Consider the following 72089-nt stretch of genomic DNA (forward strand, 5'->3'; position numbering starts at 1 on the left):
TAGATTTAAACCAATACATTTATTTAAAATAAAACCATTTACTTTTTTTTCTTACCATCGAGGAATTGATGGAAACAAATTACAGAAGCAGTAATATCATATAGATTACAATTTCATGCATAATCAGTAACATAAAACATATCATAAATCCGTATTCATTAACAATAACTGATTATCACCGTTTCTCGTTTTCACCAGCCTACTAGTATCCATGAGGATCCATAGGGGTGTCCCATCTACACGTGAACCATTTCTCGTAATAATCTTAATTTCAGGGTCGTCCCCATACCTCGTCCGGTATGAGTACTAAGACATTAAACCTCAATACCCCATCCGGTATGAGGGTGAAGCGTGTCATCCTCATACCCCGTCCGGTATGAGACAACGTTCACGGTAAGGTTCCCTATGAACCCGGTCCGTCCACCATCTCCCAGGATTTCTAGTGAGGCTGTCAAATTATCTGTTTTCCCTTAGTCTCCGTTACTAAGTTAAACATAACCATATAAACAATAAATATGCACCCGGTAATACAGTAATACATGTATTTAAAACCATAGAATAGATAAACCAGATACCATAATGCATTTAAATTGTAAAATAAATCAAGCAGAAATTGACAGATAATAATGTCCGGTTCGGACTCCATTAACAACCTTAATTAATTATGCATATCAATTAAATTTGTACAAAATACAGTATTATCATTTATTCAAACTTTAATTCCATGATATGAAATAGTGTGAAGGGTCCTTACTTGATTTGATGCTGAAAAGCTAAATGGTTACTGCACCTATGGGCGGTCCCTGGGTTCTCTGAATTTTTTTCGGGAATTAAAACGCACTTACGGTACTTACAAATGTCCCAAATATACAAAAATCAGTCCTAGGGCCTACTCGGCCAATTTCGAAAATCTGGCACAGCGGCTCCGCCGTGCTCCGGTGATGGCCACGCCGCCCGCCACGGCGATCGACCTCGGGTTTGTTATTTTTGGCTGTTTTTGATTGAATTCAGCTAAACTTGCATCAGTTCTTGTGAGAAAACACACTTAGGGCCCTTGGTGGGCCGAAAAAATGTAGAAAATCAAAACTCACCGACAGTGGGGCTCTCTGGTGCGGCGGCTCCTCCGGCTCACGTTGTGGTTGGGTGTTTTGCTCCAGTTAACCTGTAGAGGAGGAAACGGTGATCACAATGGTGAAAAAATAACATCGAACAAGAATCTGGAAGGGCCTCATCGGAGGCGAAAACTGAAACACCCCGCGGCAGTGCCGCTGAGCTTCAGCGATGTTTTCTGGCCAATTGGCTGGTTCTTTCACTCCGATTTGGCTATGGGTGGTTTGAAATCAAATTCTGAGCAAAGAATAGAATTTTTACCTCATTTGGCAGTCAAAAATTACTCCGGTGCGGCGGTGGATGGCGGCGGTCGGCTCCCCGGCGGCTAGGTTGTCTTCTCCGACGAGGGGTTCTGGCAGCTAGGATTAGGGTTTAGGTGCGAATGAGGCTATTTATACCCATCTGCCTTTGATCTGGGCCGTCAATCGCTTTTAATATGGACCGTCCAATCATAATTAAATAGGAAGTTAATCTGGACCGTTCATCACGATTCAATTTGGGCCGTCCTTGCACACTTTTGATCTGGGCTGTCCGTGTGCGCGGGAATGGATCTCAGCCGTTCGATCACGCACACGCAGATCACCCACGTGGCTCCCCCTGTGTGGCCTCCCGCGTCAGTGTCTTTGCCATCTGGCGCGTCCTGGTTTGTCAGGGCTTCTGACCGGGCAGCTGACGTGGCGTAACTTTTTTAAATTGTAGTTTGACCCCCGTCTTCCGATTTTTCTTTCAAAAATATCCTCAGTACCCAAATTTTCATTCCTTTTCCCCAAAATTATTTTCAATTAAATCGTCATTTATTTTCAGCCCCGAAAATTTAAATGAAGATATATGTATTAAAAATTTTAAATGCGGAAGCGAAATAAAAATTTTAAATGCGGAAGCGAAATAAAAATTCTAACATCCCTTACACAATAACCATAAACTTATTCAACATATGAAAGAATAAGCTAATTAAAAGGAATACTCAAAATAAAAACTATAAATAGAACTATTAAATCTTTAGGTATCTAACTCGCCGTCTTCTTGCGGAACGGGCTCGGGAACCACATCATCCTGATCTGAAATGGTTAAGTAAGGAATGAGTTACACTAATCCAGTAAAGACATCACACTATCTCACTGCCACAGAAATAAAGATTGGTAGAAAACAAAAACGACCAATTGAGTATAATTTATAACAAACTCATTTATTAATAATAAAAACCTTTACTGTCTACTTACCTCGGTGAGATTCGTGAAAATAACATATGGAATTAATAACATTATAACAATCATAAAATCATATACACTTTGTAACATAACACATGTTATACTTTTGTACTTCAATAATCAGACAACAAATTTCCTCTTTTACCAGCCTACTAGTATCCCTGGGGATCCATAGGGGGTCCCCGCTACACGTGAACCATTTATATTAATAACCTTATTCCAGGGCCGTCCCCATACCCTGTCCGGTATGGGCACCAAAACCACAAACCTCAATACCCCGTTTGGTATGAGGGTGAAACGGGCCATCCCCATACCCCGTCCGGTATGGGCGCCAAAATACATAAGGTCTCAATACCCCGTCCAATATGAGAGACCATGTCCCCGGTAGGGTTCCCTACGGATCTGGTCTGTCCACCATCTCCTAGGATATCTAGTTAGGCTGTACACATTATCCATTTATCAATTTACATACATTTTCTATTTTTTTTTTAGTTTTCTGTTTCTCACATAATCATGAATATTTAAACCAGTAACGAGCATCCAACAAAGCAGGCATATCATCAGATTCACAAAATCAAGCCATAATGAAGTAAACAGTGATTCATGCATTCAAAATCACAAAATAAATAGATCAGATACCATAATGCATTTAAAACTGTAAAATAACTAAAACAGTAACTGACTGAAAATATATCAGACTCGGGCTCCATTAGCAACCTTAATTAATTATACATATCTATTAATTCACGAAATGTCATTTTATTTTTTATTGAGTTTAATACCATGATAGGAAATAGGGTGAGAAATCCTTACTTGTTTCGGGGTCTGAAATCGACTCTACAATGCGCCTATGGGCTGTCTCTAGATTCCCTGAAATTTTTCCGGAAAACTGAAACGCACTACTGGTACCTGCATGTGTCCAAAAAAAAAATCCCAAATCAGACCCAGGGCCCCTTTTTGGCCAATATCGAAATTCTGGCACGGCGGCTCCGCCGCCCACCGCGGCAATTCACCGTGCTCCGGCAACGGCACCGCCGCCCGCAGCGACGATTCACCTCGGGTTGGCCGTTTTTGGCCAAATTCGGCCAAACTTGCATTGGTTCATGCGATAAAACAACCCTAGGGCCCTCAGTGGGCCAAAAAATTACGAAAAATCGAGACTTACATGCGGCGGAGCTCTTGGGTGCAGCGGCTTGTTCGGAGCGAGTCGTGATTTGATGTTTTGCTCTGATAAACCTGTAGAGAAAAGGACGGTGATCACAGTGGTGTAAAAATTGCATCGAACGGGAACTAAAAAGGGCCTCATCAGAGGCAAAAATTAAGGGAAGCGGCGACAGTGCTGCTGGACTTCGGTGGTATTTTTCGGCCGATTGGCCGGTGGTTTTGCTCCGATTTGGCCATAGGCAGATTCAGCATCAAAAAACGAGCCAAGGGGAGAAAATTTACCTCGTTTGGCGGTCAAAAAACCCTCCGGTGCGGCAGCGGGTGGCGGCAGTCGGCTCCTTCAGTGACTGGTTCTTCTTCTCCAGCGAGGGTACTAACAGCTAGGGTTTGGGGTCGGGTGTGGGTGAGGTTATTTATAACCTTCCCCTTTTAATCTCAGCCGTCCATCACGATTTAATCTGAGCCGTCTGATCGCGATTAAAATGGGAATAAATCTGGGCTGTCAATCGCGATGTGATCTGGGCCGTCCGTGCATGATTCAATCTGGGTCGTCCGTGCACGTGAGATCTGGGCCGTCCACACGCGTGAGATCTGGACCGTTCGATCGCTTGCACGCGGATCGCCCACGTGGCTCCATCCCGCGTGGCCACCCGTGTCAGCTTCCTTGCCACGCGGCGTGTTTTAGTTGGCCGGGACTGCTGACTGGGCTGCTGACGTGGCTCCTGAGGTGGCACAACTTTCTTAAATTGTATTTTGACCCCCCAATTTCCGATTTTCTTTTCAAAAACACCCCCATAATCTAAAATTTCACCCATTTTTCCCAAAATCAATTTCAATTTAATCTCAAAAATAATTTTATCCTATTTTATCATTATTATTATTTTTATTTTTATTAAATTAAATTAAAACCTTATAAATTAAATATTAAAAAATTAAGCTAAAATTATAATATAAATTAAAATAAATTAAAAAATAAAAATAACAAATTTGGGTGTTACAACTCTCCCTCCCTAAAGAAATTTGATCCTCCAAATTTGCCTCTTACTCCTGGTCGAACAAATGGAGATACTGGGTTCTAAAATCTGATTCTAGCTCCCAGGTAGCCTCCCTTGGCGTGTGGTTTTGCCACACGACCTTTACAAATGATATTTTTCGGTTGCGGAGTATCCTGCTCTTTCGGTTCGTGATACCAACTGGTACTTCTTCATATGATAAGTTCTCTTGGAGTGGAAGCAGTTCATGAGCCAAGACATGAGAGAGGTCCGGGTTGTACTTACGTAGCATGGATACGTGGAACACATTGTGGACCTTGGAGAGCTCTGGAAGCAGTACTAGTCTGTTGGCAGCAGTACCAATCCTGTCTAAGATTTCAAAAAGTCTAATAAATCGGGGGTTTAATTTTTCCCTCTTGCCGAACCTACTAATTTCCTTGAAATAAGTGACCTTAAAAAATACCCAGTCGCCTTTCTCAAACGCTAGATCCCTCTTTCGGGTGTCTGCATAACTCTTTTGCCTGCTTTGAGCCGTCTGAATGTTCTTTCTGATTTTAACTATTTTAGACGTGGTCTCCTCTACCAACTCCAGGCGGAACAATCTTCTATCGCCCACTTCTTTCCAACAAATTGGTGATCTGCACGGGTGCCCATATAACACCTCATATAGAGCCATGCCGATGCTTGCTTGGTAGTTGTTGTTGTAGGCATACTCTATCAGGGGTAGATGGTCGTCTTAATGGCCCCCGGAATCAAGGACACATGCTCGGAGCATATCCTCAAGTGTACGAATTGTCCTTTCTGATTGTCCATTAATTTGAGGATGGAATGCAGTACTGAGAGACAGCTTTGTTCCCATGGCTTGCTGAAAGCTACTCCAAAACCGAGAAGTGAACCTGGGGTCCCTGTCGGATACCACTGTTACTAGAACTCCGTGCAATCTGACTATTTTCTACATATACATTCTTGCCAACTTGTCCAAGGGGTTGGTGATTCTAATGGCCAAGAAGTGGAAAGATTTGGTAAGCCGGTCAATAATTACCCAGATGGCGTCATGTCCTGAACGTGCCTTGGGTAATCCCGTTACGAAGTCCATAGTGATGTGTTCCCACTTTCACTCCAGAATCGGTAACTGCTGAAGTAGCCCATCCGGGCACTGATGCTCTGCATTGACCTGCTAACATACCAAGCACTTGGATACAAAGTTGGCTATGTCTCTCTTCATTCCATTCCACCAAAACCGGGGTCGTATGCCGTGGTACATTTTGGTGCTTCTTGGATGCATGGCAAACTTCAAGCTATGAGACTCTATCATGATGTCTCTATTTAACTCACTTTCATCTAGGACACACACCCTGTCTTGGAAACAGAGTAATCCATCGGCAGAGATTCAGAATTCTGAGCTCACTCCCTGTTCTGCATCCTTCTTGCGGGCTATCAGGGCAGGGTCGACTGACTGGGCTTCCCTTATTCTCTGGATTAACTCGGGCTGGACTGTTAGGCGGCCCAAACATGTGACTCTCTTCATATCCTAAAGTCGAACCTGTTGCGTGGCCCTAATTGGCCTATATTCTGAAACCATCAAATGAGCTAAGATACGTGCACTTTTCCTACTGAGAGCATTTGCTACCACGTTGCCCTTACCCGGATGGTATAAGATATCACAATCATAGTCCTTAAGGAGTTCCATCCACCTTCTCTGACGCATGTTAAGATCCTTCTGAGTGAATATGTGTTTTAAACTCTTATGATCGGTATAGATTTGAAAGGTCTCTCCGTACAAATAATGGTGCCAGGTTTTCAACGCGTGTATGATTACGGCAAGCTCTAAGTCATGGGTGGGATAGTTCTTCTCATGATTCTTTAACTGTATGGACCCATATGCTATAACTTTTCCATGCTGCATTAGAACACAACCCAGACCTAGATAGGAGGCATTGCTATAAACTGTATATCCTCCCGATCCACTCAATAAAGTCAGCACGGGTGCAGTAGTCAGCCGCTTCTTTAATTCTGAAAAACTTCTTTCGCAGTCCTCATTCCACTCAAACTTGTCATTCTTCTTTGTGAGTCGGGTTAGAGGAGCTGCTAGACCGGAGAATCCTTCAACGAACCTGCGGTAATAACCTGCCATTCCCAGAAAGCTACGGATTTCCTTAACTGATGTCAGCTTCTCCCAGCCAAGTACCGCTTCAACTTTTTCGGGATTCACTGATACCTCTTCCTTCGATATGATGTGTCATAGGAAGGCGGTCTGCTCAAGCCAGAATCCACACTTACTCAACTTTACATAACTTCTTGTTTCTGAGGACCTGCAAAACTTGGGCAAGATGGTGAGCATGTTCTTCTCTGCTTTTTGAGTAGACTAAGATGTCATCGATGAACACGATAACAAATTGATCCAAGAACTCTCTGAAGACCCTGTTCATCAGATCCATAAAGATTGCCGGGGCATTGGTTAGCCCAAATGGCATGACCAGGAACTCAAGTGTCCGTACCTGGTTCGGAAGGCCGTCTTGGGGATGTCTTCTGTTCTTATCTTTACATGATGGTAACTTGATCGCAGGTTTATTTTAAAAAAGACCTCTGCACCCTGCAACTGGTTGAAGAGGTCATCAATCCAGAGAAGGGGATACTTGTTCTTGATCGTAACCTTATTCAATCCTCTGTAATCAATGCACAGTCTCAACGTTCTATCTCCCTTCCTAGCAAAAGTGACTCCGGCACCCCAAGGGGACACACTGTGTCTAATAAAATCACTGTCTTGTAATTCAGTGATTTGTTTCCTCAGCTCTTCCATCTCAATGCGACTCATGCGGTAAGGAGCAACTGAAATGGGTTGGGTACCTGGCTGTAGGTCTATAGTGAACTTGACTTCTCTGTCCACTGGCAGATCGGATAGTTCATCCGGAAACACATCTGGGAAGTCTCAGACTACCAGAATCTCTTGAATAAAAATTTTATTCTTTGGCTTGCCTAATAAGAGAAAATAACAAGATTAAGGCACTAGAAGTTAAGGAAACTTGCCATCAAGGAATAAGTACTGAATGATTTTTTTAATTTGTAAATGGTTCCTCGTTAGGAGGATTAAATACAACTTTCTTGTTAAAGCAATCTATGGTGGCGTGATACGCTGCTAGCCAATCCATTCATAAGATTACATCAAAATCCCCCATGTCTAACCCTATCAGGTCTACACTCAGTTTCCTATTTGCTATCTCCACGGCACAAGGCCTGTAGATAACTTTCCCTATTAGTGTTTCACCTTCGGCCGTAGACACAAGCAATAATGAATCAATTTTATTAGGTGATACATTAATTTTGGAAGCAAAAACATGTGAAACAAAGGAATGCGATGCACCAGTGTCAAATAAAACATGAGCAATATGGTCACATATAGTATACATACCCTGTACCACATCCGGGTCGGCGTCGGCATCCTGCTGGGTAAGGTTGTAAGCTTTGCCCTGGATATGAGGCCTTCCTTGATTCTGGTTCCTCGGACATTCTCTTGCATAATGCTGGGCACTGCCACATATACGACAAGTGTTGTTGAGGCGGTAGCAGGGTCGGTCCCTGTGATCACTGCCGCAGTATTGACAAATCTTCCCACGTGCTGCCCCTAGAGCCTGAGGAGGGGCCTGGATGGTTGGTCTGGGCCTCTTATTTGGTTGGGCAGGCGCAGTAGGTGCTGGCCTGTAGAACGGAGCTGAGGGTCGGGAACTCCCTCCTGGCTGAGGACGGGTGTTGAAGCTCCTTTCCACGATCTGTGCCTTTGCTAGGACTGCTGAATATGTCTTGAGCTCCAGTACCAACTAGTGTTGCCTGATCTCCGGGCGGAGACCCCACTAGAATCTCCTGGCCTTTCGGCCCTCATCCATCAATGTCTCCAGGGAGTATCGGCCCAGCTCTAGAAACTTACGAGCATATTTCGATACTGTCATGTTTTCCTGAACCAGTTGAACAAACTCCATTTCCTTTAGGTGTCGGATGTGCTCAGGGAGATACTCCGCATGGAAAGCCGCTAAGAACTGCTCCCAAGTGACTGGTGTAGGCAGGGTGGTCTGCTTGAGTTCCCACCAACGTCGTGCTTCCCCTACCAGCATGTAGGAAACAAGGGCAGCTCTCTACTCAGGAACTACTCCCAAGGTCCTGAAAGCTCTCTCAGTCTCCGCCAGCCAGTACTGGGCCTCTTCAAAAGAGGATCCCCCTGCAAAGGTGGAAGGGTTCAGTCTCCTGTACCTCTCTATGTAGCTTGGGTCGATCAAGGAAGGAGTGGGGTCCCGTGGGAGAGGGACTGGACCTGGCTGGGGATAGACTAGGGGGTCCTGTGGTGGCATCTGCTGATATGATGGGGGCACTGGACTGTACTGTGGTGGTGCCGGGTAGTACCGTGGCTGGGGCACTAGGTTGTACTGCGGCAGTGGTGCCAGGTGGTACTGTGGAGGAGCAGGCTCGTGCCGGGGTGGCTCGGGATCAGCCTGCTGTAGCAGAGGCTCAACCTGCAGTAGTGGAGGAGGGTCGGGTAGCTCCCTTCTCTCCTTTAGCCCTTGCTGGGCAGCTATGAATCCATCCATCATCTCAAATAACCTGTCTACATCCTCTCGAAGCGAATTATCCTGGGCCGCTCGGTTTAGTGGGGGTCTTCCTCTCCTCATTTCTTTGCACCTGCATTTCATAAGGAATGGTTGAGTATCGATTTATCGGTGAGTATTTCTCTAAGCATTATTGTGTAAGGGGTGGGTCCGAGAAATGCGGCTTTGATACCAACTGTAACGGCCCCAGAATTTAAATGAAGATGTATGTATTAAAAATCTTAAATGCGGAAGCGTAATAAAAATTTCGATTAACATCCCTTATACAATAACAAAAAAAGTACTCAAAACATGAAAGAATAAGCTAATTAAAAGTGATACTCGAAATAAAAACTATAAATGGAGCTATGAAGTCCTTAGATGTCTAACTCGCCGTCTTCCTGCGGAACGGGCTCGGGAACCACGTCTTCCTGATCTGTAATGGTTAAGTAAGGAACCATTATCTCACTATCTCACTGCCATAGAAGTAAAGGTCGGTAGAAAACAAAAACGACCAATGGAGCATAATTTATAACAAACTTATTTATTAACATAAAAACCTTTACTGTCCACTTACCTCGGTGAGATTCATGAAAACAACCTATGAAAACAAAAAATATGATAATCATCATAAAATCATATACACTTTGTAAAAGAACACATGTCCTACTTTTGCACTTTAATAATCAGACAATAAAGTTCCTCTTATACCAGCCTACTAGTATCCATGGGGATCCATAGGGGGTCTCCGCTACACGTGAACCATGAACATTAATAACCTGATTCTAGGGCCGTCCCCATACCCCGTCCGGTATAGGTGCCAAAACCACAAACCTCAATACCCCGTCCGGTATGAGTGTGAAACGGGCCGTCCCCATACCCCGTCCAGTATGAAAGACCACGTTCCCGGTAGGGTTCTCTACGGACCCGGTCCGTCCACCATCTCCCAGGATATCTAGTCAGGCTGTCAACATTATCCACTTATCAATTCACATAACCTTTTTGCCCTTTTTCTTGGTCTCAATCATCCAATCATACATAAACATGTAAACCAGTCATCGACACCAAACAAGACAACACAATATCGGGTTAACCATAATACCAACCATAACAAAAGAAACCATGATTCATGCATACAAGACCATAAAATAAATACATCAAACATTATACTACATTTAATACTGAAAAATAGATCAAACGATAATTGACCAACAATGTACCAGATTCGGGCTCCATTGGCAACCTCAATCAATTATACATCTATAAAGTCTCAAAATGCCATTGAATTATTTATTATACTTTAATCGACTACCGGTACCTGCACGTGTCCCAAAAAATCCCAAATTAGACCTAGGGTCCCTTTCGGCCAATATTAGAATTCCGGCACGGCGGCTCCGCCGTGCTCCGGCAACGGCGCCCCCGCCTGCGGCGGCGATCCGCCTCGGGTTGGCCGTTTTTGGTCGAATTCGGCCAAACTTGCATTGGTCCCTGCGACAAAACAACCCTAGGGCCCTCGGTGGGCTAAAAAATCACGAAAAACTGAGACTTACCGGCGGTGGTGCTCTCGGGTGCGGCGGCTCCTCCGGTGTGAGTCGTATTTTGATATTTGGCTCCGATCAACCTGTAGAGAAAAGAACGGTGATCACAGTGGTATAAAATTTGTATCGAACGGAGGCCGGGAAGGGCCTCTCGGAGGCAAAACAGAGGGGAGTCGCGGCAGCGCCGCCAGACTTCGGCGGGGTTTTTCGGTTGATTGGTCAGTGGTTTGGCTTCGGTTTGGCCATAGGCGGATTCAGCATCGAAAAACAAGCCAGGGGGAAAAAATTTACCTCGATTGGCGGTCGAAAAATTCTCCGGTGCGACGGTGGGTGGCGGCGGCCGGCTCCTCCGGCATCTGGTTCTTCTTCTCCAGTGAGGCACTGGCGACTAGGGTTTTGTGGTCAGGTGTGGGTGGGATTATTTATACCCTTTGCCTTTTAATCTCAACCGTCCATCAAGATTAAATCTAGACCTTCCGATCGCGATTTATTTGGGATTAAATCTGGACCGTCCGTGCCTGATTGAATCTGGGCCGTCCGTATGCGTGAAATGTGGGCTGTCCGTGCGCATATTTGATCTGGGTCGTCCGTGCGCGCGGGAACGGTTCTGAGCCGTCCGATCGCGCACACGCGGATCGCCCATGTGGCCCGTCCCGTGTCAACATTTTCTTGCCACGCGGCGTGTCCTGGTTGGCCCGGGGCCACTGACCGGGCCGCTGACGTGGCACAACTTTTTTAAATTACGTTTTGACCCCCAATTTTTGATTTTCTTTTCAAAAACACCCACAGAATCTAAATTTTCACCCCTTTTTCCCAAAATCAATTTCAATTAAATTCAAATAATAATTTTACCCAATTTTATCATTATTATTATTTTTATTATCATTAAATTAAATTAAATTAAAATCTAAAAAAATTCAAATACAACAAAATAAAAATAAAAAAAATAATTCGGGTGTTATATTGACAATATTGGATATTGGTTCACGTGTAGTGGGACATCCCTATGGGCCTTTAGGGATACCAGTAGACAAATAAAAAGGAAAAATTATTGTTCTTGCTCATTTGAATATGATATTAGAATGTTATTTGAGTTATTGTCTCTATAAGTCAATTTTGAAAATCTCGCAATGGTAAATATATGCAATAAATAATTTTCCTTATGATAAATGAATTTACTTAACTCAAGAGCTCAATTGGTTGTCTTCATGATTTTTACCAACCTTCAATTTCTGTATCGGTGAGTAATGTGATATTCTTACTAGGTTAGTGTAGCTTACCGTTTTATTAACTATTTCATATCAAGATGAGCAATACCCAGATCTTGATCAACAAGAGGGTTGTGAATAGTTCACCAACCGAATTCTTTTTAAAAGCTAGTGAAGGTCGTCCTAAAATACTCAACATATTGCCTTTTATTTATTTCTTTAATTTTCGTTTGTTCTTCTAGAAGGGTAATTCTTGTAGTTCTTGATACGATGTGTCATACAAAGGTAGTCTGCTCGAGTCAGAAACCACACTTGCTCAATTTGCCATACAATTTCTCATATTTAAGAACTTACAAAACTTAAGTCAGGTAGTGAACATGTTCCTTTCTGCTCTTTAAAAAGACTAGGATATCATCGATAAAAATAATGACGAATTGATCTAGGAATTATCCAAAAACCTTGTTCATCAAGTCCATAAAAATGGCTGGTGCATTGTTTAGTCCAAAGGGCATGACTAGGAACTCATAATGTCCGTACCTGGTTCTAAAAGTTGTCTTGGGAATGTCTTCTGCCCTTATCTTTACATGATGGTAACCCAAATGCAAATCAATTTTGGAGAAGACTTGAGCATCCTGCAATTGGTCAAAGAGATCATCAATTCTGAGAATGGGATACTTGTTCTTGATCGTGACCCTGTTTAATCATTTGTAGTCAATACACAATCGTAACGTTCCATTTTTTTTTCTTATAAATGTGACTTCGGCACCCTAAGAAGATACACTATGCCGAATGAACCCACTGTCCTGCGATTCATTAATCTCTTTCCTCAGTTTTTTCATCTTGATACAGCTCATGCAGTAAAGGACCACCGAAATAAGCTGGGTGTCAGGTTGGAGATCTATGGTGAACTCAACTTTTCTGTCCACCAGCAATTCGGATAGTTTATTAGGGAACACATCAGAGAAGTCTCGGATTACCGAAATCTCTTAAATGCAGAATTTTTTCTTAGGTTTGCCTAATGTAGATAAAACTATAGAGTTAAACACTATGAAATGAGAAAATTACATTTAAAATTTTCATTAACTTGTAAACGGCTCTTCGTTAAGAGTGTTGAATACTAGTTTCTTATGGAAGCAATCTGCGGTAGAATAATACGCCGCTAACCAGTTCATATCCAAGATTACATCAAAGTTCTTGTGTCAATCTCTATTAGATCCACACTTAATTTTCTATCTACTATGTTTATGATACAAGCTCTATATATGTATATATATATATATATATATTCTCCTACTAGTGTTTTACTTCCAGGAATGGACACAAACAATATAAAAACAAGTCTTTCCGGTGATATATTTAAGTTTTGTGTAAAAGTGTGTGAGACAAATGAATGTGAAACATCAGTATCAATCAAAACATGTGTAAGGGGATTACAAATAGTATACGTACCTTGTATTACGTTCGGGTTGGCTTCAGCATCCTATTAAGTGAGGTTATAAACTCTGCCCTGTATAGGAGATCTGACTTGATTCTGGTTCCACGGGCACTCTCTCTCATAGTGTTGGGAACTCCCACATATACGGTGGGTATTATTGAGACGATAACATGGTCAGTCCCCATGATCCTTGCCATAATGCTGGCAAGTTCTACCGCGTCTTACTACTGAAATCTGAGGAGGAGCCTGATTCACTGACCTAAGTCTCTTATTTTGCTAAGCCAGTACAACGGGTGCTGGTTCACAGTATAAAATCGAGGGTCTGGGATTTTCCATTGCGGGAGGAAAGATACGAAAGTTCCTCTCCACTAGTTGTGTCTTAGCCAAAACAGCTGAGTAAGTATTGAGCTCAAATACGTACAACTGTTGTCTGATCTCAATGCGAAGGCCCAATTTGAACTTCTTTGTCTTTTTGCCTTCATTCATCATGCTATCAGGGGAATACTGGCCTAACTCTAGGAACCTTTGGGTATATTCTGACACCGTCATCTCACCCTGTATAGGGTGTGCAAACTTCATCTCCTTCAAATGTCGGAGGTACTCTGCATTGAAAGCCATCAGGAGTTGTTCCCAAGTGACTAGAACGAGCAAGGTGGCCTGCTTGAGCAGCCACCAGCGGCCTGCTTGAGCAGCCACCAGTGGTCTGCCTCTCCCACAAGCATGTACGTGGTAAGTATAACCTTCTCTTCTGGAACCACCCCAAGAGTCGCGAATACTTTTTCTATATCAGCTAACCAGAACTAGACCTCTTTAAAAGAGGATTCCCTGTAAAGGTAGATGATTTTAGTCTCTTGTACCTCTCAATGTAGTATGGGTTCATCATAGGTGAAACTGGGTCTTGTAGAAGAGGAACTGAGTTGTGCTTGGGAGGGACTGGGTGGCCCTATGGCAGTGTCGGATAGTATGGTGGAGGCACCGGGTTGTACTGTAGCAGAACCATATAATGCGAATGGGGCACCGGATTGTGCTATGGTGGTGCTGGATAATACGGTGGAGGATCATAATTGTTTCAGGATGGCTCCGGATCTTCCCGCTGCAAAGGTGTCTCAACTTGTGGTAGCGTGGGAGGGTCAGACAACTCCCTCATTTCCTCCCAGGCCTGCTGGGTAGAGATAAGCCTCTCTAGCATCTCAAAGAGTCAGTCGACATCCTCTCAAAGTGAGTCATCCTGGGCTGCTTGGTTTAGTAGAGGTCTTCCTCTCCTCATTTCTTGTACCTGCATTTCACAAGAAAAAGTTGAGTGATAATTTTGTATTTGATATTTTTAAGTCTTTGTGTAAGTAATGATTTTGAGGAATGCGGCTCTGATACCAACTTTAACAACCTGGAACTAGAAGGGAAATAAATTCATTAATTTAATGGGGAAACGTATAATAACATTAGGATTTACATTCTTTACACATAAATTTAAATGTCCAATATAATTACGAAAATGTCTATTTTATAGCAGTTCATAATAATAAAAAATTAAATAAACATATGAAAATAGTAAATAAATGTTGTAGGGAGATTAACCTCCATTAACTCTTGACGGGATCCGGTGGACACCTATTCACAGCCCTCATGCTGATTAGGATCTGGGTCTTGATCTGAAATGGTTAATAGAGGTGAGCTGCACTAGCCAATAAGAATATCACAATACTTATCGATACAGAAACTGAAGGTTGGTAAAAAAACATAAAACAACTAATGGAGTTCTTAATTTAAGTAAGTTTATTTATCACAAGGAAAACTATTTATTGGATACTTACCGTTATGAGATTTTCAAAATAAACCTATAGAGATAATAACTCAAATAACATTATGATTTCTTATACAAGTTAGCAAGAACAAAAAATTTTCATCTTTTTATCTACTTACTGGTACCTTTGGGGGTCCATAGGGGTATCCCCATACGCGTGAATCTAATATCTAAACTTGTCAATTAACCGGCTGTCCCCATACCCCATCCGATATGAGCGCCAAAAATGTCATCCTTCGATACCCCATCCGGTATGAGGGTGAACCGGGTCGTCTCCATACCCTATCCGGTATGAGCATCAAAAACACAATCCCTCGATACTCTGTCTGGTATGAGGTGACGTTCACGGTAGAGTCCCTTATGTACCTGCTTCGTCCACCATCTTTAAGGATATCTAGTAAGACAACCATTTATTAATTCACATCATCAAGTAATTTTCTATTTGTATATAAATTTCACGTTTCACAATCAACTGTAAATTACGCAAAACAAGCAATATATGTATCAATAAAACACAATTGAATTCATTTAATTATTTTAATATATTATCATATATTTAAAGTTGTACAAGCAAATAATCAGTTAAACAGGACAAATAAATAACTAACCGGTTCCGGCTCCATTAGTGACTTGTAATTATTCTCAAAGTTTTTTAAATTTCACATAATACCATATTATTGATTTTTAAGGTTCAAGTTCATAACAGGGAAAAAGGTGAAAGATTCTTACCCAAATCGGTGTCCGAACTACTGTACTTTCTACCACGCCTCCTGCGATCCCCATATTTTCTGAAATTTTCATGCAGAGATTAAACACGCTCCACGTATCTAAAACAAATATCTCAAAATACAAAATCAATGTTAAAAATCTCTTTCGGCCAATTTCAGAATTCTGGCACGGCGGTGCCGCCGTGCTTCGTTATTGGCACTGTCACCTGCGGCGGTGCTTTGCCTCAGCCTAGCCGTTTTTAGCTGGTTAATGCTAGTTCAACCGATTTTACACATATCCTTGCGAAAAATACGTTAGGGAGCCTCTGTTGGCCGAAAAAAATTTAGAAAACCGAAGCCTATCGGTGGTGGGATTTTCGGTGCAGCAACTCTACCAGTTCTCCTTCGTGCCTGGGATTCCTCCTTCAGTCAACCTGCAAAAGACAAAACGGTGAATATAACGGTAGAAAAATTGTACGAAACAAAAATCAAGAAGGGGCTCATCGGAGGGGATTGCGAATTTTTAGTCGCGGTGGCCCTACCATGTTTTGCCCACAATTTTCGGTTCACCCATCGTTCGTTTTTTTTTCGATATGGCCACAGGAGTGCTCAGAATCAAATTTCGAGCATGTATGAGAATTTTTACCTTTTTTGGCGATCGGAGGTGGCTCCAGTACGGCGGGGGTCGGTTCATTCTCCGACATTTGGTTCTTCTTCTCTGGTAGGAGGGGGGAGGTGGGGTGGCGGTTAGGGTTAGGGTTTTATGTGATGCGAAATATTTATATCCATCCCCCGTTAATTTAGATCGTCTATCGTGATCGATCTCACCGTTTGATAGCACCTAAAATGAAAACAAATTTGGACCGTTCATCGCATTTAATTTTGACCGTTCTATCATGCATAAGGAAAAAAACTAATCCAGACCGTCCACGCGTGTGAGATCGATCCTGGACCGTTTGATCGCAGGGCACGCAGATTGCCAGCGTGGCCTCCCACGTGGCGCGAATGTCAGCGCATCTGGCCATGCAGCGCACTCCGGTTCGTCGAGGCTGCTGACTGGGCGCTCCTACGTGGCCTAACTTTCTCTATTTTTACTTTGACCATCTATTTTTATTTTTTCTTTTAAAAATACCCCCCTAAATTCAAAATTTCACCCATTATTCTCAAAATTATTTTTAATTTTATCCCTAATTCATTTTTTCTCATAAATTCAATCAAATTAAAATAAAATAAAATATTTTAATTATCATATATATTCATAATCTATAAATATCATCCCGGACTAATTTTCAGGCCTTGGTGTTACAATATTTCATACCTGAATTTATTTAATTCGATTCGTCCAAACACATTCCGATACAAACGGGTCAGAGTTGGTTTTGGTTGGTTTAGATTCAGGTTGACAAAAAATAGGAGTGGGTTGAGGTAGGTTCGGGTTTGCCTTTCTAAAATCTTTTAGAATATGACTGTTTAGGAATATTTATTTATTTATTATCATAAATATATTTATATTTATATTTATCAATAAATATAATTATATCTATATTGATAAATATAATAAATATATATTATTATATATTAACAAATGCATTTTTAATTTTTTATTACTTTAAATATAATTATATTTAAAAAATTAGGTCAAGTTGAACCCGTAAACCTGACTCCATCCGCTTCAAGTGTATATAATTATTTTTTGTATGAGTGGGCATACTTTGAGTTTATTAATCCATTTTATTTCAATTATTATATAGTTACCCTCTAAAAAATTATTATATAATTACCGCAATAGTTATCCTTAATAGAGCATATAAAAATAATGATTTAATTAATTCTTATATAGATTTATGTTCAATTATTAATCTTACTTAACAATATTATACAAATTTCAATTCAGGGTTACCAAAAACATTATTGTACCAGTTTAATTTTATGCCAAGTTCATAGTACAATCTAGTTCTTTTTTCATTTAATTTTTAAATTTATGAAATTATTTTAAAATGTAATTTTTGTACTTTTTATTTAAACAACATTTTTTTATGTTGCTTAGAATGACATAAAAAATTATTTAAAGATATAATATTTATACACATTTAATTTAAATTATAAGTTTTGGTCGATAAAAATTATGTTATGAATGATAGATGTAACAACCGAGAAAAAAATAAAAAATAAAGAAACCCTAGTGGGAGAAGAAAGGGGCGGAAAAGAAAAGAAGACGAAGAGGAAAGAGAAGGAGGCGTGGTGAGCAGCTGATCCGATCAACGCGGAGAAATGGTAGTTGAAGGAGGAGACTCGCGCGTGATCGTCACGCGATGTTGGAAAGAAGGAATTACTTTGCAGCAATACAGGGATATCTACTCCTAGTGTGCAGCACGACAACGAGAAGACATATCTGCACGCAGGAACACAAATTAACTATTGCACGCGATGCGACGACAGAGAAAGAAACCATAAGGTGCTACGTGCGGCGATGTAAAAGGATTCTGGATCCTTTTTTAATCAAACTTCAGGTAAAATTTGAGTTAGTTTTCATTTTGTAATCCTATAATTCTTTCTAAAATAGTTTGTTGACTTAAAATAATTGTTGAAATCTAAAAAATTAATTTTCAGGTGTTTTTTTTAATAAGCAGTTTCATAAATTAGCATATGTATGTTAAATGGAATGCGTTTGATGCTATGAAAATGTGCAGGCTGATATTAGTATGAAAATTACATGTATATAATCTGTTATTGTGTGCGTTTGTGTGGTGTATATTTATATCAATTTATAGGTATATGGATACAGGAAGGGTTGTGTGTGTATTCCTTTATTATGTATATATAGATATTTGAGGGTGTGTGTTATATTATTTTTAGGTAAAATTAAAAACATATATATATATATAAGTAAGCTGTCAGTATATGTTAAATGTGTGTTTATGTATATATCTAAATGTGTACGAAGCCATGCGAAAATGTAAATAGTTATATACATGGGATTATACGACGGTAAATATACCTATGCATCAAACCTATATGTGTGCACCTGTAAAATAAAGTATGTATTTATGCAAGTGTAGAAGCTGCATTTATGCAGTTTTAATGTATGAATATATATATATATATCTATGTACTTTATATGGATATAGCTGTGGATGTGTTTAATATATAAAAGTATTCTAAGAAATTGTATGTATATAGTTATATATGTGACTATGTGCTTTGTGTTTACATTTGATATAATTATATGTACTATGGAATTATGATAATTACAACTGTAGTTGTAACGATCCTGGAAATTCAAAAGATAATATATAATCATTTAAGTGCGAAAATGAAATAAAAGTTTAAAGTTTACGTCCCTTACACAATAGTTTAAAAGTAGTAAACAAACATTTCGGAATGAATTCTCTAAAAGAAATACGAGAAATAAGAAAAGTAATAGAAAATAGAAAGTATCTAGCATCTACTTGCAATCTTCTTACGGATCGAGCACTGGAACTAGGTCCTCTTGATATGAAATTGTTAAATAAATGATGAGTTACACTAGCCTAATAAGGATATCACACTATATCAGCGGTACAAAAGTAAAGCTTGGTATAAAATCAAAATAACTAATGTAGCATTAAATTTAGCAAATTCATTTATCAATCATAAAATCATTTACCGTTCACTTACCATAGTAGAATTTATGAAAACAACCTATAGAGACAATAATACCATACAGATTATAACTTTATGAACAATCAGTAATATAAAACATATCATAGATTCATATCCATTAATAATAAACCAAATCATAACTGTTTCTCATTTCACCAGCCTACTAGCATTCATGGGGGTTTATAGGGGTGTGTTCCCACTACACGTGAACCCTTTTCCTTAACAATCTCAAGTACAGGGCCATCCCCATACCCTGTCCGGTATGAGTGCCAAAACATTAAACCTCAATACCCCGTCTGGTATGAGGGTGAAGCAGACCGTCCCCATACCCCGTCCGGTATGAGCGCCAAATTACCAAGTCTCCATATCCCATCCGATATGAGACAACATTCACGGTAAGGTTCCCTGTGTATCCGTTCCGTCCACCATCTCCCAGGATATCTAGTAAGACTGTCATTTTATCTATTTATTTGATCACGCCCCTTTCATATTTTTTCTTAGTCTCCATTACCAAATCAAACATAATCACATAAACAAATAAACATGTATCTGGTAATGCAGTCATGTCTCAAATTCCAAAATCAAACAGTGATCAGGTAAGGCAGTAATACATGGATTTAAACCATAAAATAGATAAACTAGATATTATCATGCTTTTAGACTGTAAAATAAATCAACAGAGAACAATGTCCGATTGAGGCTCCATTAGCGATCCGTAATTAATTATACACTTCTATTTAATTTGTACAAAGTACCGTATTATTATTTATTCAAACTTCAATTCTATGATAGGAAATAGGGTGAGGGGTTCTTACTCGATTTGACGCCGAAAAACTAAACGGTTTACTGCATCTATGGGCGGTCCCTAAGTTTTCTGAATTTTTCTCCGGAAAATGAAACACGCTTATAGTACCTACAAATGTTCTAAATAAACCCAAAATCTGTCCCAAGGCCCGCTTAGCCAATATTGGAAATCCGGTACGGCGGCTCCGCCGTGCTCTGACGACGGTGCCGCCGTCCACGCGTAGCAGTTCGCCTCAGGTCGGCCGTTTTCGGCCGAATTTATATCGATTCTTGTGAACACACATGCTAAAGGGCCTCAGTGGGCCGAAAAAATACGAAAAATCGAAACTCATCGGTGGCAAGGCTCTCCGGTGCGACAGCTCCTCCGACTCACGTTGTGGTTGGGTGTTTCGCTTCGGTCAACCTGTAGAGAAGAAAATAACGATCACAATGGTGGAAAAATTACACGAAACGAGAATAAAAAAGGGCCTCATCGAAGGCAGTTTGTGAAATTTAATGCGACGGCCGCTGGGCTTCACCGGTGTTTTTCGGACAATTGGCTGGTCCTTTCACTCCGATTTGGCCATGGGTGAGTTTAAAATTAAATTTCGTGCAAAAAATAAAATTTTTACCTTTTTTGGCTGTTGGATAGGGCTCCGGTGCGAGGGCGGGTGGCGGCGGTCGACTTTTCGGTGACTGGATTGTTTTCTCCGGCGAGGGATTCTAGCAGCTAGGGGTAGGGTTTGGGTGTGGATAGGGTTATTTATATCCATCCGCTTTTGATCTAAGTTGTCCATCGTGTTTGATTTGGACTGTCTGATCTCGATTAAATAGGGAGTGAATCTGGACCGTTCATCGCGATTCAATCTGGGCCGTTCGTGCGCGATTCACTCTCGGTCGTCCGTGCGCGCGAAAACAGACCTCAACTGTTTGATCGCGCGCATGCAGATCGCCCACGTGGCTCTCCCTGCGTGGCCTCCCACGTCAGTGCCTCCGCCACTTGGTGCGTCCTGGTTAGTCTGGGCTGCTGACCGAGCGTCTGACGTGGCGTAATTTTTTTAAATTGTATTTTGACCCCTGATTTCTGATTTTTTTTTCAAAAATACATTCAGAACCCAAATTTTTACCCTTTTTTCCAAAATTATTTTCAATTTAATCCTTTATCAATTTACTCAATTTTTTCCATTAAATTAAAATAAAACAAAATATAATAAAATAAATTAAAAAATTAAAAAAGTATATTTATTAATAAAAAAATTAAAAAAATAGTTTTAGGTGGGTGTTACAGCAGTAGTTTATGCATAAGTGATAAATATATATTGTAAGAAAGTATGCATATGTATAATTAATATAAGTTTGTTATTGGATATAGTTGTGCTAATATAAATATATGTATGTAATTACATATAGGTTATGGTTGCTTATTGTTTACATCATATGTTGGACATATGCTTAATATGATATGATCCGTGTATGTTGGATTACATATATACATGAGGTTGTCTGTTTAGTATATTCTGTGTGTGTATTTGCGAAGTTAGATGTGAATTTTCCTTTTAAAAAATAAAATCTTAAGAATGTTTGAGTTTATGAAGTTGGGGTATGAAATGAAAATAATATTTAAAGAAGAAAAAGTTTATCGGGTATCATGTGAGAGAGTGTACGGACTTGTTAAATAGGGTGAACCCTACCGTGGATGTGTCCTCAATTGTAGGGGACTAGAAAGTCCCATATCGGATGAGATTGAGAGTTGGTTTAATTACGCTTATACCAGACGGGGTATTGAGACGGTTAATTGTGGCGCCCATTACCAAAGGGGGTATGGGGACGACCGATGAATTGTAAAAGAAATACTTTGTATATTTGTGTATAGCGAGGATCCATATGAGCCCCCAATGATACTAGTAATGGAAATGAAAATATGTAATAGAAATGGAAATGATCTGGATATGTATCTGATATAATTGATGGTATTTGTGAATGAAACGAAATTATTTGAATATGAATCCAATATGATCTGATGATATTTATGAATGAAAATGATATTTATGATATCTAAATATAAATATGTTCAGAATGAGTAATGAAAATGATGAGGCTCTTGATTGTTTTTTTAGTTTATACTTTGCGATAATGTTGATGAGTATCATTGTCTTCAAATTGGATTTCTTTAAATATAAAATTTGTATTTGTTTTATCAAATATATATGACTACTTGTTTGCATATCTCTGTTTGGATACTACCTTATTCTTACTGAGTCTGTGAAGCTCACTCCAATTCACATCCCATCTTCTAGTGCAGATTAGTTCAGATCAGGAGAAAGTTTAAGATCAAAGGAAGACTTTGAAAGAACTTTTAATAATTTTAGAAGTTTTGTTGTAAAGTAGATGTAGATATATCATAGTGATGTAATTTAAAGATTGTGAGTCTCATGAATGGTAACTCTGTATAAGGGATAGGACGTTAACTTATAAAATTTTGGTATAATACTGCACAAACAATTAAGTTCTATGTGTATGGTAGCGCTCTCTCATTTGAAGAGAAAGTAGGACGTTATAATAAAGATCTATATAGATATATAAAGATGGAAGAAGAAAGACTGTAACGCCCGGAAATTTGGAAAAAAAAAATTATTATCTTATTATTAATTATTTTAATTAGGTTTTAAAAAAAATGCCACGGCAGCAGCCACGTCAGCAGACCCAGTCAGCAGTCCCAGCCAACCAGGACCTGCCACGTGGCAAAATCACGTCGACCGGGGACGGGCCACGTTGGCGATCCGCGTATGCGCGATCGGACGGCCCAGATCAAGCGTGCGTACGGACGGCCCAGATGCAATCGCACGGACGGTCCAGATTCAATAAAAAACGGACGGCCCAGATTAAAACAAAATGGACGGCTGAGATCAAAAGGCAAAAGGGTATAAATAGAACCCCCACACCTGACCACAAAAACCCTAGCCGCCTGCCCTCGCCGGAGAAGACGCCGAAGACGCCGACCGCCGCCACCCGCCGCCGCACCGGGGAGATTTCCGACCGCCGATCGAGGTAAATTTCATACCCCGACTCGTTTTTTCACACTGATTTCCCCTGTGGCCAAATCGGAGCCAAAATCCCGGCCAAACGGCCGGAAAACACGGCCGAAACCCAGCGGTGCCGCCGCGTCCCTCCTCGGTTTTTGCCTCCGATGAGGCCCTTCCTAGCCTCCGTTTGATGCAATTTTTATATCACCGTGATCACCATTCTCTTCTCTACAGGTTGATCGGAGCCGAATCACCAAAATACGAACCTCACCGGAGAGCCGCCGCACCCGAGAGCACCGCTGCCGGTAAGCTTCGGTTTTCCGTAATTTTTTGGCCCCCCGAGGGCCCTAGGGTTGTGATATTGGCCAAAAAGGGGCCCTGGGCCTAATTTGGGATTTTTTGGAACACGTGCAGGTACCAGTAGTGCGTTTCAGTTTCTCGAAAAAAATTCATGGAAAATTAAGGACAACCTGTATGCGCACTGTGAAGCCGTGTTCGGACCCCGAAACGTGTAAGGACCCCTCACCCTATTTTCTATCACGGTATTAAAGTTCAATAATGATAAAACGGTATTTTCTTGAATCAACAAATGTGTGAAATTGCTTAAGGTCGCTAATGGAGCCCGAGTCTAGTGTGTTTGTCGGTTAACTGTTATTTGGCCTATTTTATAGTTTTAAATGCAGTATGAGGTTTGATGTTTTCATTTTATAGTTTCGTGTGCATATTTTACTGTTTTATTGATTATGGATTGAATGACTGGGACATTGATGCTGTATGTTGTCTGTTTGGCATAAATTACTGTTTTGCTTGTTTGTATGTGGATTAATGATGCTGACTGAGGAAAAAGAGAATGAAAGATTATGTAAATGGGTAATTGTATAATGTGGTCAGCCTGACTAGATATCCAGGGAGATGGTGGACGGACCGGGTCCGTAGGGAACCCTACCGGGATTGTGGTCTCCCATACCGGACGGGGTATGGAGATTTTATGTGTTTTGGCGCCCATACCGAACGAGGTATGGGGATGGCCCGTTTCACCGTCATACCGGACGGGTTAATGAGGTTTATAGTTTTGGCGCCCATACCGGACGGGGTATGGGGACGGCCCTGGAATATGATTTCAAGTGTTAAGGGTTAACGGGTAGCGGGACCCCTATGGATCCCCATAGATACTAGTGGGCTGGTAAATGAGGAAAATATATTGTGTAACGATTGAATTACAAAAGGCTTGATAAGTATTATGTTATACAGTTCATATATGATTTCATGATGATGATAATGTTATTGCTTTCGTATACTGTTTTATGGATTTCACCGAGGTAAGTGGATGGTGAAGGATTTATTATTGATAAAAGAATTTGTTGTAAATTATGCTCCATTGGTCTTTTTGTGTTTTCTACCCACCTTTACCTCCGTGACGGTGAGATATCGTGATGTCTTTACTGGGCTAGTGAAGCTCATTCCTTATTTAATCATTTCAGATCAGGAAGACATTATTCCCGAGCCCGTTCCGCAGGAGGACGACGAAGGGGACGCCTAAAGACTCCATAGTCATATTCGTAGTTTTTACTTTCAAGTTTCTCCTTTAGATAGTTTGATCTTTTATATTTTGTGAGCACGTTTTTGGTTTTAGTGTAAGGGATGCTAATCGAATTTTTGACTTCGCTTCCGCATTTGATATTTTTAATACACATTTTATTTTAAATTTCCGGGACCGTTACAAAGACTACATATAAAGTAAAAGTTTGAGGAAACCTTAATTGGTATTTTGTTTTCTTCTTGTTATTCATGACGGAGAAATTATTAAGTATGCATATGAAGGAGAAAAATATGCACACTGTAATACCCGGGTTCAAAAATTGGCTCGGAATCAATTTTGGCAATTTAAAAATAAATAAAATATTATTTATAAATTAACTTAATTTAATTTTATTAAATTTTTGAAAAAAATAGGTTATGACTATAATCGAAAATAATTTTGAAAAAAAAAAGGAAAAAATTTGAGTTTGGGGGGTGTTTTTGAAAGAAAAATTAAAAACATGTGTCAAAGTGCAAAAAAAAATTGACCACGTAGAACAGCTCAGTCAGCAGTCCTAATGAATCGGAGCACGCCGCATTGCAAGATAGGCTGAGGTCGGTGTCACACGGGAGGTCACGCAGGCAATCTGCGTGCCCAGCGATCGGACAGCCTAGGATCGATCCCGCGTGCGTGGACGACACAGATTCGTTCCCTCCTTAAGTGCGATTGGACGGACGAGATCAATCGCGATGAATAGCTTAGATCAACGTGGGATGGGTATAAATTTTCGTCATATGGGAACCCAAACCATAGTCGCCAACCCCCGTCGAAGAAGAAGAACCAGGTGCCAAAGGAGGCCGACTGCCAACCACCGTCGCACCGAAGTCACAGTCAGCTGCCAAAAAAAGGTAAAAATTCTCTTTATCCACTCGGAATTCGATTCTGAGCATCCTTGTTTCCAAATCAAAGCAAGAGGAATGACGGGTGAGCCATAAACCACTGGCAAATTTTGGTAGAGCTGCCACAGCAAAAATCCAAAAATCTCTCCGATGATCCCCTTCTCGCTTCCCGTTTCTTGCGATTTTCTGATCATTATGTTCATCATCCTTTTCTGTGTAGGTTGTTCGAAGAAAAAATCACAGTTGCAAAGGAGGACCAGCAGAGTCATTGCACCTGAAGGTCCCTCCCACCAGTAGGTTTGATTTTTATGATTTTTCAGCTAATCGAGTCCCCCTAATGTATTTTTATGTAAGAATACGCATAAAATCGGTCAGGCTGAGGTGAACTGCCGCTGTGGACGGCGGAACCGACGCTGCCATGCAAGAACCCCAAAATTGGCCGGAAAGAGTTTTAAACACTGATTTTAGATTTTTAGGTTATTTTTAGGTATGGGATGAGTGTTTTAGATTTTCATAAGAAAAATTAAAGAAATCTGGTACTCGCTGGGAGGCGTAGTAGACAGTGCGACGTCTCGAAACATCAATCTGGGTAAGGATCCTTCACCTTATTCTCCGTTACAGTAAACTAATGTTCAACGATGTACAATTTTGTGTTTTTATAAAAAAAAAAGAGAACCCTAAAAATAATTACAGATCATTAGTGGAGTCAAAACCGGTTAGTTCACAATTGTCCTGATTTTCTATTTATTTTCCTGTACTGTCCTATTTGTTTGTTATTATATGGTGCATATTCTTAAATTATATTTTCTATAGCCTTATCAATTTATCTAATTTGTTTGGTTATATACCGTCAGCGTGAATATAGTTTAATTGATCTGTAAATATAATATGAGATATTGGTGTGCGTGGTGGGTTGTTTGGTTGATGAGAATCTTTATGTAAAAGACTTACTGGGTATCCATAAAAGGACGGACAGGTCTGGTACATAAAAAATCCTACCGTAAACGTTACCTTAATTGAACAGGATTTAGAAGTCCCTTATTGGGGAGGTTTGGGAGATATGGTTTACCCTTATATCGGATGGGGTATCGAGACAATAGAATGTTTGGCGCCCATTACTGAATGACGTATGAGAATGACTGGTTAATTGTTCAAATTATATATTGGGTTCATGAGTAGGGGAACATCCCTATGGACCCTCAGGGGTACCAATAAGTAGGTAAGAAAGAAAAATTATCATCTCTTATTTTTTTATGCATGAAAATAAAAAGTGGTATGAATGTGAGTTTTGATATGTTGTTTTTAGAAAACTCGTTACGGTAAGTACAAAATAAATAGTTTTCTTTGTATTGAATGAATTTACTCAAATTAATGATTTTATTAGTTGCTTTATGATTTTTACTAATCTTCAGTTTTCTGTATATATGATTAGCGTGATATTCTTATTGGGCTAGTATAACTCATCCTTTCATTAACTATTTTAAATGAAGAAGAATAAGATTCAGATCTTGATCAACAAGAGGATTATGAGTAATTCACCATCTAGACTCCCTTCAAGTACTAGTGAATGTTGTCTTTGGAGGCTTATTTATTCGCTCTTTTTTTTATTTCCTTAATTATCATTTGTCTTTTAATAGGAACATTCTCGTAGCTCTGTTGGGTATTCTAAATTATTGTGTAAGGAATGTAAATCCTAACTCTATTAATTGCTTTCAAATTTAAATTATAAATTCATTTTTTTAAGGTTCTGGAGTTTGAGCCACCCTCCCTACTGTCACAATTTGAGCCACCCTTGTTGCGGAAAGATCTGGAGCCACCCCGATACAACCTTGCTCCTCCACTGTATCATCCAGAACCAGCACAGTACAATCTGATGCCTCCACCGCATCATCCGGTACCGCGACAGTATAATCTGCTGGATCCACCGTATCATCTGACAAAACCACAGGGCCACCCGGTCCCTTCCAGCACAATCCAGTTCCTCTTCCATAGGACCCAGTTCCATCCATGATGGACCTATACTACATTGAAATATGCAAGACTAAACTTATCTACCTTTACAGGGGCATCCTCTTTTGAAGAGGTCGAGTATTGGTTAGTTGAGAGAGAGAAGGCCTTCGCGACTCTTAGTCTGGTTCCTGAATAGAAAATTGTACTTGCCACCTACATGCTTGTGGGAGAGACAGGTCGTTGGTGGTAGCTCAAACAAGCCACCCTGCCGATTCCAGTCATTTGGAAAAAATTCTTGATGACCTTCAATGTAGAGTACTTCCCAAAGCACCTCCAATATTTGAAGAAAATAGAGTTTGAATACTTAGTCCAGGGTGATATGATTGTGTCAGAGTATGCCCGAAAGTTCCTAGAGTTGGGTCAATATTCCCTTGAGAGCATGATGGATGAAGGTAGGAAGGTAAAAAAGTTTTGAGTGGGGCTTCTATCATGAGATCAGACAGTAACTGTACGCATTTGAGCTCAGTACCTACTTAGTCATTCTGACTAAGGCACAACTAGTGGAGAGGAACTTTAGCATATTTCCTCCAGTAGTGGGAATCCTAGACCCCCGATTTAACACCGCAAACCAGCACCCACTGCACTGGTTCAGTAGAGCAAGAAGTCTAGACCAGTGACTCAAGTTCCTCCTCAGGCTCTGCTAATAGGACGTGGTAAGACTTGTTAGTACTGTGGTAAGGATCATGGTGACCGACTCCGCATATATAGGAGTGTCCAACATTATGTGAGAGAGTGTCCGCGAAATCAGAACTAGGCCAAACCTCCAATCAAGAGCGAAAGCTTACAACCTCACTCAGTAGGATGCTGAAGCTAACCCGAACATGATACAGGGCAAACCTAAGAAAAAAGTTTGCATTCAAGAAATTCTAGTAGTTTGAGACCTTTCGGATGTATTTTCTGATGAACTACCAGGACTGGCAGTGGACAAAAAGGTTGAGTTCACCATAAATCTTTAGCCTGACAACCAACCTATCTCGGTTGTCCCTTACCGCATGAGCCATGTCGAGATGGAAGAACTAAAGAAACATATCAATGAGTTGCATAATAGTAGGTTCATCCGACATAGTCCGATCCTTTGTAAGAACTACCCGTAATAACGAACTTGTAAAATGGATCTGTTTATCATAAAGAGATTCATTGTTCCTGACCCTGCTTCACCTTAATTGTTATTTGAACAAGTCAAAGTTATGTCTTGGTATGTATCTTCTTGGGGTGCTGGAGTCACATTTGCAACGAAAGGGGATGAGACATTAAGATTATATATTAATTACAGGAGATTGAATAGGGTCAGGATCAAGAACGAGTACCATCTCCTAAGAATTGATGACTTTTTTGACAAGTTACAAGGTGTTGGGTCTTCTCCAAAATCGACTTGTATTTGGGTTACCATCAGGTAAAGATTAGGGCAGAGGACATTACTAAGACAGTTTTCAGAACCAGGTACGGACATTATCAGTTCCTGGTCATGCCATTTGGACTAACCAACACACCAACCATTTTTATGGACTTGATGAATAGGATTTTCAGAAAAATTCTGAATCAGTTCGTCATTGTGTTTATCGATAATATCATGATCTATTCAAATAGCAAAGAGGAACACGTTCACCACCTGACTCAGATTTTACAGGTTATCAGAGAGAAGAAACTGTATGCCAAATTGAGTAAGTGTGAGTTTTAGCTCGAGCAAACTACCTTCGTATGGCACATAATATCAAGAGTTTTAGCTCGAGCAAACTACCTTCGTATGGCACATAATATCAAGAGATGGAGTATTAATGAACCCTAAAAAAGTTGAGACAGTTCTTGGTTGGGAGAAATTGATATCGGCCAAGGAGATTCATAGCTTTCTAAGAATGGTAGGTTATTACCGCAAACTTGTCGAAGAATTTTTTAGCCTAGCCGCTTCTTTGACCCGGCTCACAAAGAAGAACATTAAGTTTGACTGGAACGATGACTACGAAAGAAGCTTTACAGAATGCAAAAAGTGATTGACTACTGCACTCGTTTTGGGTTTACTAAGTGGGATAGGTAGATATACAATTTATAGTGATACCTCCTACCTGAGGTTGGGTTGTGTCTTGATGCAGTATGATAAAGTCATAGCCTATAGGTCTAGGCAGCTGATGAGTCATGAAAAAATTTACCCTACTCACGAATCAGAACTTGTTGCCATTATCCACGCCTTAAAGATCTGGTGTTACTACCTGTATGGGGAGACTTTTGAGATTTATATTGACTATAAGAGCTTGAAGCACATATTCACTCAGAAGGATCTCAACATGCATTAAAGGCATTGGATAGAGCTTCTCAAGGACTATAATTGTAATATTTTGTATCACTCGAGCAAGGGCAATGTGTTAACCGATGCGCTTAGCAGAAAGAATATAGGTATATTAGCTCACCTAATAGTTTTTGAATGCAGGATAATGGGTCGCACAATAGGTACGACTTCAGGACTTGAAGAGAGTTACATGCTTGACTCACTTAATTGTCCAATCTGAATTGATCCAGAGAAAAAAAGAGCTCAATCTACCGATTCCACCCTAAGAGCTCTCAGAAAGGATGCAGAACAAAAAATAAATTCAGAATTCTGAGTCTCTATCGATGGGTTGCTCAGATTTCAGGACAGTGGGAGTGTTTCAGGCGATAGTGAACTGAAAAAGGACATCATGATAGAGGCTCATAGCTCAAGGTTCGTCATGCATCTTGGAAGTACTATAATGTATCAAAGTATGCAACCCCGATTTTAGTGGAGCATGATGAAAAGAGAGGTAATCGACTTTGTTTTAAGTATCTAGTATGTCAATAGGTTAAGGCAGGGCATCAATACCTAGGCGTGCTACTTCAGCCATTATCGATCCCAAAGTGGAAGTGAGAAAATATCACAATGGATTTTGTGATAAGTTTATCTAAGGCACGACTCAGGACATGATGTCATTTAGGTAATTGTCAACCGGCTCACTAAGTCTTCTCACTTATTGGCTATCAAAATGACCGACTCTTTTGACAAAATAGTAAGAATGTGCATCCAGGAGATAGTCAAGTTACATAAAATTTCAATGTTAGTAGTATCCAACAGAGACCCCAGATTTACTTCTCGGTTTTGATCTAGTTTTCAGCAAGCCATGGGAACGAAACTATCCCTTAGTACCATATTTTACCCTCAAACTGATGGACAATCGAGAAGATGATTTGCACACTAGAAGATATGCTTCGAGCTTGTATTTTAAACTTAGGGGGTCATTGAGATGATCACCTACCTTTGATAGAGTTCCCCTATAATAACAACTATCAGGCAAGTATCGACATGGTTCCGTACAAGGCATTGTATGGCCCCCCATGCAGATCACCGATTTATTGGGAAGATGTAGGTGATAGAAAATTATTCAGCCTGGATCATGTGGATAAGACTACAATTAAGATAGTTAAGATCAGGGAGAACATCCAAACAACTTAGAGCAGGCAAAAATGTTATACAAACATTTGGAGGAGGGATTTGAAATTTGAGAAAAATGATCGAGTGTTTCTTACGGTCACTTCTTTTAAGGAGATCAGTAGCTTTAGCAAGAGGGAGAAATTAAATCTCCGATTTATCGGGCCATTTGAGATCTTAGATCGGATTGGTATGATCGTCTACAAACAGGCACTACCTCCATAGTTATCCAGGGTTCATAATGTGTTCCACATATCTATGTTATGCAAGTACAACCCAAACCCCTTACACATCCTGCCATATGAGGCCCCTTCACTTCAGAAGGATCTATCTTATGAGGTACTAGTGGGCATTATAGACCGAAAAAGCATAGTACTCTGCAATAGAGAAATTTTCGTCGTCAAGATCCTATGGCAGAATCACACGCAGAGAGAGGCCACATGAGAGCTAGAATTAGGCTTCAGAGTCCAGTATCTCCAACTGTTTGAGTAAGTGAGAGGGCGAGAGGTTGAGAAATTTGAGGAACCAAATTTCTTCTTAAATGGGGAGAGTTGTAATACCCAGACCCAAAAAATTGGCATGGGATTAATTTTGGCAATTTAACAATAAATAAAATATTATTTATAAATTAACTTAATTTAATTTTGTTAAATTATTTAAAAAAATAGGTTATGGATGTAATTAAAAATAATTTTGAGAAAAATGGATAAAATTTTGAGTTTTAGGGGTGTTTTTTTAAAAGAAATTAGAAATAGGAGATCGAACTGCAAAAAAAAAATTTGGCCACGTAAGACGACCTAGTCAGTAACCCCGACGAACCGGAGCACGTCGCGTGGCAAAACACACTGACGTCGGTGCCACGTTGGCAATCTGCATGCTTAGCAATTAGACAGCCAAGATGGATCCCGCGCGCGTGGACGGTTCAGATTCATTCCCTCCTTAGGTGCCATCGGACGGGCGAGATCAATCGTGATGAACGATTCAGATTCGTTTCCTCCTAAGGCGCGATCAGATGGACAAGATCAATCGTGATAAATAGTCCAGATCAACGCGGGATGTGTATAAATATTTTGCATCGCATGGGAATCCAAATCCTAGTCGCCGGCCCCCGCCGGAGAAGAAAAATCAGGTACTGGAGAAGGAGGTCGACTGCTGACCCCTGCCACATCGGAGCCATTATCGGCTGCCAAAAAAGGTAAAAATTCTTTTTACCTACTCAAAATTTGATTCCGAACATCACTGTGGTCAAATTAGACCAAGAAAGAAGGCCGGTGAGCTGAAAACTGCAGGCAAAGCCCGACGGAGCTACCCCGGCAAAAACTCAAAAATCCCTCCAATGAGCCCCTTTCCGCTTTCTGTTTCACCCAATTTTTCGATCATTGTGTTCACCATCCTTTTTTTGTGTAGATTAGTCAAAGAAAGAATCCCAACTACGAAGAAGGATCGGCGGAGTCGCCGCACCTGGAGGTTCCCCCGCCAGTAGGTTCGATTTTTATAATTTTCCGGCCAACTGAGGCCCCCTAATGTATTTTTCTGCAGGGATACATGCAAAATAGGTCAAAATCAGCCAAAACTAGCCAGATCGATGTGAACCGCCACCATAGATGGTGGATCTGACACTAGAGCACGACGACGGCGTCATACCGAAACCCCAAAATTAGTCGAAAAGAGTTTTGGACACTTATTTTAGATTTTTGGAGTATTTTTAGGTATGTGACAAATGTTTTAAATTTTCATAAGAAAAATTCAAGAAATCCGGTACCAGTTGGGAGGCGTAATAAACAGCACGCCGTCTCAAAATACTGATATGGGTAAGGATCTTTCATCCTATTCTATGTTTCAGTAAATTGAAGATCAACGATGTATAATTTCGTATTTTTATGAAAAATTAGAGAATTCTAAAAATAATTACAGGTCACTAGTGGAAGCAGAACTGGTTAGTTCATGATTGTCCCGATTTCTTATTTATTTTTTTGTATTGCCCTTTTTACTTATTATTATATAGTGCATGTTCTTAAATTATATTTTTTATACCCTTATCAATTTATCTAGTTTATTCGATTAGATACCGTCAGCATGAATATAGTTAACTGATCTGTAAATATAATATGAGATATTGGTGTACGTGGTGAGTTATTTATTGATGAGAATACTTATGTGAAAGACTTATTAGGTATCCAGGGAAAAGGTAGACGAGCTGGTACATAGAGAACCCTACCATGAACGTTACCTCAGTCGAACAAGATTGAAAAATCCCTTACCGGAAAGGTTTGGGAGATATAGTTCAGCATCATACTGGACGAAATATAGAGGCGATAAAATATTTGGCTCCCATTATCGGACAGGGTATGCAGACGACCGGTTAATTATTTAAATTAGATATTGGGTTCATAAGTAGGGGGACATCCCGATAGATCTTCAGGAGTACCAATGAGCAGGTAAGAAAGGAAAGTTATTGTCTCTTATTCTTTTATGCGTAAAAATAAAAAGTGGTATGAATATGAGTCTTTATAGGTTGTTTTTGAAAAACTGATTACGGTAAGTACGAAATAAACGGTTTTCTTTTTATTGAATGAATTTACTCAAATTAAGGGCTTAATTAGTTGTTTTATAATTTTACCAATCTTCAGTTTTTCGTATCTGTGATTGGTGTGATATTCTTGTTCGGTTAGTATAGCTCACTATTTCATTAACTGTTTCAGATCAAGAAGGTCAAGATCTAGATCCCGATTAGCAAGAGAGTTGTGAGTAATTCACCACTCGAACTCTCTTTAAGTGCTAATGAAGGTTGTCATAGAAGACTTATTTATTCGCTCTTTTTTTTTATTTCTTTAATTACCGTTTGTTTTTTAGTATGGACATTCTCGTAACCCTATTGAGCATTTTAAATTATTGTGTAAGGAATGTAAATTCTAATTCTATTAATCGCTTCCACATTTAAATTATAAATTAATTTCGTTTAAGATTCCAAATCTTTACAACATATTTACACTCGTGTTTTTCTCAGTTAAACCTAACTCTATATGGTATTGCATATGTACATACCTAGTAAGTATATACATACACGTGTGAATTTCTTATGGAGCTCTATCACCCGCATTACTTTTATTTGGGTTATACTAATTTTCACAGTTTAATATGGTAAAGTCCTACATGAAAATACAATTTTTAAATTTTTTTAAATATAAAATATATAAAAATTATTTGGTACTTGGATATTATTATTTTTTCTATTTATCAGTAATTTTAGTACTTTATTAAAATTAAATTTCTTATTCATTATTTAAGTGTTAATATAAAACAAAAATCAAGAAATGAAGGCAAAGGTGCAGGCAATTATTAGATTTATTCAATAATTTCTTTTTTCAATTATAAATCGATACATTTATTTTAATTAACAAGAAAATACAAAAATTAAGGAAAGAGAATAAGAAATAGATAGGAAAATTTATTTTTATCAAAATTTTGCCGATAAAGTCGTCTAACTCTTGAATTTATTTTAATAAATTAAATTAGAGAATAATAAATTAAAACTTGTGGATAATTAAAAATTATAATTATAAGTCTCTAAAAACATATTTCGTGTTGATCTCCATCAAGTAGCCCATATTAAACAATAAGTAGTCAACGTAATTTTTTTTATTTTTTTTTATTTTTTTTAACAAAAAGAGAAATGTAAATAGTAATGGATTTTATTTATGCCACTAAAAAATAAATATAATAAAATAATTAAAAGAGGAGGTCGTTGTCACCATTAGTCGTACGCGTAGTATAGTAGGAACGTAAACCTGAGATGCACGCTATCAAAACCCACAACTCCCTCTCTCTCTCCCCAGCATTAAGACAAGCACACAGCGTCCGACACTTCCGGTAATATAGATGCTTCATACCAGATCTATGATTCTCATCGACGGTCCCTATGCCTCCACGTCATCGAATTCGAACCTCACTATTTAACTCCACCTTTTGATTTAATTCCTGAACGATCTTCGTTTCCTTCTCCCTCCCCTCCACTATTCTTCTTTACCCAAACCAGACAGACAAAAGCTCGCTGTCTTCCACGCTGTACGTCGCCGTTTCATTGTTCTTCTCTTTCCTTCTCTGTATCTACTGTCCAAAGTCAGCTCTCCTTCTAACTGGTTCTTCTCCTTCTCCTGGCTGCATTTGGAGACTGAAGTCAACAGATCCGACCCCGTTTTCTTCGTTCGCAGATCTAGTCCTCCATAACTCGAGCTACGGTAATTTCGAAACTAAAAATAGAAAGGAAGGGAAAATTCGACAGTGGTGACCGATGTTCTGTTTTGGTTAATGTTAATTACATTACTTCGGATAATCTAATTGATTATCTTACTGAAACAAATTAAACTGTATTTGAAATCTGGAATTCGTTTTTTTTTCTAGACGTAGGTAAATAACTTAGTGACACGGCTGTGTACGCTCTGTAGATCGGCGGGGTTAACAAGGTGCGAGTGAGGAATCGAGGGTCGAGATGGCGCCGAGCACGATTCGGAAAGCGATCGGGGCCGTTAAGGACCAGACGAGCATTGGGATAGCGAAGGTTGCGAGCAACGTGGCGCCGGACCTTGAGGTGGCGATCGTGAAGGCCACTAGCCATGATGACGACCCGGCCAGCGAGAAGTACGTCCGGGAAATCCTTAACTTGACTTCGTACTCTCGCGGCTATGTTCACGCGTGCGTGTCGGCGGTGTCCAAACGGCTGGGCAAGACTCGTGACTGGATCGTGGCGCTTAAGGCCTTGATCCTGGTTCACAGGCTGTTGAACGAGGGAGATCCCATTTTTCAAGAAGAGATCCTGTACGCGACGAGGAGGGGAACCAGGCTCTTGAACATGTCTGATTTTAGAGACGAGGCTCACTCCAGTTCTTGGGATCAGTCTGCTTTTGTCAGAACTTACGCTATGTACTTGGATCAACGGCTAGAATTGATGCTTTTCGAGAAGAAGGGCGGTTCTGGTTCTGTTCGAGGTGGTGCCGGCGGTAGTCAACACAGTAACGGTGACGATAGATTCGGAGGCAGAGATAATTTCAGGTCGCCGCCGCCCAGAGGTTATGAGTACGATTATGGTGATTTTAGAGATGGTGGGCATGGTAATTACGGAGGGATGACTAGAAGGTCACGGTCTTATGGTGATATGAGCGAGGCTGTGGGGCGGGAGGAGAGGAAACCAATCACTCCATTGAGGGAGATGAAGCCGGAGAGGATTTTGGGCAAGATGGGTCATTTGCAGAGGCTGCTCGATCGGTTCTTGTCTTGTCGTCCCACCGGTTTGGCCAAGAACAGTAGGATGATCTTGATTGCACTGTACCCTGTTGTGAAGGAGAGCTTTCAGTTGTATGCCGATATTTGTGAAGTTTTGGCTGTTTTGCTTGATAAGTTTTTTGACATGGAATATTCTGATTGTATTAAAGCATTTGATGCTTATGCTAGCGCCGCAAAGCAGATTGATGAGCTCATTGGGTTTTATAATTGGTGTAAGGATACGGGTGTGGCCAGATCCTCCGAGTATCCTGAAGTGCAGAGGATTACGAGCAAGTTGCTGGAGACACTGGAGGAGTTTGTGAGGGATAGAGCTAAGAGACCAAAGAGTCCTGAGAGGAGAGAGGAGGCTCCGCCTGCACAAGAAGAGGAGCCTGCACCAAGTATGAATGAGATTAAGGCTCTGCCTCCACCCGAAAATTATACTCCTCCACCCCCACCAGAGCCGGTGCCTGAGCCCAAGTCTCAACAACCTCAAGTGACTGATGATCTGGTAAATTTGAGGGATGATGCAGTCACTGCAGATGATCAGGGGAATAGGTTGGCCTTGGCTTTATTTGCAGGTCCTCCAGGAAATAATGCTAATGGATCATGGGAAGCATTCCCATCAAACGGCGAGCCCGAAGTGACCTCAGCTTGGCAAACTCCGGCAGCTGAACAGGGCAAAGCAGATTGGGAATTAGCACTGGTTGAGTCAGCTAGCAACTTGTCAAGACAAAAAGCATCATTGGGTGGTGGGTTTGATCCATTGTTGCTCAATGGAATGTATGATCAAGGAATGGTTAGGCAGCATGTCAGCTCTGCCCAATTGACTGGAGGTAGTGCAAGCAGTGTGGCATTGCCTGGTCCAGGGAAGACAACGACCCCAGTTCTGGCTCTCCCTGCACCAGATGGAACTGTTGAAACAGTCAATCAGGATCCATTCACTGCATCGTTGAGCATTCCACCTCCTGCTTATGTGCAAATGGCTGATATGGAGAAGAAACAGAATTTACTAGTACAGGAGCAGCAGCTATGGAACCAGTACCAGAGAGATGGAATGCAAGGCCAATCCAGCTTGAACAAGATCAGCGGGGTAGGATACTATACTACAGGTCCTCCGCAAATGATGCCTTATGGAATGCCACCCGTCAATGGAACGGGCCTTCCACCGGCGGGGTATTACTACAATCCTTACTGATTCTTCCACATTATATATATAGATAACTATCTCTTTGTTGATCTTCTGAGTTATATTTCTCTAGTTTTTCCATTTTTAAAAGTGATATGCTGTTAATTCCTGCAATTTGTGCGCTGAAATTGGGAGACATGCTTTTGAATCCAAGAGCTTATTGTGGGGAATTTTGATGGTTGGTTCTTGTGGTCCATATGTGATGTCACTTTGTGATTTGTAATGCTAAGAGTTACTATATTCTTCTAGTTCATGTGGTTTTTTCTTTGTCTTAAGAAGATGAGGCCTAACCCAACCAGAGAATCAATGAGAACTTGTTTGCAACTAATTAGGTTCTTAATAATGAATATTCATGATGGGATAATTGTCTTCTGTGATTCTGCAACATATTTGGTAGGTCTCTTGTCATATATATAGATACACACGTGTAGAATTTAGGTAGGATGTGATTAAGGAGTTAGGTCCCAAGTATGCTAATTGATAACAGTTGATACCCAATTGTGGAAAAAGTGTATTTTGCTCTTTATGCGGTAAACCATAATTTCAACACCTTGTTGTTTTGAAGCAGAAGTTAAAAGCCAACTTGAAGTTTAACTAGGGTGTTTTTATCTCGCGTAGCAGGAAGCCTCAAGAATTATTTTGACAGTGGACCAAAGCTGATGTGGTGTTCTTTATGAAGTTGACCGGTCAATCAAATATTTATTTTGGTTAATAATAAAATAAGATACTAGGTCAGCCTGCACGTTAGCAAAAATAATTATTTGTCCGTCTTAATCAATAGCGTGATCTTCTTGTTCTCTGCGTCGGGTGTTGTTTTCTCGTAATTATGTTTACCTATCAGATTATTGATGTCTTGTGAATTGTAGTGTTTTCCTTCAGCATCTTGGGGAGGACATGTTTGTTCTTGTTGACGATTTCTTAGATGAGCAGTCTGATTGTTGCGATGCTATATGGAGTTATATATTAAGAAAATTTGGACTGATTCCTTGTCACGGCGGAGTTTAAATTGAAATTTGGATGACATGTGGTGATTATAGCTTGATCTTAATGGTTTTTAATTTGAGCTGGTGGTAGTAACGGAGGAAAACAACTAGAAGACTTGGTTAAAAGATTTTTGAGGATGGGTGGCTAGAAGAAATGGTCAAACTTTTCAATTTTGTCGGGTGATTAGTTCAATCTGATATACAAAACTTTTCAATCTTCAAAGCTCTAAATGGGGAGAGGAATGAGATCTACATGTTTGCTCCTTTCGTGTTTTTTCCTTTAACCCGGCTACCCATTAACTCAATTGATAGCTAATAGTTGGTACATCAGCGATACACGAGAAAGATACATGGTTTTAAGTTCGTAGTGAGATTCTGATTTGTATATGTAGGGAGGGAGAAGTTTTTACTGTGGGGATTTCGTCGTAAAACAAATTGAGAATAAAAATAAAAACAATAATATCTCGATCAATTTAATCAAGAATAATCTTTTAATTCGGGGATAATGGGTTAGGGCGGAGGAAAAGTAAAGAAATTGAAACTGACCTACTCAGACAAATTTAGTGTTGATTTTTTTTTTTTATAATTATAGAGAAATAATTTATTATTATATGCATTGTTTGATAAAATAAATTAACATATTGAATTTAATTTTTGAAATTTTATTAAAAATAATATTATCTTTTTACGAAAAGAATATTGAAAATTATAGTCAAAAGTAAATGTAAAAAAAATGAAAATGAAATGTAAAAAATAGGAATAGAATAGAATAGAGAGTGGTTAGTAGTAATGGACGTGGGTGGACCCTTGATTTTAACGACTGACGTGATTATTGTTGTCTTCTTTCGGCCACCGGAGCCCAGCTGTCTAACTCTTTTTTAAAAAAAAAAAAAAAAAAAAAAAAAAAATTGGAAATTACAATTTAATATATAATTATTTTAGGCACGGTAAGAATTAGAACTAAAACTTTTTGGTATGACGGACAATATAAATAATTATTAGATCATAATTTGTTTCTTTTAATTGATAGTTGTAAAGTAATCAAATTCAATTATGACAACTATAAACTTATTACTCTTTATTAAATTTAATTTGTAAAATTTAATATTTATTGCAATTCAATACATAATATTTTTTAATTATTATTTAATGGTTAACATTTTCTATTTGTTTTAAGTGCATGATTTCTGTCCATTGTATAACAAAAAAATATAAAATCATTAGACAATATGTGAATGCATTAAAAGAAAATAGCATTATTAATTTAATTAATTAGTTAACTTTATTTTTTGATATATTTTTAAAATATTCAATTATTATTTAATTTTTTCAATTAAATAATAAAAGAAATAGAAAATATTGGTCGCAAATTATTAATTAAAAATATTATTTTAACTAAATTATAATAAATAACAAATTTAGGCATTAATTTGATATTTTTTAGACATAACATATGAACAAATAACATCAAATATAAATTAATTTTATATTTATTTTTTAATGGAATTTCATGTTTAAGTTAAATTTGATTCAATAAAATCAAAACTAATATAGGTAAGACATATTTCTCACATTCTAAGTCATGTAAAATGAGCATAAGGTTTGTAAAAATAATTTTAAAAAAGACTATGAATATGAACTAAAAAAAAATTAAAAGTCAAAAGAGTGCAAATTTGAATGACTAAAAATTCAAGTGTACTAAAAAGCATCCAAAGTAAGTGAAGTTGAATGAATGGCAATCATGTATTATCCAACACATTACTATGAAATGTTAAGTCGTGCCTTTTATAATTTATATCTTATTAATAATAATAATTATCGATAATGTAGTATATTGGTTAAAATTTTATATTTTATTTTAAAATTACGAAGTCAAAATTTATTAAATATGTAAAATTTATAACTTTATAAGTTGAGATGTAATTTATAATATTAATTTAACGAGATTAAAAATTTTAACTTACTAATATGTTGATAAAATATAATGACCAAATTAAATTTAATCACAACAAACCATGATGTAACTGGATATTTCACCACGGTTAGGTGAGTTCAGTGAGACAGGATCCCTTGGGGGGGAAAGGGTTACCAAATTCAAGATTGGTTACTTCCAATTCTAACATAATTAATTTCATCTAAGAAAAAGATTTAAGAAGAATATCTCAAATTTAAGGATAAAATATACATGATTAATTTCGTTTTTGTTTGAATTTTATATAATTCCTAACACTTTAGTCTATATGATATTTCATTTATTGTTTTGTCGATGTTTTTAGACTTATTAAGATAAATAAGTAAATATTTTTTAAAAAAATAAATATGTAAAATCCGGGCCCAAAAATCAGTATGGGATAATTTTTTTATTTATAAAAATTATATATATAATTTATTTTATTTTATTTCAATTTAGTTTTAGTGAATTTTTGAGAAAAAAAATATATTAGAGGCAAAATTGAAATAATTTTGGAGAAAACGGGTAAAATTTTGAATTCGATTGGTATTTTTTAAAAAAAAATTAAAAATAAAAGGTTAAATTGTAAAAAGAAAAAGTTTGGCCATGTGAGACGGCCCAGTCAACAACCCGAGCGAACCAGATCACGTTGCGTATCAGGCAGGCTAACATTAGCACCATGTGGGAAGTTACACGAGTGATATGCGATCTGACGGTTTAGACCTCAACCCGCGCGCGTGAACGGCCCAGATGCATTCCCTTTTTAGACGCGATTGGACAGACGGGATGGATTGCAATGGACGGTCCATATTCGTCCATGCCATCAGCCTAAACGGAAAATCATCAAACAGTCCTCCTCGTCCACGTCAACACAAAAGGACAGCCTAGATCGAAAAGTAAATGAGTATTTAAACTCCTATTCATAGGAGAACCTAACCCTAGCCGCCCAGCCCTTATCGGATAAGAAGAACCAAACGCCGGAGAAGGAGGTCGACCCCCAGTTATCATCGCATCGGAGCCACCGTCGACTGCCAAAAAAGGTAAAAAAAAATTTCTCCCTGCTCGAAATCCAATTCTGATTCTCCCTATGACCATATTGGAGCAAAATGGACAGTGGGTGAGCTAAAAATCGCGGGTAAAGTTCGGCGGAGCCGTAGCGGCCAAAACCCTAAACTCTCTCCGATGACCCCCTTCCCATTTCTTGTTTCACACGATTCTTCGACCATCGTGTTCACCGTCTCTTTTTATTGCAGCTTAGCTGAATAAGAATTTCAGTCGTGAAGGGAAATCGGTAGAGCCGTCACACCTGGAGACCCCCTGGTAGGTTTCGATTTTTTAATTTTTCGGGCCAACTGAGGCTTTCTAATATGTTTTTTTAACAAGGATACGTGTAAAATCGACCAAAACCGGTCAAAACCAACTAAAACTGACCAGGTCGAGACAAATTGCTGTTGTCGGCACCGGAACCGACACTAGAGCACGGTGGTGCTATCATGCTAGAACCCTAGAATTAGCTGGAAAAAAAATTTCAACACCGATTTTAAATTTTTAGGATATTTTTTGGTACGTGAAGAATATTTTAATTTTCAAAAAAAAAAATTCAGAAAATTCGGAGCATGTTAGGAGACGTAGTAGGTAATACTGTATTTCAAAACACTGATCCGGATAAGAATCTTTCACCCTATTCTCTGTTATGATAAATTAAGCCTTAATAATCGAATATCTTGTATTTTGTAAAAAATTAAAAAAAAATCCTTAAAATAATTACAGATCACTAGTAGAGACAGAACTTGACAGTTCATATTTGCCATAGTTTGCATGTGTTGCCTATTTATTTTTCTATACTGCCTAAATTGCTTATTATTCCGTCGTGTGCCTTAATTATTGCTTTTAATTATTTTTTTATTTATTGATTACCTAATCGTTATTTTCTTGATCTGATTAACTAATTGAAAATAAATGCCCTAAGTACGTTTTTTGATTATTAAGGTATAGAATTGTATTATTTGCTTAAATATTGTTTAATTAATCTGTGAATATGAAATGAGATGTTGGTATGCGATTGATAGTTGTTTTGTTGATAAGGATCTTTATGTGAAAGTCGTACTGGGTACCTTAAGAAATGACGAATGGGCTCGGTACATAGAGAATCCCTACTGTGGATATTACTTCAGTCGGACTGGACTGAGAAGTCTTATATCGGAAAGATTTGGGAGATATATTTCACCCTTATACCGGACTGGGTATTGAGGTGATGGTGTGTTTGTGGCTCATTACTGGACGGGATACGAGGACGATCGGATTAATTGATAAATTTAAATATTGGGTTCACGAGCAGGAGAATATTCGTATAAAAACCTAGGAGTTTCAGTAAGAAGGTTAAAAAGGAGAATTACTGATCTTGTTCAGTTGTGCATGAAATTGAAATATTGTATGCATATTGGTCTTCATATGTTGGTTTTTGAAAAACTCGTAATGGTAAGTATGAAATAAATATTTTAATGTTAAATAAATTTACTTAAATTAGGAGCTTGTTTTGTAATTTTTACTAATTTTTTGTTTTTCGTAATAATGATTTGTGTTATATTTTTACTAGAGTAGTGTAGCTCACCCTTTTATTAACTATTTAAGATTAAGAAGACCAAAATCCAAAATCCAATTAGTAAGAGCGTTGTGAGTAGTTTACTTCCCGAACTTTCTTCAAATATTAGTGGAGGTTAATTCTTTAGAACATTTATTTATTTGTTTTTAATCGTTATTTTTTTTTTTATGAACCGTTGTAGAAAAGATATTCTCGTAATCTTATTAGGCATTCTAATTTACTGTGTAATGAATAAAAATTTTATTGTTTGTTTCCGCATTTAAAATATAAATTTGATTTTTTTAAGTTCTAAGCTTTTATAAAATAATTCTAAAATATAATCTATTTTATATAAAATAAAATTACGATTAAGTGAATAATTACAAAAATCGTTAAATTGAAATAAGGTAAGCGGCCCGTTGAGCCCATGAAATCTCGCCCTCTAGAAAACTAAACCGATTGTAACTTGTGATTAGACTGGGCCAAATAACTTAAATTGCCGAAGGCTTATTTAAATTACAGTGTTGGGCCTATTTGCTCGAATAATATAATCTTAGAATATACTTTTATATCCAAAGTATTATATATATATATATATAAATGGGTCCTGTTTGATTCAATTTTTACTTGTAACTTTTATACTATGCTGCAGCATTGCACGTGACTTCATTATCCATTAATCTTTTTTAAAGAAAAGTTGGGGAATGATTACCATTTACAAATCAAAACCATATGTTTATTATGAACCTAATCCAACCTTTTTGACAAAACGAAAATCAAATTTAAAAATGTGTTAACTAAAGTTAGCTCGAAATTATGTTTTTTAATTAAATATTAATTTCTTATTACTTGAAAAAAAAAAAAAAAAAAAAGCAAGAGGACTTTCTTAAAAAAAAAAAAAGAAAAAAGAAAAGGAGGAGAGAAACTGTTAGAAGAAGACAAAAAATCTAAGGTGACAGCTCGGTAACCGAGAGGGTGGATATCTTGACATATAACCTGAGGCCGTGAGATGTCCTTTCACGTAACCAACAAGACCCTGTTTGGCTTCAAAAGTGATGGATATAAATGACCAGGAATTTGCTTTACTAACCACTCACACTGGGGCCCCCCTAACATTTCAGGAAAAAGAAAACGCCCTCGCTATTATCTTCATTTACCAAACACGCCCCTTTTTTCCCTCATTTTTCTACTTTCCTATTTTTTTTAAAACAGCTAACAATAATTACGTTTTAACCTCTAAAAGTTACACCGAGTAAAAACTGATCAAATTTACAGTTTTAATTTTTTTAAGGAGAAAATGATTTTTTAAATGTATTTTTCTAAATAAATTTAAATATATCAATATATTTATTACATTAAAACCAAATTTTATAATTAAAAGAGTGATAAACCTTATATCAGAATTAATTATATATAACTTGTTCAAAATAAATTACTGTACATAAGAATGAATTGGTATTTGGTGAACAAAAAGGACACCTGTCGAATTAAAAACATATATACTGGGTTTGATCCCAAGCTTTTCATGTTAATAAAATATTTTCATGAACAAGTTTTTTTTTTTAAAAAAGACACTTAAATTTACAAAAATGCCCTCGCTGGATAGGGCCTAATCTTTGAAGAGAACGTCTTTTGACAGGCTGAGTAAAGGCTGCAGCGACCCCGGCGAGAACTTTCTGGCGAACAGAAATGGGTCACGCCGCTCTTTCACAGCAAAATCAGAGCCGTTGATTGTCTCATCCTCGCCGTATCTAGGCCTCGCTTTCCTCAATTCAGATATCAGATCGGGACCCACCTCCCAGTCCGCGTACATCCGCGGGTGACCGTCTTCGCTGACCGTCCAGTCAACGTGCGTCAGCGTCGCCGGCACACAACCTCGCGGGTCTCGCACGTGCAGGAGAGTAGGAAAGTAATTTTCCTCGGGGTAACAAATGTCCTCCCGCACGCACGGTTGGTTGAACTTACGCCACATCTTCCTGTCACTCACCACTAACCTCGCGTGCTTCCGGGTCAGTACCCAGAATTGCGACCCGATCCGAAAGTCCTCTAGCTTCACTTCCGGCAGCATCGCGTCCGCCCCACGCACAGCCCACCTGTCGAAGGATCCTGGCTCGTCCTTCAAGATCTCGATGAAGCTCTTCTTCGATGACATTAGGGTTTTGTAAGTGAAGTTGAAGGAGTGGATTGGTATGCAGGAAGGGGACAAGAGAGCAAACATGGAATTCGCTCGGTCGTGAAGTAGAGCGTGAGCGAGCAACCGACGCGCCGCCGAAGTAAGAGTCGGCGTCAAACGGAGTGCGGGTTTCGAGTGAATGACCCGATTAGCAAACACGCCGGAAAAGGGCGGGTCGTACTCGTAACTCGGGTCGGCATGAACGTAAATATTGAAGAGGGTTTTGGGCGTCTGGTTGAAGAATAGTTCCCAAAGAGGCGCGAAAGGGAGAGGAGTAGTGGTAAGGAACATAAAGGCTAGCTTCTTTGGAGAAGAACGTGGGGGTTTTGAGTTGACCCGGGAAGCGACCCGGAAGAGAGAGTCGTCGTCTTCAGGTGGCGGCGGTGGCGGAGGAGGTGAAAGGACGGTTCTGGTGTCGAATATTTGGCGGGTTTTGCGGGTATTGTAGAATCTGGGCACAGAAATGGAAAATGGGCTTCCATGACCGCCGCCGCCGCCGGTGATGGTGGTTGTGGGTCGGGAACTGTTGATGGTGAAAAGTATGGCGAGAGGCAAGCAGAGGAGTAAAGCGGAGAGAAGAGCGAGTGGAGTTGGAGATAGCATGCTTTCTCCGTACACCCAAATAAGAAGATAGAGAGAGAAGAGGGAGAGATAGGGATGACTCTGATTTTTACTCTACTCTGAGATATTAGAGAATCTAAGGAAAGAGCCAGAGAGGGAGGAACGCGTGTATCTGACTTCAGGGGAGAGAAAGTGGGATTTGGTGAGTGCGAGGGGGACTGGATTGACGGCGGAGATAATCCATTAAGAAAAAGAAAACTCCTCATTTATTTTATGTTTTTACTTTTTTGTTTGTTTTTATTTCCCGCGAATTCAATTCTCGTGATCTGGTCTGATGAATGATTTGGATTTTGTATTTTATGAATTTATTTACTAGTCTCTCTTTTTTTTTTTTTTTTGAAGAATAATTTATTAATTAATTAATTCCTAAATGATATTCAATTAAACTAAAATTTCATACGTTATTTTTATTTTAATGGGCATCTTACACATTATTTTTTAAAAAGTTCTGAAGCTAATATTTGTGCTTTAATATCTTTTTTTAAATAATTAAATCCTTAATCCGATACACAAACAGACCCTAAACCAACAAAATCACAACCGTTGAACCGAGTGGTCAACGATTTATTTCCGTCCGCGCGATCTGTGGAAAAACAGAGGACGATGATGTTTACAACTTCTGAAAGAATGGAGGCTGCGATGGACACGTGTCGGGTCAGGCAGACTACTTTAGGCCTACATTAGCTCATGGGCTTTTCAGTTGGTGGGCCTCACGTGACCAGTTGTCCCCCAACAAAGCCATCTTTTATTTCCTGACTCATTTTGGATTTAGCGTCACGCTCTCTGGACTCTGCTCGTGTTGAAAAGGAAAATAAAAAATAGTTAAAAACATTTTATGACATAATACAAAATTTTTAACAGAAAATTAGTATTTTATAACTTAATTCTGTTTTTTTTTCCTTACTCCTAGTTAAATATATTCTAGTTTGATTATTAATATACATTGTAAATAATATGTATTTTTTAATTTTAATATATTTGTATATATTATAATGAAATATAATTTGTGATCTCAATTAATTTTTTGATACCCAATTGCTTAATTGAATTGATAAGTTTTCTTCATAATATTTTGATTAAGCCATATGAGATTTTTTTTTTTCCCATCATTAAATATATATATATATATTTCAAAATTTCTTCTAAGATGACTTGAAAAATATTAATTACCTAAAATTAATTTTTATGACTAAAAATTAAATCTTGTTGGAGAATCAATTTAGTCCAAACATTTTAAGCTTAATTGATTCATGTGATGAATATATATGCATATATATATATATATGTGTGTGTGTGTATAGATTGGGGAAATTAAAATGATATTTATTGAATGTATATGCTTAATCCACCTCCATGAGTTTTCTTGTGGTAGTTGGAGCCAAAAATCACAATAGAACCATCTAAGTTCCTAATAATAATAATAATAATAATAATAATATGACAAAATTCATGTCCTACTCCCACAGAACAACAACTTGGTTGAACAAAAAAAATGGTACAATATATTTGGAATAAATTTATTATTTATTTAAATCAAAATAGCCAACCACCCATGAGGTGGCCGTAAAAATATGGTAAACAAGATAATAAGAAAGACAGTAAAAAGTAAAAAGTAAATGGTAAAAAAAAAAGGAGGGAAATTAATGAGAAAAAGGATTTAATGAGAGTTTGAGTTTGGCGTGCGTGGGTTTAGGCAACAAGGATTTTATGTTGCCAAACAAGGGACAGTGGCTTCTTCTTAACCCATCAATGTCTTTTTGAAATGCCTAACCAACTATATACATTTCAACATTACTACTTTCCTAATCAATCATTCTAATTTAACACCACCATTTTTATTTTCCTTTTCTCACTTTCCTAATTTGACTGCTATTCATTTTTTTTTTTTAACCAAAAATATAAATTTTTTTAATAACAAAACTAATTTTCAAATTAATTTTACCATATTTTAAGGCAGAGAAAGTAAAGGAGGTGGGGTTGACAGTGAAAACATGAAAGCCACCCTCTTTTTTCTTCCTTTTTTTACTTTTGAGATGACTGCCCAACTGGGTTAACTTATCCGTACGTATATGTGTGTGTGTGTGTGTGTGTGTGTATATATATATGTACGTACACACATACATATATATATAGATATACATATATTATATCTGCTGGAATTTGTGCTGGTGAGGGTTCTTGACACAGCAGTGAGTAGAGGTTGGGGTTGCATAGATGCCACCGACAGTGACAATATCATCAACCACCATACTCTCTGCCTCTCTCCCCTGCCACTACTACAATTCACCTTACATGTATGCCAAGACTGAAATAACCAAAACAAAAAAAAAAAACAAAAAATATATATAATTTTCTGATGTAATTGTTTTTATTTCTAAAATTTTGTAAATTTTTTATATTTACCTTTTATTTTGTACAAAATTATTAATAAATTTAACTTATTTTTTACATATATTTTAATTTGTTCAGTCTTAAAGTTTTTGCTTTAAATTATAAGCCCAAAATATTTTTTAAAAATAAGGAGTATTATGTAAAGTGATAAATTGTAAATATGTATTTAATTACTTAAAAATATGATAGTTAAGAATTGGAAATTACCATAATATATATATATATATAGATTTTTGTTTGTTTGGGAAAAATGAAAAAGGAAAGGAGGCAAAGACAAGAAAAAAGTGGGGAGAGAGACTCTTGGGGCTAGGGGAAGCAGGCATGTGGATGAGTGGGGGACACACCAAACTCCAAACAATTAAAACCCTCTTGAAATAATTGAGCTTTTGTGACAGAAAAAATTAAAAAAGAGAAAAAGAAACCCCAGAGCTCTCTTCTCCCCCTTCCCTCTCTGTCTATAATTTTTGTGTACAGTTGCTGCATTTCTTCTTCAATGTAACTGGGTGGGTTGAAGGGGAAGGAGACCTCAAAACCCATAAATTTTCTGAGGGAAAAGTTCAGACCTTTGAGGGTTTTCTTTTCTTTTTCTCTTTCACCTAACATACCTGATCTCTCTCTGCTTCTGGGTCTCGAGGATTGGGGAAGATGCCAAGGCCAGGGCCAAGACCTTATGAGTGTGTTAGAAGAGCTTGGCACAGTGATAGGCACCAACCCATGAGGGGTTCTCTCATTCAAGAAATTTTCAGGTCATTCTCCTTCTCTCTCTTTTTTTCTGGGGAGTGTGCGTTTGTATGTATATATTGTGTTTTTGTCATCAAAATTTTGGCTTTGCCTTTGATTGTTTCAGAGTTGTCAATGAGGTTCATAGCTCTGCAACTAAGAAAAACAAGGAATGGCAGGAGAAACTCCCTGTTGTTGTCTTGAGAGCTGAGGAAATTATGTATTCCAAAGCCAATTCAGAGGTAAAATTCTCTGCTTTTTTTGTTTTTCTTTTTCTCTTTCTTGGTTTGCTTCTCAGTTTGAAAAGCAAAAAAAAAAAAAAAGAGAGGAGGTTATAGATGAATATATAGACATATGTACATGGATATTCTTTTTCAGTATAATGAAGACTGAAACTCTATTTTTGCTGGTTTTGATTCTCTTGATCTTTCAAACCTTAGGTTGAAATTTTACTGTTTGTTACTGGATTTGGTTCTCTTGATCTTTCAAAAGCTTATGCCCTTGCATTCTAATGTCTCCTTAGGCTGAATACATGGACCTTAAAACACTTTGGGACCGCACAAATGACGCCATTAATACTATAATTCGACGGGATGAGAGTTCTGAAACTGGAGATTTTCTTCAACCTTGTATTGAAGGTGCTCATTCTTTTTTTTTTTCCTGCCATTATCATTCCTAATTTCCCTCCTTTTAAATCCCACAAAGAGGACTGTGATTCGGATTTTCTTCACTATGCAAATTATCTTTGGTCAATTAGCTTGAATTAATTTAGATTCTTAGTTGTGATTCTTGGGATGTTATATCAAAGAGTAGCCCTATGAGATGTGGGAACAATGTGTGTAACTTTTCTCTCTTTGTTGTTTGTTTTATTATTGGTTAGCCGCGCTCAATTTGGGTTGCACGCCGAGAAGAGCCTCGAGGAGCCAAAGGAATGTCAACCCAAGGTGTTATCTTAATCTGAACAATCAGGAGCCCACCGGTACAGAGATTTCCGGGCTAGGAAATCATACATCTAATTCGCATTTTGTTGCCTATTATCTAAATTTCATGAAACCCTCAACATTAGGAGCATCCAATTTAAGCTCTGTGTGTCGAAACCCAGTTGTGCAAACCCATAACTGCTTTACTAACAATTTCCCCTTAGCAACCAAGAATGTTTCCCCATCGAAGGCCAACCAATGCTTGTCTATGGAAAGTGGTTCTGTCTCGAACTTGTACACCGTCTACCCTTTGTACTATGGAAATTGCTTCCACGTCGAAGAATCCCAGCATGGATCCAGAGTTCTTCCCAAGCCATTTTCCAATTGTCCCGAGCATCTTGCTAAGGTGGGAAGTTTTCCAACCTCCTGCTTCCCAGATGCCAGTAGTTCAGGAAAGATAATCCAAACAAATACCAAGGCGAAAATACAGGAAATTCCACTCGACAATGAATGTGATTTATCACTCCGGTTAGGCCCTTGTTCAGTTCCCTGCCCCAGTGTTGGAAACCGCCAGGATCTTGGAGACATTGATTCTAATTCCGAAGAGGGGATTACAGGAAGAAGTCTGACACCATTAATTGATCAGGAGTTCTGTTTCTTTGGTAAAGGCAATACGAGTGACAAATTACACTTGATTTCTACTGAATGCATTGTGAAGGATGAGCACGGGCATACGAATCTGGACACAACAATGAGAAAGCGGAAGATAGTTTTGAGTCAATCGATGGAGGATCAGCAATTTTGTTGGCAGCCGAAGCTTCCATATAACCAATTTGCAGGAAGAATGAAAAGTGCAGGTTTGTAGACTGATTCTTACTTGGGACTTTTGTGGCATTTTTCTTGTGATTGCATTGCTGAAGCAATTTTTTTTTTTTCTCTTTTTTCTTGTGACCCAAGCGCTGGTTGGTAATTATGTTACCATCGAGTGGTAGCCCATCGATGTCCCAAGAATAAGAACTGTATATAGAGATGTCTAAGTTGAGAGTCCTGAACCATCCCATGGATAGACTAACAGAAGAAACCATGTCATCTGCAATGTACAAAATAATGCTGTTATCTTATCTTATTGCTAATGATTTTTAGTGTCTTCGTTAACTGTCTGTGTTTCTTCTTAAAGCATGTTTTGTAAGGTATGATATATATATATATATATAAACACTGTACGGAAATGAAAAGAAGCAAATGGGTCATGGGTTATAGTTATATCTCTTTGCCTTAGCTTAAACTCTAACTATTACAAGAAATGACCTCTAAAGTTTAAATCTTCGAGGGGGAGTGGACCCTCCACTGATTGGTTTGATTAAGAATTGAAAGATAAAAAGAGATAAAATGAATTGAATTGGGAAATTGAAAAAACTGGATAAGGGATTTTGTTGGTTTTAGGTGGGGGACAAGAAGGTGACTTTGCCAAATCTTTACAATTATCTTGAGTCAATAACCCTAAACAACCGTGGGGTATGCCTTTCTTATAAGGTATGGTTATAAATGATTAGAGGAAGACTGGAAAACAGGTTCTTTTTGTTTGAGTTGTGGGGTAATTCGGATTAAAAAGAAAAATTCTTTTGTTTTTGTGGAGGCAGTGTACTTAAACAGCAAATTGTGGGGTCAGATTCTACTTTCTTCCTTTTCTTCATATTAGGTTTTTAGTGGAGAATATGGACCTTTTTGAGTTTTGTTGAATTGTCGTCAAGAATGTACACAGATTTTTTAAAGTACATTATGGGTGGAGGAGGCTCAAAGTTTCTTCTTTTCCAAGTAAATAAACTAATCATTGTTGTTTCTTCTATACGAGTCTGCAATTAGGGAACCGGAAGCATCTTCAAACTATGGGTGTATTCTGTACAAATTTAATAAGCAAGTACGCAGAGAAAGCATTTGGTCTGTTTGAATTTCCGTAACCCAGTCCAAGTTTTTGAAGAAACAATTTGATCTTGACCAAAAAATTGGACTGTTTATATAAATAAAAGTATCGACTAAATTTACATATGAAGTATAATGAATAAAATAGACTTGAAAAAATTCGTTAGTAGAATGGTTCTAAGTGCAAGTAGCAGGGTTGAGAGAGAAAGTATAGTGGAAATCGATTTGCAGTCGATGGTGAAGAGAGAAATTAGAAAGCGTTCCCTTCTTCTCTTCCATTTCAAGTTGAGCAACTGGAATGGCAGCAAGAAATCTCTTGATGTATTCTCTGCAACATTCTTTCCCCTTGCAAATTACCTCTTCAGTTTGTACATGGTTATCATCTTTAGTTGTAGAGTCCTTGGAGTTGGATTCCCCTTCAACGACCTTTCGGTACATAAAGCTGGATTCATCAAACTTCAATATGTAGGCTTGGTTACAGCCTTCAAATAATCTCTCCCCTAATGAATCAATGATAAAGCAAGCATCGTCTTCAACCTTCAGTATGAAGAAATGATCATTCCAGCTCATTATATAAACTCTTGACTCACATTCATTGTCGGGATGATAAGCAGCATTGTTATTTTTGCGGGCATTGATGATCTCATCCCATATTGCGTCGAAAGACATGGCTTCTTTCAAACACTCGAATTTTTCAGGACTGAAGAACCCGATAAAGGATTTTTCCCGACAAACTGCTAACGGTTTGAGGCCGGCTTCTAGAACAGTTTCGAGATCAAAGTGTTTGTCAGGAAAGAAATTCGTATGTACTTCGTTATCACACAGCTTTCGCCACTGGAATGAGCCTTCAGTTATCAAAGTATCAAGTTGTTCTCTCGTTGGCATGAGGTGTTGGTTCGAGTGGAGCCAGTCAGCTATAACGGCAACTAAAACTGTGCAGGCGCTTTCACCTGCTGCTTTCTCGCTTCGTTGATCAAATGAAGCGAAGAACACGCTGGTTTTCAGCCTCGCATCTCCATCTCTGCTACTCAATTCTTTCATCATCCACTCATTTGACTCATAATATATCGAAATATCACTGCTTTCAGCTTTCTGACAAATAAAGAAGAAACACAAATTTAATTATTTTTACTTTTAATTAAATTAAAAGACTATCAATTCTATAGAATCTAAATTTATCTCAAATTCGAACCCTACTGTATTTTTTTTTTTTTTTGGTTCAATGTATGCTTATATAATGATTAACATATACGTACTTGTCACTTAATCCATCAATGAAAAGTTACAAAACCTGTGAAGCTTTGAAAGCAAATTCACTCAAGCATGACGTGACAGGGTCGGTTTGTCTCTTTTTCTCCTTTACCCTTACAGCAGAACAAAATATTCACGGGACAGAATTATTTGATTGGAGGCTTACCTGTACGGACTCAATGGATAACTCGTCGTGGACCGGGCGGTCAACGTCAATCTCTGGGCCATTGTTGCTTCCATTAGTATTCTTGATCAACGGCTCTCCACTTTTCACCTTCCCCCGTCTAAAACTCAACCGTCTTCTCTTCCACGAGAAGAAGCCGGCTTTGTCGGCAGGGTCCAACAGAGGCCCCGGACTTGAAGATGAACCCCACTCGGTCCCTGAACTCAGTTCTTCACTGCTGTTGTCACCAGGAGTGGTGGAGCTGCTCGACTCGTCTGCCGGAGTGGAAGACGAGTCAAACAAGGATGACTGGTCCGAGTCACCTGAGCTCCGTTTGTCCTCTCTCTCGTTGTTTATCTTCTTCCGGCTGGCGAAGCTCTTCACCCTTTTAAAGAACCCATCTGACTCGGCCGAGTTTGGTGCGATTCCAGAAGCGTCATTGGTGTTTCTAACCTCGGCGAAGGTCACAACCACCTGTCAAAGCGAGTAGCAAACTTTCGTGGGTCCCCTATCATACCATTTAAATCTAACCGTTAAATTATATTAATCAGACGGTTGGCCACTCGGTATCATCTCTATTAATATGACTTGGTCAAGTAGAGCTGTCATTTGGTTTAACTTAACAACTAATTAAGCTCTCGTTACTCCTAAATCCTAATTATCAACGGATTAAAATACATAAAACCTTATTTAAATTTTTTAGTTTTGAATTCTTTTTTGAAGCTAATTACAAGACTGGATCAATTCCAAAATCGTAAACGTAATTAACGAAAACTAATATTATTTTCTGAATTTTAAAAAAATAATAAGGTCAATTAATTAATTAATTACCAAAAGAGCAGCATCAATGGCGAATCCATTAATCTTCAAAGCAATGGGAAGCTTCCTTTCAACTCTGGACTCCATTTTCGAAGCTAATTCTCCTAGATTTATCGACGCTTTTCCGACCAAAGCCAATCTGGTGTTGGATTCTACATCACTGTCTCCCTGAATTTCAATGAAATAAAATCGATTTGCCAGACATTACCGTAATTAGTAACGAATTAATTATAATTAATAAACATAATTTCTCAGTCAATCAAAATTAAACTTACGTATAAGATATTCAACGATAGATGCCAGGGGCAAAGAGACCCGTCCTTAGCTATGACCAAAAAGCAGCAGACCTTCTCGAATTCATCATCATAACCATCGTTCCATTCGATGATGGATTTCAACGAATCATCTTTGGAGACTGGACAAAACGGTACAGTTTTCTTGGTGGTGCAGTTTCTTTGATGCTTCGGAGACGACAACGATCGATAAAACGGCACAGTTAAACCGGACTTCGGTCGTCCTTTCCATTTCACTTCAATCATTACCGTCTTCTCCGTGGCTTCTTCTCCAGCTAATTTGCCTTCAAAGCTTCCGAATTCGAGCTGTAATGGCTTCACCTTCACGTGCAGCTTCTTTTCTTCCTTCATCTCTTCTCTTTTAATTTGATCTTCTGATCAATATCACAAGCGTATATATATATACAAGCGTTTCTATATATGTAATAAGAATGTATATATGTTGTTGTGGACGGATACGATGATCAAAATGTAGAGAGATGCCTCAACAGAGAGGGAAAGGGGGGCGGGACTTGATGTTTAATAAACGGAAGCCGTGTTCCGCGGGTGGGATAGCTCACGTGAGTATCATGTGATATTGGTTATGTCGACATGGCATCTCCCGATTGGTGGGTTTTGTTTCGAAGATGGAGGGAAGGTGTAAGTGCCACGTCAACACGGACAGCTAATGCGACGCGCGGGATACGCGTTTGTCATAGATCCACGCCGTCTGTTTTGTCACCTGCGGATATGGACGACGCCGAACTCGCACGTGCCTAATTGCGATTTGCCTCCACATTAACTTGGGCTTAAATAAGTAGAAAAGGCTTAAATTACATATAGGCCCAAAGTTGATTTTTTTCTTTTTCCAGTTTTGCCTTGTTTGACCATACTTCATTAATATACGACGTCGTATGACGTGGACAGTCGTGATGTTTGGGCTAGTAAAGCCCAATTTCATTGGTCATTAAGTCACTAAAACTTTTTTTGAAAAATATTATTTTATATAAAATTAATATTGTATAACCCATCAACAAATTAGGGGGAAAATCAGGAAAATATTATTCAAGAAAAATAATGTAATTCGAATTTAAATCATTAAGGTCTATCAAACAAAATTTTTATAGTCTAAAATATATGTTTTGAATATTCTTGAGTACAACGTTCATAAAATTTTCTATTATAATTGAACTATTAAAAATAATATTATATAAGCAGAAATTAATTTAGCGAAAGGAGAATTGTAGAAGAATTTTGGAAAAAGAATAACGTGCCCCAACTCTTTACTGACAAAGTTGACACACGCTCAAATCATAGTAACCAGATATTAATGCGTCGGACATGGAGGAGTAATGCTCAACAGATTAGCACCTCCATCCACGTGAACATACAGGTCCCTCTAATATATATATATATATATATATGAATGTATATTTTATACAGAGAAATAGAGAGGGAGGGGTGAGGTGTGAATCCGACCGGATGGGGTTGGTTTAGGATTTTTTTTCTAATAAAATAAAGTGTAATTCATATTTTTAATTGATTATGACGTTAATTAAATAAATTTAATTATTATAAAATATTTTTAATTTAAAAATATAATTTATTAAATAATTTAATTTAATATTATAAAAAATTATTGTCAATTTATAATATACATATAAAAAATTAAATTTTATATTTATAATAAAATTTCAACCTGTAATTTTTAAATAAAATATAATAATTATCATATGCTAATATTGTACTCTTAGTAAGTTAGTTTAATACTTAAATACTAAATTGAACTAATGAATTTTTATTTTTTTTATAAATCCATATGATTCAACTGATATGTCTCTTATTATATATAAATTAATAAACGTATGTAAATTAATTAACATCAATATTGAAGTAACAAATTGTGTCAAATAAAATGTTAATAACAAAATTATAAGAAGTGTCAAATTATTTAATAATTAATTTAATAAAATGTCTTATTAACTATAATTAATTAAAACAATAAAAAAATGTGAATGAAAATATAATTTTCTTTTAACATTTTAATGTGGCTTATTTGTATCTTTTATGACCTAATCGGTAAAATTAAGCAGATTATTGATTAATATTTATGTAACACCCCGAATCTAAAAATTAGACTCAAAATGTTGAATTTTAATATTTTTCTAATAATAAAAATAAAAGAATTTTTAATTTTTATTTATATTTATTATTATTTTGAGAAATATGCATTTTGGACGTTTTTGATTCAATTTTCAGAAGTGATCATATTGTAAATAAATGGATGATATATTTGAAAGAAATATGGGAAAAGGCAGTCACTTCGCAAATTAAAAGAAATGAACCATGTAGGATGGCCACGTCAGCAAGACGGTGAATCAGAATGCACGGTGTGGCAGACACGCTGGCACGGGCTCCACAGGGGAGCCACGCAGGCGATCTGCGTGCTAGGGTAATCCAATAGCCCGTGTTCACTCACGCGTGTATGAACGGTCTAGATTAATTTATCGGATAAGCGCAATCGGACGGCCCACGCGTCTTCGATCAAACAACCTAGATTTATTTCCCTAGTAAACGCAATTAGACGGCTGAAGACGATCCACGTAGGCCCGGATGGACGATCCAGATCGAGTATGGGGGGTATTTAAACATCTCTTCTAACCGAAACCCTAACTCTAGCCAAACGCACCTTGCCGGAGAAGAAGAAGAAGGGCAGGCAAAGGAGAAGTCCAGCCACCGGCACCGCTGTATCAAAGACTCAAAATGAGCTGGTGAGTACGATTTTTCTTCCTATTCTTCCCGTTTCTCCACCTTTTAGCTGCCTAACACTTTTTTGATGCAGAATAACTGAAAATAACCGCAACCCGCAAGGAAAGAATGGTGGAGCTCGGCTGAGCCACCATATTGAAAGGCCGAAAGAGCCAATAAGCTTTGATTTTCCCCTTTTTCACCGATATACACCTTTTAACCATGATTTAAATAGATTTTTACCGAGAATCGGCTGAAATCAGCCTGACCGAGAGGAGGAGCTGCTGGAGAAAGAGGACCAAGTAATGGAGCGCGACGCCGCCGCTGTGCCAAAACCCCAACCCGACCCCTCAATGTGATTTTTTGTCCTTTTGGACATTTTTCGCGTATTTTTATGTCATTTTGACATATATTTCGATCTTAGCAAGAAACCCTAAGAAATCCAATAACTGAAAATCGTAGTGAAAAAAGTATTGTTTTGGACACCGACCTAGTGTAAGAATATCTCACATACTTTTTCCAATTATGGTTAAATTGAAGCCAAACTAATAATAAATTAAAATTTTTAAATAATTGACAACCATTTAATTAATTAAGTATAGGTTGTCAATGGAGTAAATAACTGGTTAGTCTATGCCTGTTTTGAGTTTTAATTGCAGTAAATATTTCTTCAATCATTTATTATGTAATACCCGGGCTCAGAAATTTAGCCTGAAATAAATTTTTAATTAATAAAATTATATATTTAAATAATTTAATCTTTACTTTAATTTAATTTTGTGAAATTATTAAGAAAAATTAGATTTATAGATGAAATTAAAAATAATTTTGAGAAAAGGGGTGAAACTGTAAATAATGGGGAGTGCTTTCGAAGGAAAATTTTAAAATAGGGGGTAAAATCATAAAAAGAGAAAATATGGCCATGTGAGACGACCACGTTAGCAGTACAACGAGTTAAAACACACTACGTGGCAGACACACTAATACTGGATCCACACGGGAGCCACATGGGCAATCCGCATGTCGGGACGATTCAATGGCCCAAATCGCATCCCACGCGTACGAATAATCCAGATGTGTTTCTTTTTTAGTTGCAATCGAATGGGCAGATTCAATACTATCGTGCGGTCCAGTTCTCCGAATAAGAGAGATCCAACGGACGGGAGAAGGCCACGTGTCCCTGTACAGACGGCGTAGATTGACTCAGTTAGGATATTTAAACTTTTCATTCTATGAAACCCTAACCCTTACCGCACCAGTCCTCGCCGAAGAAGAAGAAGAAGGGCAGCTGGAAAGAAGTCAACTGCCATCGCTGCCGCACCAGAGCCACCACCGACGCCTAAAAGGTTTTTTTTTTCTCTTTTCATTTGGAATTTGATTCCGAGCCTCCCCAGATCCATATAAGAGCAAAAAGAGCAGCGGGTGATCCAGAAAACATGAGCAGAGCTCGGTTGAGCAGCCGTAGTCGTAACCCAAAAACCCCTCTGAGAACCCCCTTCTCGTTCCTCTTTCCCTGCAGTTTTTTGACTATTTTGTTCCTCATCCCTTTCTATGCAGGTTAGTTAAAGAAAAACCTTGACTGCGAAGGACAAACAACGGAGCCGCCACACCGAAAGACCTTTTCGCCTATAGGGTTTCAGTTTTTGCCTTTTTCGATCAATAAAAGCCCCCTAACTTGATTTTTCACAGATTTCCATACAAAATTGGCCAAAACTGGTCGTAAAAGGCCAGGCCAAGAGGAACCACCGCCATAGGCATCGGAGCACGGTGGCGGCGCCGTGCCGAAATCCTAAATTGGCTAAAAAAATTTTAAAACACTTATTTTAGCCTTTTGGGATATTTTTAGATACGTAACGAGTATTTTTAATTTCTGCAAAAAAATCTAGGAAACTCGAGGACCGTCACGAGGTGCATTAAAAAGTACAACTTTTCAGACACCGATCCAGGATAAGAATTTGTAATCTTTTTTTTTCATTATAGTAAATTGAAGCTTAATAATCGATAACATTATGTTTTGTAAAAATTAGAAAAGAAACCCTAAAATTAATTACAGGTCACTAGTAAAACCAGAACCAGTTAGTGTATAATTACTCTAACTTATTCGTGTTGCCTATTTATCTTCTTGTACTGCCTAAATTACTTATTGTTAGATTGTGTGCTTTAAATTGTAAATTTTAATTATTTTCTTGTTTACTGATTTTCTAACCGTTATTTTTATCTATTGACTGATTTGAAATAAATATCCTAAGTTTATTTCTTAATGGTTAAAGTATAAATTGTATTGTTTGCTTAAATGTCGTTCTATTGATATGTAAATATGAAATAAGATATTGGTATGCAATGGTAATTGGTTGATAATGTGAATATATGTGTGAAAAACTTACCAAATAACTTGAAAAAGGGTGGAGAGACCCAATATATAGGAAAATCCTACCATCGATATTTTCTCAATCAAACGGGGCTGAGAAATCTCATATCGAAAAAGGTTGGGAGGTATAGTTCACTCTCACACTGAACGAGATATTGAGACGGTGGCATGTTTGGCGTCCATTAGCAGAAGAGGTATGGAGACGGCTAGTTGATTAATATATTAGATATTGGGTTCACATATCGGGAGATATTCCTATAAATCCCCAAGGGCACTGATAAACAGATAAGAGGGTAAGTTTATTATTATTGTTCATTTAAATGTGAAATCAAAATACGATTCGAGTTATTACTTTCATAGGTCAGTTTTAAAAACTCATAAAGATAAGTATGCAACTTACGTTTTTTTATAAAACAAATTTATTTAAGAAAGGCAAATGGCTCCATTAGTTATTTTATGATTTTTGACACAACCTTTGGTTTTTTGTATTGATGTTTAATATAATATTCTTACTATGTTAGTGTAGCTCATTCCCCTATTTAATCATTTTAGATCAAAAAAATCAAGATCCAGATCTTAAACAGCAGGAGGGTTGCGAATAAAAGTTACCTCACGGACCCCATTAGAGTTGTCCAGTAGAGGTTAACCCCATAGGATTTTTATTTCGTTTTGTTTAACTATTCATTTTCTTACTATGAACTTTTATAAATGGATATTCCCGTAACCCTATTAGGTATATTGATTTATTGCGTAAAGAATGTAAATCATAAATTTTAAATTGCTTCTTTTTATAGTTGATATAATTCAATATTTCCATTTTCTTAAGCTTTAGCCCTTTACATATTATGTTTATCTATTCAATGTTCTGCTTACTTTAATTGATTCGCTTTAAATCTATGGCTGACATGATAAAATTTTTTAATCTATGTTGTTATGTCATTCTACTGTATATATAATATGTTTTTAAGGGTATAATGCATGCTTATTTTACGTATGTATTCTAAAATATGAATCGGTACTCATGTGGTTCTTAGGATGCAGATATACGCGTCTTTTAAGGGTAAATAGTAAATAAAAGAAAATATATGTGTAAATTAATAGTGTTGAATGAAAGTGGCTTATCGGATATGTAGCGCCCGGGAAATTGAAGAAGAAAAAAAAAAAGGAGAGGCCACGTCAGCAGCCACGTTAGCAGACCCAGTCAGCAGTCCCCGCCAACCGGGACCTACCACGTGGCAAGACCAAGTCGATCCAGGACGGGCCACGTTGGCGATCCGCGTATGCGCGATCGGACGGCCCAGATCAAGCGTGCGATCGGACGGCCCAGATGCAATCGCACAGACGGCCCAGAAGACAAAAGGGTATAAATAAGACCCCCACATCAGACCACAAAACCCTAGCCGCCTGCCCTCGCCGGAGAAGACGAACCAGAAGCCGGCTGCCGCCACCCGTCGCCGCACCGGAGAGATTTCTGACCGCCGATCGAGGTAAATTTCATACCTCCGACTCGTTTTTTCATGCTGATTTCCCCTGTGGCCAAATCGGAGCCAAAATCCTGGCCAAACGGCAGAAAAATACGGCCGAAACCCAGCGGCGCCGCCGTACCCCTCCTCTATTTTTGCCTCCGATGAGGCCCTTCCCGGCCTCCGTTTAATGCAATTTTTATATCACCGTAATCACCATTCTTTTCTCTACAGGTTGATCGGAGCCGAATCACCAAAACACGAACTTCACCGGAGAGCCGCCGCACCCGAGAGCATCGCCGCCGGTAAGCTTCGGTTTTTCGTAATTTTTTGGCCCCCCGAGGGCCCTAGAGTTGTTTAATCATAAGGATCGATGCAAGTGTGGCCGAATTCGGCCGAAAACGGCCAAACCGAGGCGAATCGCTGCCGCAAGTGGCGGTGCCGTCGCCGGAGCACGGCGGAGCCGCCGTGCCAGAATTGAGATATTGGCCAAAAAGGGGCCCTGGGCCTAATTTTGGATTTTTTGGAACACGTGCAGGTACCAGTAGTGCGTTTCAGTTCCCCAGGAAAAATTCAGGAAAAATTAGGGACAGCCGTAGGCGCACTGTGAAGCCGTGTTCGGACCCCGAAACGAGTAAGGACCCCTCACCCTATTTCCTATAACGGTATTAAAGTTCAATAAATGATAAAACGGTATTTCATGAATCAACGAATGTGTGAAATTGCTTAAGGTCGCTAATGGAGCCCGAGTCTAGTGTGGTTATCGGTTAATTGTTATTTGCCATGTTTTACAGTTTAAAAGCAGTATGAGGTTTGATGTTTTCATTTTATAGTTTCGTGTGCATATTTTACTGTTTTACCGATTATGGATTGAATGACTGGGATATTGATGCTGTATGTTTGTCTGTTTGGCATAAATTACTGTTTTGCTTGTTTGTATGTAGATTGATGATGCTGACTGAGGGAAAAGAGAATGATAGATTATGTAAATGGGTAATTGTATAATGTGGTCAGCCTGACTAGATATCCTGGGAGATGGTGGACGGACTGGGTCCGTAGGGAACCCTACCGGGATTGTGGTCTCCCATACCGGACGGGGTATGGAGATCTTATGTGTTTTGGCGCCCATACCGGACGGGGTATGGGGACGGCCCGTTTCACCCTCATACCGGACGGGGTAATGAGGTTTATAGTTTTGGTGCCCATACCGGACGTGGTATGGGGACGGCCCTGAAATATGATTTCAAGTGTTAAGGGTTAACGGGTAGCGGGACCCCTATGGATCCCCATGGATACTAGTGGGCTGGTAAAAGAGGAAAAATATGTTGTGTAACGATTGAATTACAAAAGGCTTGATAAGTATTATGTTATACAGTTCATATATGATTTCATGATGATGATAATGTTATTGCTTTCGTATACTGTTTTATGGATTCCATCGAGGTAAGTGGATGGTGAAAGATTTATTATTGATAAAAGAATTTGTTGTAAATTATGCTCCATTGGTCTTTTTGTGTTTTCTACCCACCTTTACCTCTGTGACGGTGAGATATCGTGATGTCTTTACTGGGCTAGTGTAGCTCATTCCTTATTTAATCATTTCAGATCAGGAATACATCGTTCCCGAGCCGGTTCCACAGGAGGACGACGAAGGGGACGCCTAAAGACTCCATAGTCATATTCGTAGCTTTTACTTTCAAGTTTCTCCTTTAGGTAGTTTGATCTTTTATATTTTGTGAACACGTTTTTGGTTTTAGTGTAAGGGATGTTAATCGAATTTTTGACTTCGCTTTCGCATTTGATATTTTTAATATACATTTCATTTTAAATTTTCAGGGCTGTTACAGGGTATCTTGGAAAAGAGTATACGGACTTGATGCATAAGGTGAACTTACCGTGGACGTTACCCTCAGTCGTACGAGACTGAGAAGTCTCATATTGGATGAGATTAGGAATTGTTTTAATTATGCTAATACCAGACGGAGTATTGAGACGATTGTATATTTTGGCATCCATTATCAGACGAGGTATGGGGACAACTGTTTAATTATAGAGAGAATGTTCATGTCCACGTGTAGTGAGGATCCCTATGGACCCCCAGTGACATCGGAAGGAAAGGTAAAATGATAGGGATGAATATAGTAAGAAATCTAATTTTGAAAAATAGCATAGGGTCAATTATTGTATATCTTTTAGAGTACCTATTGTAGATTACTGTTTTGATTATTATCTTAATAAATGACATTTAAGAATTTATAGGTGAGTTGAGAAAGTATTAACATTTTCAGTAAAATGAATAATGAATGCACTAACATGTGGGTTTTATTAAGAATGAGTTTCATTGGTTATTTTATGTTTTCTACAACTTTTTGATTTTCTATATCAGTAGTAAGACGTTAATATTCTTACGAAGTTAATATAGCTCACCTCTTTATTATTAACCATTTTAGATCATAGCGATCAAGATTTAGATCCTGAACAGTAATAAACTAGTTATGAGATTTTTCTCTTCCGTTTCATCAGTTTCGAGTAGAAGTTAATTATATTTGTTTTCTCTTATGTTTTTTTCATCTAAGTTTTAAGGGCATTTTTATAATTCTATTGAGTATTTTAAGTAAATAATGTAAGGAATGTAACTTTAAACTTTATTTGCTTTCGCTAAATTATAAACTTCAGTATGATTTATTTGACTACTACTGAGTTATATGCTCAAAATCTTTAATAGAGGTTTGGACTTTTACAATTTAAGAGATAGAAAATTAATTATGGAATCGAAATGATCATAACCAATTAAAACAAGTGGTGCATGTTTTGCATAATTGGAAATTCTTGAACTAACTCCATCCTCATCACTCATCTCCAACTAGATCAACTAAACGCTCAATTATCTTAATAAAAAAAAAAATCAATTAAGTTTCAATACTAAATTCTTCATTGATTAAACACAGATAATTGAACTCTAAACTTGAGTTATTATGTGGAGAGTGATGAAGACTTGAAAGGGATGGTTAATTAAATTGATAATGATTAGAATAATATTAGATTATATTTTTTTTAAAGATGATATTCTCTAAATATATGATGATTATGATATTAATAATTTACCGGTAAGTATTAATCTGAACCTACTTAATTTAAATTTAATACAATTTTTTTTATTAATGCGTAAATACGAGTCAGAGGTTAAAATTGAAATAACAGAGAAAAAAGAACAGGTTAGGATGGTTTCGAAAACAGTTGAAACTCAATCATCACATGTTTTTTTTAAAAATTTTTTTTCTTATAAATATAATATCTAATATTAAAAAATATAATTATATTTATATTTGTAAAAATAACCACTACATATTTATAAGATCTTGTTAATTTTTATTGATATAAATATAATTAATTAATATAATATAATAATTAAATTAAATTCAGATAAGATAATTCATAAATATAACAAAATTTTAAAATATTAAAAAATTAAAACCCATTTTAAAATTAGAGCTGACTTTGGATATACCTTTTCATATGGGGTTATGGTCTATTTTTTAAAAAATTACCATGTTATCATTTTCATGCATAGTAGGTTAATGGTAGTTAAATTATAATATTTAATTTAATTGAATTAATGATTTAATTTATTAATGTGTTAATAGACTAAAGTTAAATTAAATTACTAACATGTTTCTATATTAGTTACAATAAAAATTAACATAATGTTTTTCATTAAAAATATATATATATATATATATTCATTACCATATGTCACCATACCATCACTCCAACTCAAACATATGGAAATATTTAAACATTGTATGCTCTTGATATTCTGAAATCAATAAGTTTTGTCCATCATGACATTGATTTCAGTGGGAAAACATCAAAATTTAAGGATCTTGTCTACCTCATTCCCCCTATTTTCTTTTTCAACTTTATAAATGAATTTTATTCAATAAAAGTTATTTTTTTTTTTACCATAATTTTATTTTTATTTAATAAATTTAAAATTTAAATCAAAACTCAATTATATTTGTAACATTTTAAATTAATATTACAAACAAAATTATTATTTATGTAATTATATTCCCAACAATAACATGCGTGGTTTAGCCGTAATTAAGGTTTTTGGTAGTACCACGTCGTCGATTGCACTCTCCAAACACTAAGTAAACATCCCAATGATTTACATCAATCTCTATAAATCCCCTTTATATTTTTATTTTTTAATCAACTCTCTTTAAATTATTATTGTAATAAACCATAAAATATAATTATATGCAACTTAATTAATACTTCATATTTAAATGTTGGAATTCCTCTAGAGAATTTGTGTACGTGTGTGAATTTAAAGTCGCACATGGCACTAAATGAAGTAACTCGTATATATGGGGAGAGTCCTAAACTACCAAACGGTGTTGGACCCATTTCCCACCGTACTCCACGTATTTCTGGTCAGACAGTTTCACTAAAATTAATAAAATATATATTTCTTAATATAATATATGATAAATTAATAAAATATATATTTCTCTATATGATAGAGAGAAGCAAGGAGAACTTAAAGTGAGTTGTGGGAATAAAATGTATTATTTTGTTGACTATCGAATCAAATAATACATTTTTATATATATATGATAGTCGGTTGTTGTAAACTCAGGCCCGACAATTGGCACAGGATGATGTTTACGGATTATAAATATATATATAATAATTAAAACAATTTCATTTTATTTTGATTTGATTGAATTTTTGAAAAAAAAAACAAATTAAGGAGGAAATTAAAAATAATTTTGGGAAGAATGAGTAAAAATTTAAGTTCGGATGGTGTTTTTTAAAAAAAGATTGAAAACAGGGGATTAAAGTATAACTAGAGAAAGTTCGGTCACGTATGACCGCCCAGTCAGCAGTCTCGACGAACCAGAGCACGCCGCGTGGTCAGGTGCGCTGATGTTGGCGCTATGTGGTAGGCCACGCTAGCGATCCACGTGCCCTGCAATCGGACGACCGAGGATCAATCCAGCGTGCGTGGATGATTCGGATCCACTTCTCCATTAGGTGCGATCGAATGGTCGAGATCAAACGTAATGAACGGTTCAGATTCATTTTTTTCTTAGACACGATCGAATGGTCAAGATCAAACGTGATGAACGATCCAGATTAACGCGGGATGAGAATAAATATTCCACATCACAGAGAACCCGAACCTTAGCCGCTAGCCCCCCCGCGGGAGAAGAAAAACCAGATGCCGGAGAAGAAAACCGACCGCCAACCGCCATCACACCAAAGCCATCTCCGACTGCCAAAAAAGGTAAAAATTCTCATACCCCTCAAAATTCGATTCCGAGCACCCTGTGGCCATATCGGAGCAAAACAAATGGAGGGTGAGCTGAAAACCGCGGACAAAGTTCGGCGGGGCTGTCGCGGCCGAAAACCCGCAACCCCCTCCGATGAGCCCCTTCTCAGTTTACGTTTCGTGCAATTTTTTCACCATTGTGTTTATCGCTCTGTTTTCTGCAGGTTGACCGAAGGAGGAATCCCAATCGCGAAGGAGAGCCGTCGGAGCTGCCGTACCTGAAAACTCCACTACCGGTAAGTTTCAATTTTCTAATTTTTCTGGCCAACCGAGAATCCCTAACATGTTTTTTTGCAGGGATATGTGTAAAGTCGGCCCAAACCGGCCTAAATCGGCAAAAAATGGCCAGGCCGAGGCAAACTACCGTCACAAGCAGTGGTGCCATCGACGAAGCACTGTCGCAGCGCCGTGCTAGAATTTCAAAATTGACCGGAAGAGATTTTTAATACCGATTTTGGATTTTTTAGGTATTTTTTTTAGGTACGTGAAGTGTATTTAATCTCCGCAAGAAAATTCAGAAAATCAGAGGACTGTCATGAGGTGCTATAGGAAGTAAAGTATTTCGAAAACCAATTTGGTTAAGAATCTCTCACCTTATTTTTTGTTATGGAATTGAAGTTTAAAAGTCAATAATATGGTATTATGTGGAATTTAAAAAACTTTAGGAATAATTACAGGTCACTAATGGATCCAGAACTGATTAGTTGTTTATTTGTCCTGTTTAACTAGTTACTTGCTCGTACAGTTTTAAATATATGATAATATATTAAAATAGTTAAATGATTCAGTTGTGTTTTCTCGATACATATATTGCTTGTTTTGCGTGATTTGTGGTTGATTGTGAAACGTGAAATTAATATACAGATGGAAAATTACTTGATGATGTGAATTAATAAATGGTTGTCTTACTAGATATCCTGGAAGATGGTGGACGGACCGGGTGCATAGGAAACCCTACCGTGAACATCACCTCATACCGGACAGGGTATCGAGAGATAGTATTTTTTGCATTCATACCAGACATGGTATGTGGACGGCTTGGTTCACTCTCATATCGAACGGGATATCGAGGGATGACATTTTTGTGCTCATACTGGACGGGGTGTAGGGACGGTCGGATAATTGACAAGTTTAGTTACTGGGTTCATACATAGGGAGATACCTCTATGGAACCCCAGAAGTACCAGTAACCAGATAAAAAAGAAAAAGTTGTTGTTCTTACTCACTTGTAGAAGAGATTATAATGTCATTTGAGTTATTGTTTTTGTAGGTTAATTTTGGAAATCTCATAACGGTAAGTATGTAAAAAATGATTTTCCTTGTGATTAATGAACTTACTTAAATTATGAGTTCCATTAGTCGTTTTATATTTTTTTTACCAACCTTATGTTTTCGTATCGGTGAGTAGTGTGATATTCTTATTGGGCTAGTGTAGCTCACTCCTATTAACTATTTCAGATCAATAAGATCAAGACACAGATCCTGATCACTAAGAGGACTGTGAGTAGGTGTCTCCCAGATCCCATAAAGAGTTAGCGGAGGTTAATCTCATCACAATATTTATTTACTATTTTCATATATTTATTTTGTTTTTTTATGCACCACTATGAAAGAGACATTTTCTTAGCCCTATTAGGCATTTAAATTTATATGTAAGGAATGTAAATCCTAATGTTATTATATACTTTCGCATTAAATTTATGAATTTATTTTCCTTTTAGTTCCGGGTTATTTCAGTTGGTATCAGAGTCTCGTTCCTTGGAACCATTCCTTACACAAAAACTTAAAAATACCAAATACAAAATTATCACTCAACATTTTCTTGTGAAATGCAGGTACAAAAAATGAGGAGATGAAGACCTCTACTAAACCTAGCAGCCTGTGATGGCTCACTTCGAGATGATGTCGATCGACTCTTTGAGATGGTAGAGAGACTCATCTCTGCCTAGCAGGCCCGGGAGGAAAAGAGGGATTTTTCAGATCCTCTCTCGTTGCTACAATTTGAGCCACCCTTGCACTGGGAGGATCCGGAGCCACCTCGGTATAACCCTGCTCCTCCACCGCACTATCCGGCACAACCACAATATAATTTGGTGCCTCCATTGCATCATCTGGTACCATTACAGTACAACCAGGTACCTCTACCATATCATTCGGCACCGCCACAGGGCCGCCCAATCCTTCCCCAGCACAATCCAGTTCCTCTTTCACGGGACCCAGTTCCACCCACGATGAACTTAGACTACATTGAGAGGTACTAGAGACTAAACTCATCTACCTTTGGAGGGACATCCTCTTTTGAAGAGGCTAAGTTTTGGTTAGCTAAGATAGAGAAGGCCTTTGTGACCATTGGGGTGGTTCCCGAACAGAAGATTATACTTACCACCTACATGCTTGTGGGAGAGGCAGGCTGCTGGTGGTAGCTCAAACAGGCCACTTTGCCCATTTCAATAACTTAAAAATAGTTCCTAGTGGCCTTTAATGCAGAGTACCTCCCAGAGCACCTCCAATATTTAAAAGAGATGGAGTTTGCACACCTTATCCAGGGTGAGATAACTGTGTCGGAGTATGCCCAAAGATTTCTAAAGTTAGGCCGGTATTCCCATGAGAGCATGATGAATGAGAGCAGGAAGGTAAAAAAGTTCGAGTGGGGTCTCCGCCTTGAAATCAGATAGCAGCTGCATGTATTCGAGCTCAGTACTTACTCAGCCGTTCTGGCCAAGGCACAGCTAGTGGAGAGGAATATTCACATCTTTCCTCCAGCAATGGAGAATCCCAGACCCCTAGTTTTACACCGTAGACCAGCATCTACTGCATCAACTCAGCAGAATAAGAGGCTTAGGCCAGTGACTCAGGCTCCTCCTCAGATTCCAGTAATAGGATGTGGTAGGACTTGCCAGCATTGTAATAAGGATCATGGGGACTGTCTTTGTTATCGTCTCAATAATACTTATCGCACATGTGGGAGTACCCAACACTACATGAGAGAGTGCCCACGAAACCAGAATCAGGTCAGACCTCCTATCTAGGGCAGAGCTTACAACCTCACTCAACAAGATGCTGAAGCCAACCCGGACGTGATACAAGGTACGTACATTATCTATAATCACCTTATACATATTTTGATTGATACTAGTGCTTCACATTCGTTTGTCTCACACACTTTGACACAACTTAAATGTATCACCAAAAAGACTTGTTTCTGTGTTGTTTGTGTCCACTCCTGAAAGTAGGACACTACTAGGGAAGTATATATATAGAGCTTGTATCATAAATATAACAGGTAAAAAATTAAGTGTGGATCTGATAGAGATTGACACGGGGGACTTTGATGTAATCCTGGGGATGAACTGGTTAGTGGCGTTCCACGCCACTGTAAATTGCTTCTAGAAGAAACTTGTATTCAACTCTCCTAGCGAGGAGCTGTTTACAAGTTAATAAAAATTTCAAATGTAATTTTCTCATTTCATAGTGTTTAACTTTGTAGTTTTCTCTACATTAGGCAAACCTAAGAAAGAAGTCTGTATTCAAGATATTTTGGTAGTCCGAGACTTCTTTAATATATTCCCTGACGAATTACCCAGACTGTCGGTGGACAGAGAAGTTGAGTTCACCATAGATATTCAACCTAGCACCCAACCTATTTCGGTGGTCCCTTACCGCATGAGCCGTATCGAGATGAAAGAACTGAGGAAACAGATCAATAAATTGCAGGATAGTGGATTCATCTGACATAGTGTATCTCTTTGGGGTACCAGAGTCACATTTATAAGGAAAGAGGATGAAATGTTACAATTGTGTGTTAACTATAGGGGATTAAATAGGATTACGATTAAGAACAAGTACCCTCTATCCAGAATTGATGATCTCTTTGACCAGTTGCAGGGTGCCTAGGTATTCTTTAGAATAGATTTGCGTTCGGGTTATCATCAGGTAAAGAGCAGGACAGAGGACATTCTCAAGACAACTTTCAGAACCAGGTACAGACATTATGAGTTCGAGGTCATGCCCTTTGGACCAACCAATGCGTCAGCCATTTTTATGGACTTGATGAACATGGTTTTGAGATAATTCCTAGATTAGTTCGTCATTGTGTTTATCGATGATATCTTAGTCTATTCAAAGAGCAGCAGGAACACGCTCACTACCTGACTTAGGTTTTATAGGTTCTTAAGAAGAGGAAATTTTATGCCAAATTGAGCAAGTGTGATTTCTGCCTTGAGCAAACTACATTCCTAAAGCACATCGTATCAAGGGATAGAGTATCAGTGAACCCCGAAAAAGTTAAGGCAGTACTTGGATGAGAAAAATTGACCTCGGTTAAGGAGATTTGTAGTTTTTTGGGAATGACAAGCTATTACCGCAGGTTTGTACAAAGATTTTCCAGTCTAGCCGCTCAATTAACCCGGCTCACAAAGAAGAACGTTAAGTTTGAATGGAACGTAGACTACGAAAAGAGCTTTATTAAACTGAAGAAGTGATTGACTACTGCACTTGTGTTGGTTTTACCGAGTGGGACAAGGGATTATACAGTGTACAGTGATGCCTTCTACTTGAGGATGGGTTGTGTTCTAATGCAGCATGGCAAGGTCATAACCTACGGGTCTAGACAATTGAAGAGTCATGAAAAAAATTACCCCACTCATGACTTGAAACTTGCTGTGATTATCCACATCTTGAAGACCTGGCGCCGCTGTCTGTATGGGGAGACTTTTGAGATTTTTACTGACTATAAGAACTTGAAGCATATATTTATTCAGAAGGATCTGAACATATGTAAGAGGCATTGGATAGAGCTCCTCAATGATTATGATTATAATATCTTGTATCACCCGGACAAGGGCAACATAGTAGCTGATGCGCTAAGCAGAAAAAGTGCAGGTATGTTAGCTCACCTAATGATTTCTGAATGCAAGGTAATAAGGCCCGCACAACAGATACGACTTCAGGATTTAAAGAGAGTTGCATGTTTGTCCCACCTGACTGTCCAACTTGAATTGATCTAGAGAATAAGATAAGCACAATTAATTAATTTCACCATAGCCGCCCTCAAGAAAGATGCAGAACAGGGAGTACATCTAGAATTTTGTATCTCTGCTGATGGATTGCTCAAATTTTAAAATAGGGTGTGTGTTCTAAATGACAGTGAATTAAAAAGAGACATCATGACAGAGATTCACAGCTCCAAGTTCGTCATATATCACAGAAGTACTAAAATGTATCAAAGTATACGACCCTAATTTTGGTGGAGTGGGATGAAAAAGGAGGTAGTCAAATTTGTTACTAAGTGTCTAGTATGCCAACAAATTAAGGCAGAGTATCAATGCCCAGATGGGCTACTTCAGCCATTACCGATCCTATAGTGGAAGTGGGAACATATCATAATGGATTTCGTAATAGGGTTGCCTAAAAGCACGTCTAGGACATGATGCCATTTGGGTAATTATCGACCGGCTCACTAAGTCTTCTCACTTCTTGACTATCAAGATGACCGACCCCTTGGACAAGCTAGCAAAAATGTATATCTGAGAGATAGTCAGGTTACATGGAGTTCCAGTGTCAGTGGTATCCGACAGAAACCTAAGTTCGCTTCTCGATTCTGGTTTAGTTTTCAGTAAGCAATGAGAACGAAACTGTCCCTCAGCATCACATTCCACCATCAAACCAATGGGTAATAAAAAAAAACGATTCGTACACTAGAAGATATGCTATGAGCTTGTGTTTTAGACTTCGGAGGCCATTGGGATGATCACCTACCTCTGATAGAGTTTGCCTATAATAACAGTTATCAAGCAAGCATCGGCATAGTTCCGTACGAGGCATTATATAGTCGATCATGCAGATCACTGATCTGTTGGGAAGAGGTGAGTGATAGAAAATTATTCAGCTTAGATCTTGTAGAGGAGACTA

General features: G+C 38.1%; 4 protein-coding genes and 1 long non-coding RNA gene across 6 annotated transcripts; 3 read left to right on the forward strand and 2 right to left on the reverse strand.

The window, feature by feature from the left end:
• The first annotated feature begins 17861 nt into the window (after nucleotides 1–17861).
• LOC148253082 (uncharacterized) lies at nucleotides 17862–34018 on the forward strand. Its single transcript, XR_015813429.1, has 2 exons — nucleotides 17862–18247; nucleotides 33749–34018. It is a non-coding gene; the product is annotated as an uncharacterized LOC148253082 (long non-coding RNA).
• Nucleotides 34019–35003: 985 nt separating this feature from the next.
• LOC110814888 (putative clathrin assembly protein At2g25430) lies at nucleotides 35004–37742 on the forward strand. 2 transcript variants are annotated; one of them, XM_022042473.2, is made up of 2 exons: nucleotides 35004–35284; nucleotides 35448–37742. In XM_022042473.2, the coding sequence occupies exon 2, from the start codon at nucleotides 35536–35538 to the stop codon at nucleotides 37501–37503; it is 1968 nt and encodes a 655-aa protein (XP_021898165.2). In that variant the 5' UTR covers nucleotides 35004–35284; nucleotides 35448–35535; the 3' UTR covers nucleotides 37504–37742. The 2 variants fall into 2 exon arrangements, with proteins under 2 accessions (XP_021898165.2, XP_088063906.1); XM_088207780.1 differs by having other exon boundaries at nucleotides 35492–37742.
• A 6752-nt stretch (nucleotides 37743–44494) lies between these two features.
• LOC110814909 (Core-2/I-branching beta-1,6-N-acetylglucosaminyltransferase family protein) lies at nucleotides 44495–46045 on the reverse strand. The gene has a single exon (XM_022042494.2). The coding sequence runs from the start codon at nucleotides 45783–45785 to the stop codon at nucleotides 44619–44621; it is 1167 nt and encodes a 388-aa protein (XP_021898186.1). The 5' UTR covers nucleotides 45786–46045; the 3' UTR covers nucleotides 44495–44618.
• Nucleotides 46046–48485: 2440 nt separating this feature from the next.
• LOC110814877 (histone acetyltransferase) lies at nucleotides 48486–50989 on the forward strand. The gene is made up of 5 exons (XM_088207480.1): nucleotides 48486–48940; nucleotides 49042–49156; nucleotides 49438–49552; nucleotides 49795–50691; nucleotides 50792–50989. Exons 1-5 carry the CDS (start codon nucleotides 48840–48842, stop codon nucleotides 50824–50826), a joined length of 1263 nt encoding a protein of 420 aa, XP_088063606.1. The 5' UTR covers nucleotides 48486–48839; the 3' UTR covers nucleotides 50827–50989.
• A 764-nt stretch (nucleotides 50990–51753) lies between these two features.
• LOC110814899 (EEIG1/EHBP1 protein amino-terminal domain protein) lies at nucleotides 51754–54778 on the reverse strand. Its single transcript, XM_022042483.2, has 4 exons — nucleotides 54263–54778; nucleotides 54000–54155; nucleotides 53172–53642; nucleotides 51754–52846 (listed from the first exon to the last, which is right to left on the reverse strand). The coding sequence occupies exons 1-4, from the start codon at nucleotides 54629–54631 to the stop codon at nucleotides 51932–51934; spliced, it is 1911 nt and encodes a 636-aa protein (XP_021898175.1). The 5' UTR covers nucleotides 54632–54778; the 3' UTR covers nucleotides 51754–51931.
• Nucleotides 54779–72089: the final 17311 nt, after the last annotated feature.

The sequence above is a fragment of the Carica papaya genome, chromosome 7 (genome assembly GCF_054855325.1).
Source record: "Carica papaya isolate Zhongbai chromosome 7, ASM5485532v1, whole genome shotgun sequence".
NCBI classification, from domain to species: domain Eukaryota; kingdom Viridiplantae; phylum Streptophyta; class Magnoliopsida; order Brassicales; family Caricaceae; genus Carica; species Carica papaya.

Coding starts and splice junctions, on each gene's coding strand:
- LOC110814909 (XM_022042494.2), bottom strand. CDS start 45,785: ATGCTATCTCCAACTCCACTCGCTCTTCTCTCCGCTTTACTCCTCTGC.
- LOC110814888 (XM_022042473.2), top strand. CDS start 35,536: ATGGCGCCGAGCACGATTCGGAAAGCGATCGGGGCCGTTAAGGACCAG.
- LOC110814899 (XM_022042483.2), bottom strand. CDS start 54,631: ATGAAGGAAGAAAAGAAGCTGCACGTGAAGGTGAAGCCATTACAGCTC. Junction 53,643..53,999: donor CCATTGATGCTGCTCTTTTG/GTAATTAATTAA, acceptor TCGCTTTGACAG/GTGGTTGTGACCTTCGCCGA. Junction 52,847..53,171: donor TATCCATTGAGTCCGTACAG/GTAAGCCTCCAA, acceptor TTTATTTGTCAG/AAAGCTGAAAGCAGTGATAT.
- LOC110814877 (XM_088207480.1), top strand. CDS start 48,840: ATGCCAAGGCCAGGGCCAAGACCTTATGAGTGTGTTAGAAGAGCTTGG. Junction 48,941..49,041: donor CTCATTCAAGAAATTTTCAG/GTCATTCTCCTT, acceptor TGATTGTTTCAG/AGTTGTCAATGAGGTTCATA. Junction 50,692..50,791: donor AGGAAGAATGAAAAGTGCAG/GTTTGTAGACTG, acceptor TTGTGACCCAAG/CGCTGGTTGGTAATTATGTT.